Consider the following 72089-nt stretch of genomic DNA (forward strand, 5'->3'; position numbering starts at 1 on the left):
AGTGTTTGATTTTACCTTCAAATCAAGTAGTGGAACAGATAACTGGCGCAGGTGAATTTCAAGAAAGTAGACCACCAGTTCCTGGTCACAATGAGTTTTTAGAGGAGCCTCAAGAGATTACTGTAGAAAGGTGGCTAGGCAAAGATAAAGGGCTCGATTTTCACTGAGGTGAAGACGCTCTCCATCATGGTGAAAACCCCAGAAGTGGCTGGAAAGTCTAAGTCCCGTCCCTGAACACAACATTTCCTACTTTCGCGGGAACAGAACTGGAGTTTGGCCGGGGTTCGCATGTGCGGCTTACGGAGGCAGCTGACCATTTAATCATCTGCAGCCTCCACTGGAGTGGGAATTTTAGAGGTTAGGTGTGAAAAATCCAAAGTTTGCAGATTAGAGCAGGTAAGAACTTGGTGGATCTGTTTGTGTGGCCTGGGTATCTGCGATAACCCTCATGAGGATTAAGGGGATACACTAACAGATTATCCCATAGGACTCGGAATACGAGCTTCCTTGCTAGTGGGTGGAGGTCCGCCCAGCTGAGACTCGCTACTTAGCCCTTTAAATATCGGCCTGAACCAGGACCGGCATTCTCGTTAATTCACTGGGCAAACAAAAAAAATCACGACCACCAGGTGCAAGACAGAGATTTAGGTTGTGTGATGCCATACATGTCTGGAATTTTAGGGCGGTTCTCAATCGATCCCAGGTGCCATGGTGCACAAAAGAAAACATGGCTGGTCTCATACAAGGCCAAGACCAGGGGGAAAATACTGTACAAAAACACGTGGACCAACACAGACACAGGGAGCCAACCTTAGAGGAAACCACGCCAGGTGATACCCTCACCATCCTTCATGCCACCCTACAACCCGGACGCACAGCCTGCCAGGGACCAACATCCGAGCCAACAGGACAACGAACACTCGGCCTCCGATATGGACACGAGACAACAAAACTCCCAGGGAAAGTCGCGATTGAAGATCAACCTCCGGCAGTGGCACTTCAACATTCTGTAAGGAAGAGACGATCCCTGGCTCACTATATGCCCCTCGACCCGGCTCTGCCACTGGTAGACACGCAGCCACACGCAAAGCAGTGAAGACCTCATCAGCAGGACACTGAGGGGGAACATTTGGTTTGGGGGACATACTGATACATCTCCCTGTGGGACTCATAGAATGCGAGCTTACCCGTTTGTGGGGGTTGTTACTTACCCCTTTAAATGCCGGCCCAAACCGAGACCTGGCATTAGTCCCCGACAGGGACCCTATTGTTGTATGCAGTGGTAGCGGCCTTAACTTTAAAATTTATAATAAACTTAAGTGAATTTCTTTTGTCAGGTCTCCTGGACTATTACAGTATCCCTTAGTCCCAAGACACATTTGGGAGAGGGAAAGGACCCTTTGGGATTAAGAGTAAACATGATTGTGTGCTAAAAATACATAACGTTATTGGATATGTCGAAGCTGTCTCGGAACGATCAAAGAACTGTCAAAGGATACTAAGTTGGCACAGCCGGGGTATGGAAAAACGATGGTGGAGCTCAAGTTGCCACAGGCACTATGGGACGTGGGTGAGGGAATGAGGTGGCAAAAGGTTGGCATAGATGGGGCAAAGGGAGTGCGTGGAGGGTTGTATTTTGATTTAATCTATTGTTAATAACTTAAAAGTGCCAGAGAACCGGGGCAGCACGGCGGTGCAGTGGTTAGCACTGCTGCCTCGATCCCGGGCCCAGGTTACTCTGTCCGTGTGGTTTGCACATTGTCCCAGTGTCTGTGTGGGTCTCACCCCCACAAACCAAAGATGTGCAGGGCAGGTGGATTGAAACCCCCCCCCCACACCCCCTGGAAATTCTACCAACTCTGGGCACCTGATCCAGGAGTACAAATCCGAATCAAACGGAAATTCAAATTAGCTCCACATCAACTAAATTTTAATATTTGGGAATTAAACTGTCCTCTAATCTGTACCTCTGTGAGGAATAATCACAAGTATTTGTTATCCTTTCAGAGTTGAGGTACAAACTTTTCTTTAAAAAATCTAACCGCACAATATATAGAAGAAACAATTCGCCAAAACTATACATTCACATATCAATTCAGCAGGATATTCAAAGAAGATCATTAAGTGCTTCTCCTCGGGACATTTTATTTTGCAAACATTGCCCTGCATCAGCCAACAAGTTGCAGCAAACAGCATTTAATGGCTGTTTAGCCTGTTTGACTCGAGAGAGAGAGAGAGAGAGAGAGAGAGAGAGAGAGAGAGAGAGAGAGAGAGAGAGAGGGCACTTTCAGAGAACCTGGTGGTCTAGACACAAAACCAGTCAAAGTTGTCATGAAATCTACAGGTTGCCCAAGGACGACACAAAGCACAAATGTTGAGTATTCCATTTTTTTTTTAAGTGTTGGCTCCATAGAAACATACAATTCCTTTCATCACAGCAGCTAGCTGCCGCTTAAATAATTTCAGACGTGATTGGTGACCATGCAAATTGGTGGTAGAAATCTTAACAGGCTACCAATTGCTTTTAATTTTAATAACAAATAGTTTCAACAGTAATTTGAAGAATTATTTTGTGAACATCAAAGTTAGTTTTTCTGAAGTAATGAAATCAATGTGATTTACTCGTGAAAAGCATCAAGCTTATCATATGGAAAAATAACTATCACACAACACATACAATCAAATTGGTGTGTGGAATCTTACCAGAATTTGGCAAGTGTTAGGCTCAGGCTGAAAACTGGCATGTAACTCTACAGTTGCACAGACCAGTCTTCTCTCCAGAGCTTGAGCCTCTTCAAAGATAGAAAATGCGTGGGGGGTGTGGTTTACGCCATCACTCTGGTGGGGCAGGGCCTGATAGAGCCAGCACCCGGTTCCAGAGATCGGGATGCCATCTTTAAAGGGCGTGTCGATCAGAACTGATACTGAACAGCCCCTAGCACGGTGGTATCAAAGGCTCCCCTCTCCTCTGCCCCCAACCTTCTGACAATCACCAGAGACTCCTCACTCCAGCCCCAGACAGTCATCTGGGCCCTCTTCCCCCCCCCTCCCCCAACCGCAGACAAATCGCCAGCATTCCTCCCCTCAGTGCTCGCTCCCCCCATGCCTGCACGATCTCCTCGCGCCCCCCCACCCTCCCCAGAGCCCGCTTCCCCCAACACACAACAGATGCCCCCCCCCCCTCCATGGGCTTCCTACAAGGGCATGCTTCTGGCATTGTCCCCTGGCATAGGTTGGCACTGCCTGGTTGCAAAACAGCTGTACATGAATAAAGATACAGAATGCAGTATTTGGACAGTTCCTTACATCAAAAATGTACAGTAAACTACTTATAAGGAGTGGGCATTCTAGGACAGCACGGTGCCGCAGTGGTTAGCAATGCTGCCACATGGCACAGAGGTCTCAGGTTCAATCCCGGCTCTGGGTCACTGTCCTTGTGGAGTTTGCACATTCTCCCCGTGTTTGCGTGGGTTTCGCCCCCACAACCCAAAGATGTGCAGGGTATGTGGATTGGCCACACTAAATTGCTCCTTAATTGGAAAAAATGAATTGGGTACTCTAAATTTGAGTGGCCATTATACGTGGCTTCCTGCAATGTGCCCTTAGCAAACAAAACACAAATGGATGCATTTTACATGGTGTTAGTTACTGCTGGAATTTTAATTTAGTACAGAATGATAGTTAAGTACTTCAGGGTGTTGGGAGTATTTAACTGAACAATGCCAATATTCAAAAATATCAATGAATCAAAGCAACCTCATAGCACATCAGTATATGGAAAAAATGTAACCAAGTAACACATAATTGCAAAAGTATATTCAGAATTGACCAATTATTGAATCATATGGTGTGCTTACACAAAATTTGTAAATAGTTTACGTCCATTTGAGCATTCCTCAAAGTTCATGCTAGAACGAGCAACTATGTTGGAAGTTACCAGATTTGTATTTCTACATTTGCATTTAACCCCGATTAATAAATCAGTGCATCAAGTACTTTAACACACAATCCCAGTCTATGCCTAGAGTTAACCTTCCAGAATAGTTCTCCAGAACATTCAATTCGGACTCAAAAGAAAGAAAAAGCAAAGAAACAAAATGGAGAAACAAAGTTCAGTTTTATTTAACACAGCTATAGTGTTAACCGTGAAACAATGATATATAAAACAGCGATAGATTTATTCCTACCCAGAGATTCTTTTGCCAAGAAAACAGTTCTGAAAGCATTAACAGAGGGAGTCGCTCATAAAAATCAACAACTGATTTTCTCTCCTGGTGCTCACGTGACTAAATCCATTCCCTCAGTTTCCTGTTTTTTATCCTGCTGATGAACCAAATGCACCTTTTTAATTTGTATCTTTTTGTTGTTGAAGCTCTCACACACTGTGTTTAAGTTTTCTTTATGAGTAACTTGATGCCTTGCTTCCTACATCATCTTCCTGGGTGCCCATGCTCTTTAAAAACAAAAAGTCATAAAAATGATATGGCATTTGGTTTTCCACACCTCCTATTCACAGTGCTACTGAAGCATAGCGCATAATTTTCATGATGTTGTGGTGATGTCAGTTAACTTATTAGGGCACTAAAAAAAAAAACTTTCTTCAAACATACTCTGTCGATTATTCCTTTGTCTACTATGTACGTACTGTGTACATTCCCTTGGCCGCAGAAAAATATTTTTCACTGTACTTTGGAACGTGACAATAAATATCAATCAATCAAATTATGTTATGACGAGTGAAGAGTGTCAAATGCAGTAATTTAACATTTCTTTTCATTTATTGAATTAATAGCCTATCGAAACCACCACCATTTTAGACATTTCTGAAGCATAGTAAACTAGTCTCATTTGGATGTGTAGTCATCTTTCCTCCGTTGTTGCAGGACCAAAATTCTCCACCTGACTTCTTTGTAACAGTACCTTCGAGTTATTATGGCACAGAAGGCCACTCCGCCCATCGAGTCAATGTGGACGCTCTGTAGAGCAATCCATTCATTCCCACTCCCCCGTTCTATCCAAATGGCCCTGCAAGTTTTTTTTCTGAAGTGACCATTCAACTTCTTTTTGGAATCATTGATCATCTCCGCTTTCACTACCCTTGCAGGCAGCAAGTTCCAGGTCATTACCATTCACTGAATAAAATCACACATCCCCCGTATCTCTTGCCCAGAGCCTAAAATCTGTGCCCCCTAATTCATGTACCATAAGGTAATGGGAACGGCTCTTCTTTGGCTATCAAACATACAAAGTAGCAAAGACCAGTGGGAGACTAGAGGACTGGGAAATCTTTAGGGGGCAACAGAAAGCTACTAAAAAAGCTATAAAGAAGAGTAAGATAGATTATGAGAGTAAACATGCTCAGAATATAAAAACAGATAGTAAAAGTTTCTACAAATACATAAAACAAAAAAGAGTGGCTGAGGTAAATATTGGTCCTTTAGAGGATGAGAAGGGAGATTTAATAGTGGGAGATGAGGAAATGGCTGAGGAACTGAACAGGTTTTTTGGGTCGGTCTTCACAGTGGAAGACACAAATAACATGCCAGTGACTGATGGAAATGAGGCTATGACAGGTGAGGACCTTGAGAGGATTGTTATCACCAAGGAGGTAGTGATGGGCAAGCTAATGGGGCTGAAGGTAGACATGTCTCCTGGACCTGATGGAATGCATCCCAGAGTGCTAAAAGAGATGGCTAGGGAAATTGCAAATGCACTAGTGATAATTTACTAAAATTCACTAGACTCTGGGGTGGTCCCGGCGGATTGGAAATTAGCAAACGTGACACCACTGTTTAAAAAAGGAGGTAGGCAGAAAGCAGGTAATTATAGGCCAGTGAGCTTAACTTCGGTAGTAGGGAAGATACTGGAATCTATCATCAAGGAAGAAATAGCGAGGCATCTGGATAGAAATTGTCCCATTGGGCAGATGCAGCATGGGTTCATAAAGGGCAGGTCGTGCCTAACTAATTTAGTGGAATTTTTTGAGGACATTAACAGTGTGGTAGATAACGTGGAGCCAATGGATGTGGTATATCTGGATTTCCAGAAAGCCTTTGACAAGGTGCCACACAAAAGGTTGCTGCATAAGATAAAGATGCATGGCATTAAGGGGAAAGTAGTAGCATGGATAGAGGATTGATTAATTAATAGAAAGCAAAGAGTGGGGATTAATGGGTGTTTCTCTGGTTGGCAATCAGTAGCTAGTGGTGTCCCTCCAGGATCAGTGTTGGGCCCACAACTATTCACAATTTACATAGATGATTTGGAGTTGGGGACCAAGTGCAATGTGTCCAAGTTTGCAGACGACACTAAGATAAGTGGTAAAGCAAAAAGTGCAGAGGATACTGGAAGTCTGCAGAGGGATTTGGATAGGCTAAGTGAATGGGCTAGGGTCTGGCAGATGGAATACAATGTTGACAAATGTGAGGTTATCCATTTTGGTAGGAATAACAGCAAAAGGGATTATTATTTAAATGATAAAATATTAAAACATGCTGTGCAGAGACCTGGGTGTGCTAGTGCATGAGTCGCAAAAAGTTGGTTTTCAGGAGCAACAGGTGATTAAGGCGGCAAATGGAATTTTGTCCTTCATTGCTAGAGGGATGGAGTTTAAGACTAGGGAGGTTCTGCTGCAATTGTATAAGGTGTTAGTGAGGCCACACCTGGAGTATTGTGTTCAATTTTGGTCTCCTTACTTGAGAAAGGACGTACTGGCACTGGAGGGTGTGCAGAGGAGATTCACTAGGTTAATCCCAGAGCTGAAGGGGTTGGATTACGAGGAGAGGTTGAGTAGACTGGGACTGTACTCGTTGGAATTTAGAAGGATGAGGGGGGATCTTATAGAAACATATAAGATTATGAAGGGAATAGATAGGATAGATGCGGGCAGGTTGTTTCCACTGGCGGGTGAAAACAGAACTAGGGGGCATAGCCTCAAAATAAGGGGAAGTAGATTTAGGACTGAGTTTAGGAGGAACTTCTTCACCCCAAGGGTTGTGAATCTATGGAATTCCTTGCCCAGTGAAGCAGTAGAGGCTCCTTCATTAAATGTTTTTAAGATAAAGATAGATAGTTTTTTGAAGAATAAAGGGATTAAGGGTTATGGTGTTCGGGCCGGAAAGTGGAGCTGAGTCCACAAAAGATCAGCCATGATCTCATTGAATGGTGGAGCAGGCTCGAGGGGCCAGATGGCCTACTCCTTCTCCTAGTTCTTATGGTCTTATCAAAATCTGTCATGATCTTGTAACACCTCTAGTAAATCTCCCTTCAACTTCTGTTGCTCCTAAAGAGCAACCCAGCTTCTCCAATCCAACCTTGTAGCTACGTTTGCTCAAGCCTGCAACCATTGTGGTAAATCTCCATTGCATCTTCTCTCGAGAACTCACATCCTTCCTAAAGTATGGTGACCATGGTCTTGGCTGCAGTGGTCAAGAAAGTAGCCCACTTCCACCTTCAAATGGAACAAATGGAAATAAGCCGGTCCTACTATTAATTTCTTACCTTCTGTACAAACTGTGGATTAACGGTAATTTCCTGATCCATTGTTTTCAGCTTCTCATCTAATTCTATACATTTCTGCATCTAATGATTAAAATAAAAACAAAGATGTTTGGTAAGTGCATTAACATGGTAATTAGACATTTTTTACTTTCTCAAGATTCAGTTTTTTGATGAACTGATCTATCCCGAAGATACCAAACATTATGGGTGTGATTTTCCCTTTTGCAGATCTCCCCGTATCTGCATGGGATTCTTCCGGGTGCTTTGATTTCCTCCCACAAGTCCTGAAAGAAGTGCTTGTTAGGTGAATTGGACATTCTGAATCCTCCCTCTGTGTACCCGATCAAGTGCCGGAATGTGGCGACTAGGGACTTTACACAGTAACTTCACTGCAGTGTTAATGTAAGCCTACTTGTGACAATAATAAAGGTTATTATTATTAAGTGCTCCAGCCAGTGGGGAAACTGGGGTGATTTCCGCTGGTGCTAGGAGCCATTCCAAGGCACTTTGAAAATGTTACCATGATTGGGATTTTTGTGCCATTCCATGGCACATAGTAAATGTTTTAAAGAGGATCGAGGTCTTCGGGACCCGAGAGGGGTGGGGCCTAATTTCTCTGACAGGTATGGTTCCCGAGAGATCGGCGCGCCATTTTCAAAGGAACGAACTGGAGATAGTTTGGCTGGTCTTCCCATCTGCAGCCTTCAAACTGTCTGTCATCATGTCAATATTAAAGATCTCTAAGAGAGCAAAAGTCTTCCCATCTGCAGCCTTAAACCTTTTAAACTGTGCTTGTTCTACAGACAGCCTCTTTAAACTGTGGTTCGAATAGCAGCTGCTCTTCAGTTAATGGACCTCTGTAGAGCTATATACAGAATCAACAGAAACCCATCCTTTGATACTGCTTCGATCTGTCAATCAAAAGGCTTTTAAAAGACAATGGACAGTGAAAATTAATGTAAACAATGCAGTTCAAAGCTTTTGGGCTTATACGCATGCACACAGGCTTGAAAAAGATAACGGGCAATGAAACTGACAGTGAGAAAACCACTTGAAAGGTTTTCATCACACTAAAGGGGATACTTTTACTTTTCACTTCTCAGATCTTCGAACTTGGCGTTCTGACAGACAGTTTAATGGGTTTAAGGCTACAGATGGGAAGACTTTCATTTTATTCTCAGAGAGGTTTAATACTGACATGCTGGCAAACAGTTTAAAGGACTTAAAGGCTACAGATGGGAAGACAAGCCAAACCACTCCCATCCTAGGAAAGACCCCTGATCTAAGTGCCTCGCAGCCTCCAAATACCTGAAGGACCCCCTTCAGCACCCTGGAGGCAAGTGTAGGGAGGGCATTCATCCCCTTGGCACCCCTCAAAGTGTAAGGTGCCAGGTTGGCACTGCCCGCCTGAAAGAAGACTGGGTTGGGGGAATTGTTGGGGCACCGAGGGGAGGGGGTGCTTTTCACTCTTCTCAGAGATCTTTAATTTTGACATGCGGACAGACAATTTAATGGTTTAAAGGCTGCAGATTGGAAGACCAGCCAAACCATCCCAATCCCAGGAAAGACCCCAACCTCAGTCCCTCCAGCCCAGCCAAAGCCCCCCGGCCGCATGAAGGAACCCCCCTCGGCACCCTAGAGGCAAATGTAGGTTGGGTACTCACCCTCTTGCCACCCCTTGGAGTGCAAGTTGCCGGGTCCCTGTTTCTCATTACTTTTAGCATCTCAGAAAGCGGTTGAATTGGGCCGATGATTATCTTCAAATTAGGTTTAATCAGGTATTTGCATGTTACCGCCAGGTCTGAGTGGGAATCCCATCGAGGCCGATGGGCCAGGAGACTCGTAACGGGTTAGCACAGAGTGAAACCTGTTTTTTGCCTGGCACCCGATTCCACGAGCCATCGCCGTTAGCTAGCGGTCCCTGAGAATCTCTTCCTAGGTGTCTGCACATACGTCCTTTCAGCTTCATTTGACTGCCTGGTGCCTACGGTGACACTTTTGTAGTGTCAGTTTTTCCACCATAAATGTTCATATCCTCATTTCTAATGGAACTCTAACCTATCACAGTAACCTAGCCACCAGATTCTTACAATTTTCAAAATTCTGAAAATCGTTTATCAGTCATGCTTAATAACTGAAACTGCACAATGTTCAAAATAAGGGCATAACCAAAATGTAGAAACAAACTCCGAAAATTAAATATTTCCCAATGAGATAATTAGAAGTATACATTGAATTGTCTTTAATGTATTTTAAAGCCTTTATTGATGTTTTTACTTGAAGGCTGAGCCGCCTAAAAGTCTGGTCTTGGGAGTTGATATTTTTTTGCCCAGAAGAATCAAATTGGAATTGTGCATCAGTACTGGTCAGCTATGCCCAAGAAATATTTTCTCTTCTGCTTTCCGCTTATCAAAAATATCTGAAGAAAGGATAGGGGACAAATTTCAAAAGCTCTACCAAGGTAAAATTAATACTATGTAATTTGCAAGGGAGCCCCAGAAGTAGGGAGTTCTAAAATAAGCACCAATAAAGAATTCAAGACAAACGTCTTAACTCAGAGGGTGGTTAGAATGTGGAAATGGCTACCACAATGAGCTGTATTGTAAAGATGCATTTAAGGGGAAGCTAGATAAGTGCACAAGGGAGAGAAGGTTATGGTGATAGGGTTAGGTGGAAGTATGGGGTGGGAGGACGGTCATTTTGAGGATAAACACCAGCACAGACGTTAGGCCGTATGGTCTGCTTCTGTGTTGTACATTCTATTTAAAGAGTGGTTGTTTGTCTAAGAGAAGAAAATTATAGCTTTGTATGTTATGAGAGAGCGAGAAAACGAAAAAGTGACATTCAATGGATTAAAGGAAGTGGGTGAATGTAGGAGGGTGAAGGGAAAAAAGGGGGAGAAGAGATCTTTTTCCTCATTTCATATCACTTCAATTTTCAAAGAAAAGTTGCATTTTGAAGCCAACTAATTAGCTCACCTGTGTTTTGCTCAGTTAGAAATAGTCAATGCTAATGGTTTATACCTGTAAAACAGAGAATCTAATTTCTAACATCTATGAGAATGGAGGGAGAGATAGCGGCACAAAGAAACACACAAATAGGAAGTCAAACCAGTAGTTTTGTTCGTTTAATTTTTTTAAACAAAAAGTTGAATCTTGAAAGTAAACAAAGCCTTTGAAGGGAATGGGCAGGTAGGTTGGATGGGATAGAATAAAGGAGTTGAGCAAGTAGCTCAAAAGGGAAAAACAGGAAAGTGATGGGAGCGTGTGTTAGAAAAGGAAATAAGAGAAGGTAAAGGAATAGAGAGCATGATAGGACCAAGAGGGTGGAGGGAAAGGAGAGCTGAAGGTTCCATTTCCAATGATCACTAACTCTACAACTGTTTGGAGCTTCTTTTCTTGCCATACCACCCACCTTTCACCCAAAAGGAAGAGGAGAAGTATAGCGAGAGAAGCTGAAGAAGATAGGCAGAAAGGCCACAGAACACAAGAACTGTCAGGGGATACAATCTCTATCCCACTTATGACACTAAATAGAACACAAGAACAATGGATTGCAATAAATGTCAGCAGATCCATCCATATATCAATCAGATCCCACAGCTCCTTGTACTTTGAGAGTTGAACACCATAGCACTGTTACTAATAGTAACACATTAAATTGTAAAATTCTAACTTGCTTCAATTGTAGAAGTCAACATTCAGTCGATTAACTTTGATAAATTATGGGACTTCCGGTGGCGGCTATGAAAGAGTAAGTCGCACATTTGGTGGCTCCCGCTCTGGTCGGACCTTTGGACCTTCCCCCCCGATTTTTTAACGGACTTGAATTGTAAAACGGATGTTAGTGGCAATTCTCTACTGAAATCCCACTTTGGTGCATGGAGAAAAGGACGAGAAGTGTTCGTAAGGGCAGAAACAAAAAGATAGAGAAGACGTGGGCTGTAGTTGCAACAGGAGACAGCATGGCGGAGGGACGGACCTCTGGCTTGTCAACCCAGCAGTCTATGGAGCAGTTGATGCAAGTCATTCAGGAAGGCCTTGCTTCGCAGAAACGGGACTGCTTGGACCCAATAAAAAAGTTGATTGAGCGGTTGGAGCTCAGATTGGACGCTAGGATCGGGCGATCCAGAAGGTGGAGAAGGCGCTGGCTGAGCAGGAGCATCAGACTGCAGTGGAGCTGGAGGTGGGGATGCTGAGGGACCAGCAGAAGAAGCTTATGGAGAAGGTGGAGGACCTGGAGAATAGGTCCCGCCGGCAAAACCTAAGAATTGTTGGGCTCCCGGATGGGTCCGAAGGAACGGACGCTGGGGCATACGTCGCAGACATGTTTGAGAAGCTGCTGGAGGATGGGGCATTCGCCCGGTCCTTGGAGGTGGATAGGGCTCTCAGAGCACTCGCAAGGAAGCCGCGAATGGGAGACCCGGCCAGGGCAATGGTGGTGAGATTCCACAGGTTCTCGGATAAGGAGCGTATTCTGCAGTGGGCTAAGCAGACACGGAGCTGTGAGTGTGGCAATAGCATCCTGCGGGTTCACCAAGACCTGAGTGTGGAGGTGACCAGGAGGAGAGCAGGCTTCAACCAGATCAGGGCGATCCTTTTCAAGAAAAAGGTGAAGTTTGGACTGTTATACCCAGCCCGTCTCTGGGTCACGCATGAGGGTCAGCACTTTTACTTCGAGTCGCCTGAGGACACATGGGACTTCGCAAAAAAGAAAGGGCTGGCGAAGGACTGAGAACTTTTGAACTTGGCTGCAACGTTCATATTTTTGTTTTTTCTGTTTTGTTTCTGTTTTTGTAAAAAGTTTCTTGTTTTGCGTTTTATGGAAGATGTTTGTGATGCCGTTTGCATTGATTTGGAACCAGCAGTAGAGCTGAGTGAGTTAAGGTTTTCATTTGCACTGTTAGGGGATGGAGGGGTGCTTGTTTTGATCTTGGTGTTTTTCTGTTGGGCAATTGTGTGGGGACGGTTTGATGTTGGAGTTTGTTTGTATGAGTGGGACGACGACAAACAATAGGTGGGAGACTTTCTGGCGCCGGGGATGGGAGCCACCAAGCTAGCTGGGTGAGCTAGCACTCGGAAGTGCAGGGGGGGGGGCATATGTTTGGCTTAGGAAAGGGGTTGGGTTACAGGGTGTTGTTGCTAAGGGGGGGGGGGGGTGAATGTTCTGCTGACAAGGGAGGGACTTGGGCTGAGGGACAGAGAGGAGGTCGGGGGCGTGGGCTGCCTGGGGATGGGCCGGTGGAGGCGCGGATCACGGGCTGGAGACGGGCCTAAAAAGGGGTTGGCTGTTCTGCAGAGGGTGGGGGGGCAATGAGCCCCCCAACTAGGCTGATCACCTGGAACGTTCAAGGGTTAAATGGGCCGGTCAAATGGGCACATGTGTTCGCGCATCTTAGGGGATTGAAGGCGGACGTGGTAATGTTGCAGGAGACCTGGGTCCAGACGGGTACCCAGTGGCGTTTTATAAAAGGTTCTCGGGGACATTGGGGCCAGTGCTGTTGAGGATGTTCAATGAGGCAAGGGAAAGAGAGGTGCTGCCCCCGACGATGTCACAGGCAACGATTTCGCTGATTCTTAAGCGGGCCAAGAACCCGGAGCTGTGTGGGTCCTACAGGCCGATCTCCCTGTTAAATGTGGATGCCAAGTTGCTGGTCAAAATCTTGTCCTCCAGGATTGAGGATGGTGTCCCTGACGTTATTGGGGAGGACCAGACGGGGTTTGTTAAGGGTAGACAGTTGGTGGCCAATGTAAGAAGGCTGTCAAATGTGATCATGATGCCCCCGGAAGGTAGAGGTGGAGGTAGTGATTACAATGGATGCAGAAAAGGCTTTTGATCGGGTAGAATGGGATTATCTGTGGGAGGTACTGGGATGGTTCGGATTCGGGCGGGGCTTTATTGACTGGGTCAGGTTACTGTATCAGGCTCCTGTACGGATGAACAGGACAATTTCAGACTATTTTAAACTGTGGTTTGCGCTGGCTATAGAGCCGTTGGCAATTGCTCTGAGAGCTTCAAGAGGCTTTATGCGGATGATCTGCTTTTGTACATTTCGGACCCAGTAGAGGGGATGGAAGAAATCATGAAGATTTTAGGGGAATTCGGCCGGTTTTCGGGGTACAAGCTAAATATGGAAAAGAGTGAGATGTTTGTGGTTCAGGCAAGGGGACAGGAGGGGCGACTGGAAGAGCTGCCGTTTAGGTCAGTAGGGGGTCATTTTAGGTACCTGGGCATCGAAGTGGCACGGGAATGGGACCGGCTGCATAAATTGAATCTGGCCCAGCTAGTGGACGAAATGAAGGACGATTTCCAGAGATGGGTCGCGCTGCCGTTGTCTCTGGCCGGGAGGGTACAAACGGTGAAAATGACGGTCCTCCCGCGGTTCCTATTTGTATTTCAGTGGCTCCCCATTTTTATTCCGCGGTCCTTTTTTAAGCGGATCAACAGAGTGATCACGGGCTTCGTCTGGGCGGGTAAGGAAGGTAATGCCTGAACGGAGTCGGGGGAGACGGCGGGCTGGCGCTGCTAAAATTTAGCAACTATTACAAGGCAGCTAATATAGCCATGATCAGGAACGCCTCTGCCGTTCCCACCGACACGGTACTCCACCAGCCCCGTGGTGGTGGCGGCCCTGAAGAGTTTGGGGGCAGTGGAGGCGGCATGTGGGAGCATCGGTCTGGGACCCAATTTGTGATAATCACCGGTTTGCCCCGGGGAGTATGGATGGGGGGTTCCGGTTATGGCGGAGAGCAGTGATTGAGAGGATGGGGGATGTGTTTATAGAGGGGAGCTTTCCGAGTATGAGGGCATTGGAGGAAAAGTTTGGGTTGGCGAGGGGAAACAAACTCAGGTATCTGCAGGTGCGAGACTGCTTTCGCAAACAGGTGTCAACCTTCCCACTCCTACCGCTGAGGGGGATTCAGTACAGGGTAATTTCCAGAGGGTGGGTAGGGGAGGGGAGCATCTCGGACATCTATAAGGAGCTTATGGGGTCGGAGGAGACGCAGACCGAGGAGCTGAAGTGCAAGTGGGAGGAGAAGCTGGGAGGTGAGATAGAGGATGGTCTATGGGCAGACGCGTTGAGTAGAGTCAACGCGTCCGCAACATGTGCTAGGCTCAGCCTGATACAATTTAAGGTCGTTCACCGGGCTCACATAACAGTGGCCCGGATGAGCAGATTCTTTGGGGTGGAGGACAGGTGCACAAAATGCGCGGGAGGACCAGCGAACCATGTCCACATGTCTTGGACATGTCCAAACCTTAGGGGATTCTGGCAGGGGTTTGCGGATGTCAAGTCCATTGTGTTAAAAACAAGGGTGGCGCTGAGTCCAGAGGTGGCGATTTTCGGGGTTTCGGAAGATCCGGGAATCCAGGAGGAGAAAGAGGCAGACGTTCTGGCCTTTGCTTCCCTGGTAGCCCGGAGACGGATACTATTGGCATGGAGGGACTCAAAGCCCCCGAAGTCGGAGACCTGGCTATTGGACATGGCTAGCTTTCTCTGTATGGAGAAAATGAAGTTTGCCTTGTTAGGATTCACCCGGAGGTGGCAACTGTTCGTCAACTTCTTGGCGGAAAATTAATCGTCAGCAGACTGCTTGGGGGGGGGGATTACCTCAATAAAATGTTTATTAAAAAAAAACTTTGATAAATTATTTGTTACCTCGTGGTCAATGTTAAGAAGCATGGCTGGGTTATTATATTTCTCTGGGTTGTCATGGAAACTGACCATTCCATCCTTCTGATTAATACTAGCATATATTTCCCCATCATCTATCTGAAAGAAAGTTAATTTCATGAAATCAAAGACCAATTATTCTCATCAGTAAATGCAATGACAGAATATTAGATGAGATCACAAAGATAAAAAGACACAAATAATTTCCTCCTGAGTGAATATAATTACAGTATTTAATTGGCAGCATCTACCATGGTTTTGGTAAACACAGAGCAGGATATAATAGAGTAATCACGCTTGTCCAATGCATGTGGCACTAAGCAGATCAGACCAGGTTTAGTCAATTCAGCCAGTCTCGTCTGCATTGGCTAATTCCAGTCACAGTAGTTAGGTGCTGCAAATGGCACAAAAGATCAGTGAGAATTCCATCCTGATTGCTATCCAATGATCTCAGCTGAAGAGAATAAATTTGTAAATCACAATGATGGCCGACTGGCTAAAATACCTGCAAGGCATTTACCATTTAGACAGTGGGAAAAATATTACCCAAAACAACATCTCATTACAAAGGGCAGAACCAGAGTGACGATTTAAATGCCTGATGTTCCATATAGCAGCAGATGAACAGGGAACAGGCTGTTGAGCCCTTTAAAACTGGTTTCTACATTCAATTATACAATAGCTGATATATACCTTTAATTTGTTTTACCCACCCTTCATGTGGAAAATGCTTCCTAATTTTGTTCCCCCATCTAAACAGCCTAGCATTAATTTTAAGATTATAACCACTTAGTCTGGATTCTCCCACAAGAGGGCATTGTTTTGCTTTACCCACCCTGTCCTGTCCCTTTACCAGGCTAAATACCTTGATTAGGTCACCCTGGAACCTTTTAACACTAAGAGATACTATCCATGTTTATGCAACACTTCTTCAAAATTTAACACTTCCAAGCCCTGGCAACATTCTGGTGCACTGTATGCCTACCATGGTCACTATAACTTTTCTGTGTCTCTGTACCAAAAACTGAATACAGTATTCAAGACCATAACTGTGTACAAATAAAGCATTATTCCCCACTTCCGAATTTCACATCTCTTGCCATTTCCACTCACTGTTTGAATGTCCATTTGACCCCCCCCACACACACACACACATCTACACAACTTACTGTGCCTCCAATCTTAGTGTCTCTGCAAACATGGATGTGGAACTCTGTTCCTTCATTCAGATTAATGATATATGGTGAAAAGCTGATGCATGACTTGACATGATGGGTCAAATGACCACATCCAGCACTGTAACGCTTAATGGTTCTTTGTAACCTGTACAAATATTCTACACGAGTTTCTCTATGACAAAACTTGCAGAGATGTTGTATTGCATTTCATACAATGGAAAACTGATTTTCTGCTGCTGTTTTGCCCAATCTCAGTGCACCTGGGAGAACTTGGGCAGAAAATTGACCTAAAGCTGTCTCAGCTTGTCGCTGGTCAGATTTTCCAGGAATTTCCTAAGAATGACAAATTGGGTTCACAAATTGGAATGACAAAATGACAGGGGTTGGTTTAGCACAGTGGGCTAAACAGCTGGTTTGTAATGCAGAACGAGGCCAGCAGCGCAGGTTCAATTTCCGTACAGGCCTCCCCGAACAGGTGCCGGAATATGGCGACTAGGGGCTTTTCACAGTAACTTCATTGAAGCCTACTTGTGACAATAAGCAATTATTATTATAAATGTTGAATACATCTGCAAAATGTGGGCAAATATATTCAAAGTGCAGATCCTTTGCTAACACCAGTTGCCACATCCCTGCCAACAGAGAAAATTCCCTTTATTTCTACAATTTTAATTGCTGTCTCCTCATCCCTCGTAACCATTTTAAATTGACGGCCCCTTGTTCCTGACTTCCCCAACCAGATTAAATTGCCATTCACCATCAGAACATTTCACAATTTAAAAATTCCTCGATTAAATTTTTCACATATTATACTCTGCTTCAGTGAAAACAGTCTCAATATTTCAAGCCTACCAACTAGTTTCCCATCTGAAACAGGACCGTGGTAAATTATGCTGTACATTCTCCATGGTTTAAATGTCTTTTCTATAGTGAAACACTCAAACGTGCATACAGTACTCTTAACTGTTGCCTAAACAGTATTTTCTGCTCTAACTTATAAAATGCAAAATGTTGTCATACTTTATGGTCTTAATCTACCCCTCCTTCCCCTTTCAGGCAATGATGTATTTGATCTTTCGTTAAATCATACCCTTCAGCGACTGTTCATTGACTGTATGCTCCCTTTGTTTATTTAGCAGTCAAAAAGCCTTACCATGTGAAGCACATACTTTTCTGCTTCTTGAGCGCCTGATAATTGTACCCTACTAGCCATGTCTTGTAAGGACAACGTCAAAAATGTCTGCAATGATAAATAAGACACGCCTTAACAGCAGAAGAAATGCTACTAACAGCCACTTATATACATTCAAAGAGAAAGGACAAGTTGAAGTTCCGTGTTTACACCTTTGGTAATACTCTAAATAATTTGCAATAAAATAACATTCTTTTTGTAGGAATTTTAAAAAGGAACATCGGAGATTAGGTTTATTTCAAAATATTCCAGCCGGAGTTCTCGGTCATTGGGATTCTCTGTTCCCACCACCAATGCACCCCCGCCCGCCGAATTCTCGGCGGCATGGGGTGGCTTCAATGGGAACTCCCATTGACAAGCGGCGGGGGTAGAGAATCTCACCGCCAGTGACCAATGCGCCGCCGAGAAACATGCCCAGGGGGGTCCAGAAAATCCAGCCCTCCATTTTTTTCCAATTCAGTGTGGCCAATCCACCTACCCTGCACATTTTTGAGTTGAGAGGGCGAGGCCCACGCAGACACGGGGAGAATGTGCAAACTCCACATGGACTGTGACCCGGGGCTGGGATCGAACCGTGATCGAACAGTGCTGACTACTAAGCAACTGTGCCGCCCTAAATCCAGCCCTCATGTTATAAACTCCCATCCTCTGTATTTTAAGTATTAATCAATATTTTCTGGAAAGTATTCAAAAACTAGATCTAGATAGAAGCTTGATTAAATTTCTATGAATTTTAAAATAACTTTTTGGAGCTCCCCGAAGATTAGTCATGAATGCATGTGTGATTTTGTCAGTGAGGTTCACAGATCAGAAAGGTAAAGTGCCTGCATTGAGTTAGGTAATGGGTGTTAAAACTGGTCTCATATTATTGGGCTTTGAAAGACAGACAGAAGAAAGAGAAATTATTGCTCAATGGCCAGTGCTGGAATGTGTATTCATGTGGAAATTTATTTTAAAAGAACCTTAGGTGAGTTAATCATCGATACATAGATTGAGTTTTCATATGCATGTCTTATGTCAATTTTGCCTCTTGATAACTTGTATCATTCAAACTGAATAATACAACAATTTTATTTTTTTTGTAGAGTGAGTTGATATCAGTATGGAAATTCACAAATTTTGCCTTACTTTCTTGCCAATTTTCTCCTCTTCCAAAACAATTTTGATCACGTATTGGGCTTAATGTTCCTGTAAGTCAAAGACTCACCGGCACCTCAAGTGGTCAATCATGCACAAGTCATCACCATGGATACTGGCAAACTGCTCGACTGTAATGGCATGAAAACACCACAGCACAACCCAGATGTCCTCTCCTGGCATCTACACACACAGATTTCTAATAGGGGCCTCTGGATAATGATCAGGAGAGATAACACTGGCCAATTTTCCTCTTCACACACTAAAAACACTGAAGTTGATCACCTCTGCGACAACCTCAACCGAGATCAGCTAATTCACCACAGAAACATAGGAACAGCAAAAAACCACTCAGTCCACAGAGCCTGCTTTAGCCATTCAGTTAAATCATGGATGATCTATACAAAAATACCACTTATCTTCCTTCATTTCCATATTCCTTACCTAACATACATCAATGGTGGAACACAGAACTTGCCCATTTGGCTAGACCAGTTAATTATTGCATAATTATTCAACTACGAGGAGACCACCACATACAGTTTATGATAGAAAGAAATTGTACACTAGCTGAACAGGGCAATTGTTAAATGACACTGACAGGAGATGAAACTAACAACCAGGACTTCAGTGTGGGAGGACAGCTCTTCTATTCCAAGTTATAACTCTTGCTTTATAAGGTTTAACAGTATTTATGAGTTAAGAGAAAGGACCTTAGTATTACTACCCTTCTCTCTTCCCTGCCCTTTCAGCCACACACATTTTTGTTGTTTCTTTCTCTCCCTTAAAGTTATTCCTCATTATAAGCATTCCTTTACCAGATAACAGACCTAGCAATGCTGGTAAATATCTGAACTTCAAAGCGAAATACCAACTATAATAGAAATCCTGTCACAATTCATAGACCAAGCTCTATGTAAGAGTCAGGACACAACATGGACCAACTTTGAAGACTTTGAATGTAGTCTTTAATGCAGAACGCAAGTGGAAATTCCAGGATTCAGCCTTTATAAGTAAAACATAGTGGAAAAATTCCATGACAGCTAATCTCTAATATTTCCATGACTATTTGCTGACCGGTATTATTTCAGCACTTTCCTCAGCCAGAGGCATGAGTAAGCAAGTATTACATGCTTTAAAACAATTGCTTCACACATTCTAGTAGTTGAAATAATAGGGAACAAATTACAAAGCTAACCATCACCACGTAAAAGATTTCAAGAACATTTTTGAGCAAAAAACATTAGAAAATAATGCCGTCAGTCCCGTTAACAGTCCTGATAGTGAAGAAAAGCTATGCAAGGATACACTTATTCAGCATCTGACTTTTCAAATCTATGGTTTGATATATATTTTGTGTAGATATAGCTTACCTTTGTTAGCCTCTGAATGTTCTTTTTATAAAGAGAGGACAAGCATTGTTTTACAAGTCCCATGTTGTTATCTCTTGTGAATGTTTCATTGTGTTTGCTCACCACATTTCGAAGTTCTGCTGGATTATTTGTTGCATATACTTGTGCTAATTCATGGTAGGCATTACTTAGGGGCTGTTGAAGGACAGACAAAATAAGACTTAGCTTACCTTGTTAATCCAAAAACAGCAGCTAATAAGTTTTTTCAATTGGCAGAAAAGCTATTAGCTGTACATCGTAAACATTGTTTGTAAATATTATAAGCGTGACCATCGTGCATTATACATTTCAATTGTTCACATTAGAAAGGAAGCAAAAAACCTCTAAGATGGGTTCCTTATTAGCCGTTCATATTTTGCAATTTTATGTAGTTCCTCCTTCGTCATTTGAACTTCACCACTAAAGTGCAAGGGCTTCCGTTGAAGATACTTTTGTGAGCAGCACAGCTAACAATTTCCCAGCCCTGAAATCATAAAATCATCAATCACAATGCCCATGAATTAAATGCTACTGAATTTCACACTCAGAAGACACACTTAGCATGGGACACTGATAGAGACAAGTTTCATTCCAGTTACCAGCAGTTCCTGTAATGCAGTGTCATTATTGTATCCAAATGCCTATCCCAGCGGCCAATTTGATGGAATATCCATAATCTTGCCAATGTGGAGGAAGGGAAGAGAAGAAACAGCTCTCCTCTAAACGTGGATTTCAAACACAAACTTCCATCCGTGCACACTTCCTAGCTCAGCTTTTTTTCCATTACAATTTCCCATGTCTACATTTACAATGAGAATATGCCTGTCACCTAGTCATGCTGTGATGACTCCATCCTGCCAGTGATGATGCTGTAGTGGTTCAGTCCTGCATCTATCAGCTTTCTATGCTATGCTGAAAAAAAAAACTCTGCTCCATGGCATGCAAAATTGAGTAGAGCTTTGTCAACATATAGAAAATAAGGACAAAATATTGTTTTTTTTTTAATGGAGACGAAATTACTTTCACAAATACTGGTTCAATCATTGAGTTCTCTCTATCTCCTGAAGAAACAGCATATAAAAGTGCAAAGCGCAGTGTATATCCAGGAGATTCGGATATAAAGAACAGTAAAGGAAGACCAAAAAGATTGTGAGTGCTACAAAATGGAATTCATAAAGAAATTTGAGGGATATCAGGATTCATAAAATGTTTTTTTATATTTACATTAAAATGGGCAGTCAAGGGTATTGTGGGGCTTCTTTTTTTTTTAATGTGGGTATTATTGTCAATAGAAATAAGAAAACAGCTGGCTTGTTTAATAATAACTTTTTGTCCGAAGAACATTTCTAACATTCCAGGGAAATTAAAAATGAATCAAAGACTGAACCTTACTCAACTGAACACAAGCAAGAAAACAGTATTAGATAAAATAATGGCACTAAAGACTGACATATACCCATAGTGTGGGGTTGTACATGCTTTCGGCACTATCTTACATAGCTCCCATTCGGCTCAAAGGGCCGATTGGCCTCCTCCTGCTCCTATCTTCTATGTTTTCCTCAATTGTCTCTTTAGGTTGGAAAATTAAAATACTATCCATTATTTAAGAACGGTGAGTGAGAGAAACCAGGAAAATATAGATCTGTTAACTGAATATTTGTTGCGAGGAAGTTATCGGAATTGCTACTTAAGGATAAAGAGACTGAGCATTTGAAAGAAATTTGAGTTGATGAGACAGAGGATATAGGAGTTGTAATGATGTTACATTTTGCTAATCTAACCAAATTTTTTGAAGTAGTAACTAAAGTAGTAGATTAGGGTCTGTGGATGTGGTTTATATGATCACCAGAAGTTGTGCAATAAGTTCCACATAATAGGTCAAAAGTAAAGCTCTTGGAATTCAAGGCAAATTATTGTCCTGGATTAAGTGGTAGAAAAGACTAGGATAATGGATACAAACCCTAATTTGAAGACAGTGACTTTATGGTGTCCGACAATGATCAGGGGCCTCAACCATTCACTATTTTTATTCATGACATATAACATGAGAGAGAGCCATATATCCAAGTTGGTAGACAACACAAGAGACTGTCAGTTTAGTAGGCAGTGTAGACCGGAAAACAAAATTCCCAAGGAACTTTGATATGTTACTTAAGAGGGCAAAATTTTGACTGATGGATTTCAACATGGATAAATGTGATATCACCCATTCTGGACCAATAAAGGATAGATCTAAGTATTATTTAAAATGGTTAAAAGCTAGAACAGTGGAGGTCAAAATATCCTATACTAATGGAAGAGGTACACCACAAATTCACCAGAATATTACCAGGATTCCTTAGGTTAGAGTATGAGGAGTGATTACATAAACTAGGCCTTTAGTGTAGAAAGTTAAGGGGTGATTTGTTTGAGAGTTTTAAGACTAAGAAAGTATTTTACAAGGTAACACAGAGCTTTTTCCATTGGTTGGAGGTTTTTGCAAAGAGACATAAAGTTCAATTCAAAGTCAGGTCATTCAGGAGAGATGGAAGGAAATCGTTTTTCATGCAAACTGTGGTGGAAATGTGGAATTCACTCGCACAAAAAAAAATTGTTACTAGTGCAATTAATAATTACTTCCACCACTGAAGGTGGGTGGGAGTAATGTTTTCACTACTGCTTGTTAGTCTCTAAACAATGTATTCCAGAAACTAATGGATGGATTTCAATGAAACTTGGTACAATCATAGGATATGTCACAAGAAAAAACTGATTAGGGCAATTAGGGATGGGCAATAAAAATCTTGCCTGGCCAGGAAAGCCCACATCTCGTGAAAGAATACAAAAAGTGAAGATGCGGATCCGGATCCTGGGCATTTTTAAAGGATATATTAACTTTGAGAGAAACAGCAAGTTGACTTTAAAAACAAATGCTGTTGGTTGTTTTATCTAGAATGCTGTTGATTGTTTTAGAATGCTGTTTATTGTCTCAGCTGATGTGGTGGAATTTGTCACGGCTGTCAAAAAATGTGAGCAAAGCTTTCAGAGCAGGTTATTGGATGTGGATTGGCCTGAAGCGTCCTCAGTAAGATGGAAGCTCTTAATAAAAACTTACTTTTTTCAGCTTTGTAGTTACAGAGCATCCACCAGCTAGGGAAAAGCCTCAAGGAAGAGCTGTATAATTGTAATAATGTTTAGTTAACAGAGTGGCGGAAATATGCGCTCTACTGAACATCCTCTTTGCTGGTTTTAAATCAGAGAACGATGGATATTTATTAAATTAGGTTATAAGAGATCATGGAGTCGAGGCTGTGGGTGGTGTTATGGTACAGATCAATCACGATCTCACTGTAAGGCGTAAAAAGCTCAAGGGGTTAAATGGCCTACCCCATTCCTATGTTCCCCAATATTCGGCAATTATTTAATCTCCATTCGTCTCATCTCCCATGTCAGCTTTATAGAACAATACAGCGCAGTACAGGCCCTTCGGCCCACGATGTTGCACCGAAACAAAAGCCATCTAACCTACACTATGCCATTATCATCCATATGTTTATCCAATAAACTTTTAAATGCCCTCAATGTTGGCGAGTTCACTACTGTAGCAGGTAGGGCATTCCACGGCCTCACTACTCTTTACGTAAAGAACCTACCTCTGACCTCTGTCCTATATCTATTACCCCTCAGTTTAAAGTTATGTCCCCTCGTGCCAGCCATATCCATCCGCGGGAGAAGGCTCTCACTGTCCACCCTATCCAACCCCCTGATCATTTTGTATGCCTCTATTAAGTCTCCTCTTAACCTTCTTCTCTCCAACGAAAACAACCTCAAGTCCATCAGCCTTTCCTCATAAGATTTTCCCTCCATACCAGGCAACATCCTGGTAAAGCTCCTCTGCACCCGCTCCAAAGCCTCCACGTCCTTCCTATAATGCGGTGACCAGAACTGTACGCAATACTCCAAATGCGGCCGTACCAGAGTTCTGTACAGCTGCAACATGACCTCCCGACTCCGGGACTCAATCCCTCTACCAATAAAGGCCAACAGTCCATAGGCCTTCTTCACAACCCTATCAACCTGGGTGGCAACTTTCAGGCATCTATGTACATGGACACCTAGATCCCTCTGCTCATCCACACTTTCAAGAACTTTACCATTAGCCAAATATTCCACATTCCTGTTATTCCTTCCAAAGTGAATCACCTCACACTTCTCTACATTAAACTCCATTTGCCACCTCTCAGCCCAGCTCTGCAGCTTATCTATATCCCTCTGTAACCTGCTACATCCTTCCACACTATCGACAACACCACCGACTTTAGTATCGTCTGCAAATTTACTCACCCACCCTTCTGCGCCTTCCTCTAGGTCATTGATAAAAATGACAAACAGCAACGGCCCCAGAACAGATCCTTGTGGTACTCCACTTGTGACTGTACTCCATTCTGAACATTTCCCATCAACCACCACCCTCTGTCTTCTTTCAGCGAGCCAATTTCTGATCCACATCTCTAAATCACCCTCAATCCCCAGCCTCCGTATTTTTTGCAATAGCCTACCGTGGGGAACCTTATCACACGCTTTGCTGAAATCCATATACACCACATCAACTGCTCTACCCTCGTCTACCTGTTGAGTCACCTTCTCAAAGAACTCAATAAGGTTTGTGAGGCATGACCTACCCTTCACAAAGCCATGCTGACTATCCCTGATCATATTATTCCTATCTAGATGATTATAAATCTTGTCTCTTATAATCCCCTCCAAGACTTTACCCACTACAGACGTGAGGCTCACCGGTCTATAGTTGCCGGGGTTGTCTCTGCTCCCCTTTTTGAACAAAGGGACCACATTTGCTGTCCTCCAGTCCTCTGGCACTATTCCTGTAGCCAATGATGACATAAAAATCAAAGCCAAAGGTCCAGCAATCTCTTCCCTGGCCTCCCAGAGAATCCTAGGATAAATCCCATCAGGTCCCGGGGACTTATCTATTTTCAGCCTGTCCAGAATTGCCAACACCTCTTCCCTACGTACCTCAATGCCATCTATTCTATTAGCCTGGGGCTCAGCATTCTCCTCCACAACATTATCTTTTTCCTGAGTGAATACTGACGAAAAATATTCATTTAGTATCTCGCCTATCTCTTCAGACTCCACACACAATTTCCCATCCCTGTCCTTGACTGGTCCTACTCTTTCCCTAGTCATTCGCTTATTCCTGACATACCTATAGAAAGCTTTTGGGTTTTCCTTGATCCTTCCTGCCAAATACTTCTCATGTCCCCTCCTTGCTCGTCTTAGCTCTCTCTTTAGATCCTTCCTCGCTACCTTGTAACTATCCATCGCCCCAACCGAAACTTCACACTTCATCTTCACATAGGCCTCCTTCTTCCTCTTAACAAGAGATTCCACTTCCTTGGTAAACCACGGTTCCCTCGCTCGACGCCTTCCTCCATGTCTGACCGGTACATACTTATCAAGTACACGCAGTAGCTGATCCTTGAACAAGCCCCACTTATCCAGTGTGCCCAACACTTGCAGCCTACTTCTCCACCTTATCCCCCCCCCAAGTCACGTCTAATGGCATCATAATTGCCCTTCCCCCAGCTATAACTCTTGCCCTGCGGTGTATACTTATCCCTTTCCATCATTAACGTAAACGTCACCGAATTGTGGTCACTGTCCCCAAAGTGCTCTCCTACCTCCAAATCCAACACCTGGCCTGGTTCATTACCCAAAATCAAATCCAACGTGGCCTCGCCTCTTGTTGGCCTGTCAACATATTGTTTCAGGAAACCCTCCTGCACACACTGTACAAAAAACGACCCATCTATTGTACTCGAACTATATCTTTTCCAGTCAATATTTGGAAAGTTAAAGTCTCCCATAATAACTACCCTGTTACTTTCGCTCATATCCAGAATCATCTTCGCCATCCTTTCCTCTACATCCCTAGAACTATTAGGAGGCCTATAAAAAACTCCCAACAGGGTGACCTCTCCTTTCCTGTTTCTAACTTCAGCCCATACTACCTCGGAAGAAGAGTCCCCATCTAGCATCCTCTCCGCCACCGTAATACTGCTCTTGACTAGCAGCGCCACACCTCCCCCTCTTTTGCCTCCTTCTCTGAGCTTACTAAAACACCTAAACCCCGGAACCTGCAACATCCATTCCTGTCCCTGCTCTATCCATGTCTCCAAAATGGCCACAACATCGAAATCCCAGGTACCAACCCATGCTGCCAGTTCCCCTACCTTGTTTCGTATACTCCTGGCATTGAAGTAGACACACTTCAAACCACCTACCTGAACACTGGCCCCCTCCTGCGACGTCAAATCTGTGCTCCTGACCTCTATACTCTCATTCTCCCTTACCCTAAAACTACAATCCAGGTTCCCATGCCCCTGCTGCATTAGTTTAAACCCCCCCCAAAGAGCACTAACAAATCTCCCCCCCAGGATATTTGTGCCCCTCAGGTTCAGATGTAGACCATCCTGTCTGTAGAGGTCCCACCTTCCCCAGAAAGAGCCCCAGTTATCCAGAAATCTGAATCCCTCCCGCCTGCACCATCCCTGTAGCCACGTGTTTAAATGCTCTCTCTCCCTATTCCTCATCTCACTATCATGTGGCACGGGCAACAACCCAGAGATAACAACTCTGTTTGTTCTAGTTCTGAGCTTCCATCCCTAGCTCCCTGAAAGCCTGCCTGACATCCTTGTCCCCTTTCCTACCTATGTCGTTAGTGCCAATGTGGACCACGACTTGGGGCTGCTCCCCCTCCCCCCTAAGGACCCGGAAAACACGATCCGAGACATCACGTACCCTTGCACCTGGGAGGCAACATAGCAAACGTGAGTCTCTCACGCTCCCACAAAATCTCCTATCTGTGCCCCTGACTATAGAGTCCCCAATTACTAATGCTCTGCTCCTCTCCCCCCTTCCCTTCTGAGCAACAGGGACAGACTCCGTGCCAGAGGCCCGTACCCCATGGCTTACCCCTGGTAAGTCCCCCCCCCCCCCCCCCCCCCCCCCCCCCCCCCCCCCCCCACAAGTATCCAAAGCGGTATACTTGTTTCTCAGGGGAACGACCGCAGGGGATCCCTGCACTGACTGCTTTTTCCCAGTCCCTCTTACAGTTACCCACCTATCTCCAATCTTTGGTGTAACTAATTCCCTGAAGCTGCTATCTATGACCCCTTCTGCCTCCTCCTTCTTCCAACTCCAGCTCCAGTTCCCTAACTCGGTCTTGGAGGAGCTGGAGATGGCAGCACTTCCTGCAGGTAAAATCAGCAGGGACACTAACTGCATCCCTCACCTCAAACATCCTGCAGGAGGAACATTGCACTCCCTTCCCTGCCATTCCTCTTACTTTCTACCAAGATCTGGCTAACAACTAAATTAAATTTTTATAATTTTAAATGAGACATAAGCTTTGCCAAATGTAAATTCCTATGTTAACATTTTGCAGTCAATTTTATTACATCAACTGTCACCTGAGACAAACATTGTGCAATTCCCAAGTGGTGACAGTCTGAACTACATTATGTCACATTTCCCCGTCTGAATCGTATTCTCTCAGTATAAGTGGAACTGTGCTTTCCTCATGCTGTAGTAGAATTTCTGATCATTTTGATTTTATCGAAATTATTTGATAACAAGGGGAGAATATACCTGAGGTTTTTCAGGTAAAGCTTCAGATAGAAATAATTACTGCTTTCATTTCCATGAAAACCTCATTTAAGAGGTACATTAGAAAAGAGAGAAATTAAAAACAAAGTAATTATACAAATTTATTGAATTAAAAACAAAGTAATTATACAAATTTATTGAATACTGAAAAAACTGTAAACAATTCTTCATACAGAAAATGTAGATTTTGCTCTGTACAAATAATGAATTGTGCCTTTGCTCAATCATCATGTTTGCCTTTGATTTTCCAAAGAATTTTCAAGCTGCATTTAATAGTTTTAATTTTAGATCAGAGTCACGGAGACCAGCTTTACAGCAGATAACTTTTTCATTTATCTTTCGAACTCAAGATACAATTATTTCTACAAAATGAGCATATGGATGGACTAGCTATTTCACAAGCCCCAAGAATCCTGCTTTCTATACAAATAGTTGTTTGCTGGTACAGAACTTAGGCCTTCCAGTGTCCACAACAGGTAAGGTACTCAAAACACAGGGCGCGATTTTCCCACCACATTGCGCCCGGCACCGGGAGCATCGCAGGGGAGGCTCTAAGCCGATCGCAAATCACCCGACTCGTGATCTGGATCACGCCCTTGCTGAGTCAGATTCAGATAATCATATTTAAATGAGACATCAGGCTCATCTAAAGATGTGCTGCCGGTTTGAGGCCGCAGTCTCCCAGCTCCCGGGAGTCACAGGCCGCACCAGCAAGGCCTCACCTGGACACCAATTAGTACTGGTCTCCACAAGCAGTGACCTGACGTGATGGCCACACCGGGGGTCTTGGGAGGCCACTGAAGCCACACCCCCCCCCCCTCCCCGGGTGGTCTGGGACAGGGCATCCAGGCAATGCCCTAAAGGAGTCGAGTATTGGGGGTGATGCCCATGTCTGCGGCGGGTCACAAAGTCATAGGTGGGCGGGGTGAGAGAACCTCAACCTCACTCAGAGATCTGGGCACCCTTTCAAAATGGCACCCCGATTTCTGAGGAGCCAGTCTGTCCGGCGAGTTTAGTTCTTCATTGCAGAAAAAAATTCGAAGTGTGGGATTGGCCGGTGAGAAACTCCCCAAGCCCCCAAAAAATGACTAGGTGTGGGTGAATACAGGTCTGGATTTCACCCAAAAAGCCAGCAGTCATTTTGTCATTTTTTTGGACGAATCGCATCTACAGTGTCCAACATTAGATGTGATTCTGCAGTTGGACAACATTTGCTAAATAATCCTCAGTGTGCTAAAAGTTACATTGACAACCAATTTAAGATTGTCATTCGGGCTTGCAGTGGATGTACGGGAAGTTATATAAATTAATACACAGGGCCCTGTTCTTTACAGACAGAAAGAACAGAACATGTATGCACATTGCACCTCAGCTAAATTCGCTGGTTCATTCCTCAGGGGAATGTCTTGACCAATCAGAGTAAAGTTGCCTGGTTTAAATTTTTTAAACAAAGCTTGGCAGTTAACTGTCAGTCATCACTAATTGGTGCATTCTCCAGGGCAAGTCCACTCCCAATCAGTCCAAGCGCCAATCAAACAACACTCTCTTCTCATACAGTATATAGTTGTTGTTTCCCAACATTGGTATTCTTGTGATTGTCCTGGTGAATGCAAGGCGAAAAAACAAAGTGCCTTTTTTCAGCAATATTCAACCCTCCCTTCATCAATGCTACCAAAATGCAACATTTCTCCTCCTTATTGCTACGCAATTCAAAGCTTTACTTCACCCCAAGTGCCACCAAATTCCAGCATCTCCTTCTCAAGGCTGCCAATCCCCATGATCCATCCCCAGTGCAGTCAAACCTCAGGATCTTCATTCGCCAAATTAAAATCTCAATGTCTCCTTCCTCTCTAGGGCCAATATAAAAATGAGAAATGAATGAAAGAAACACTTGGAAGTTAAATAGGAGAGCCACAAAGGTCAACAGTCAAACCAATCTTCAAGCTGCAACAGATTTGTAGAATTTTCAAATAGTAACTTTTGAACTTCATCATTGTGAATACGGTTTCCTAATAATATTTCCTCAACACTATATCATAACTCCACTCCTCCGTGATACTGATCAAGCACAGTCAACAGTGCTATTAGACAGCCACTAAAGTATTCAAATTAGTCCCCAAAGCTCATGCTTTCAAAACCTCTAATTTAAATGCATGTCATTTACTTTGAATCAAACCACATTAAGTATATGACCAATAGGGGTACATATTGCCTCTATATATAAAGGAAATTAATCATGTTCTCTTTCCTGATTACAATCTTTCAGCCCCACCCAGCAGCCTACCACTCTCCATCTCCTTTGGATTGCACTCCAAGAGGAGCTAGCATCCTCAGGACAGGAGAAAAGAAAAAGGAACAAAATTGGCATGGAAGCTTCCACCGAGTTAGTGAGCCAGATTGTTAGGTACATTCATTTATTTTTAATGCAAAACTAAGGAAAGTGAGATTGAAAAGAGAAATGAGCAGAATCCAAAAAATGGTATTTTTCACCATTCATCAACTGAAAACAAAGTTTGTTTAATTATAATTGAAATGTTAAAAAAAATGAAGTATCTTGGTATGACAAACATTTGGCTCTTGAGTCTGTGAAACTACATGCATTATCAAGTGCAGTACCCTCCTGTGCAGTGTAATACAAATAGAATAGGCCCATTTCTTCTTAGTGCATAGAACAAGAGTGGTGGTTTCACTCAGCTTATCAATGTAAACATGGGAAATGAATGGCAGGAAATGCTAAGATGTTAAATAGGGCAACCAGAAAGGAAAGTAACCTTCAAGCTGCAACACATTTGTAGAATTTTGAAATGGTAACTTTTAGACTTTACCATTGGAGGCACCATCTCCCAGTCACTTTTTCCTCAGCACTACTATCATCATGTCAGCCGTGCTGCTCACAAGGTGTTCAACAGTTTACATCATATCCCAGTCCAAATCTGAATTAAATCAAACCAAAGGACAGTCGGGGAAAGAGCAAAAATATCAAAACAAATAGTCAAAATTACCAAGTAATGGATACGCTTAGTCACTTTGAAGTATATATTTCTCACTGAGCCACTTTTTTAAGCAAAACAAAAATGAGTATGGCACAACTTTGCATCTATATAATGTGTTTAATTTGGAAAAATGTGCAAGGTACTTGACAGTGAGATAAGGAGCAAGTAGCCAGTTTTCGTAGGACGGCTAAGAAAGGTGGCCAAAGGGTTGATGGAAAAGGGATGTTTTGATGAGGCTTTTAAAAGATAGGAAGAGACAGATTTGTCTTTGGCACTTAGCTCAGAGCAGAGGGAGTGGGAGGGAAGGAAATCCAGGTAAGTGTGAAAGATTAGCCCCTAGCAGGCACTGTGGGGTGAACAAGAGGAGCATGGGTCAGTTGGGGTTAATGCTCGCAGGGGGTGAGGAAAGAGAGAAATAAATGCCACAATGAGCTCTTTGGACAATGCCAATGGACGCACAGGCAGATGTTCGTGAGCTTATCCCAAAGGTAGTCGAGATTGGGCATCAGCAAGAGAGAATGAAGGTAAAGAAATAGAACATCGGCAGCAGAGGATGAAAGTACAGGAATAGCAAAGACAATTGGCTGCAGGAGAGCCATATGAGAAATGCTGTACTTTAATTGGAAAGCTTAATTGTAGCTTGACAGCTAAATCAACCATCTCCAAACATGCATTCCTTCAGCCATAGTTTCAAAGTTTCATAATGAAAGTGCTTAGATTATAAAATGTTATGATTTAGGGCATGAACTGGGCGGATTGGGGTTTGTCGGATTTCAACACTAAACTAAAACTCACAAAACATTACACAGCATACACCAAATTAAATGAATAAAATAAAATAATGGGGTTTTAATTTTTAAATAAAGTAATACGTTGAATGATTTTAACATACTCGTTATCTGTAGACACTTAAGGTGAAAGCTATTAAAAAAAAGTGTCACGGGTTTGTGATGCAGCGTGAACAGTTCAAGGGCAACTCTACATTAGATCGTCTTTAATTACTTATTGAAAAAGAATTCTCACAACAAGATTAGTCAACAGTGAAGTGCTGAAAATTCTCACCTTTAAAATTAAATTTGCAATCTCACCTTAATGAATCTTCCCACTATCTGCGACGTGTACTTGGGTAGCTGCTGAACCTTTCCATGCAGAATCAAGGAGACAAGAATATACTTTTTATAAGACTCCAACATAATGTGACTGACTGCCATGGCTGGAGTTGTTATTGCCTGAGGTAAAAAAGGATATTTCTAATTGTTAATAAGAATTTCAACAAACTAATTTTACCACCTTCTTTTGAGTTAAAAGCCATCAACTGGGATAACAATTAATCAGATTAATAAAACCAAAGGCAGCCTTTCCCCGCTCGTACCACTACTGCATTAAAGCAATATTTCATAGAATTTACAGTGCAGAAGGAGGCTGGCTCTTGGAAAGAGCACCCAATATGATTCAAAAAGTCTGTGCAAGATTGATCTAATATTTAACATTTACCAGTTGTCCTGTTTATTAACTTCCTGGTATGTATTATATTCAAAAAGAATTATAAACAACCTCCCTTCCTATCTGCTACTATTTAAAGTTGCCATTAACTTCTTAGAATAAAACCTGGCATTATACCTGAAGAGTTACAATCTTGGTGCAAAGTTTGTAATATTGATAATATGGGGTCATCTGATATCGGTCACTGACGGGCTAGTGTCGGAAGTTGGAGGAAGAAATTTGTGGTAACCACAAATACTGTAATGCAATTTTACAGTAGTTTTAATACATCAATGCAGGATATTCAGTAAACAAATATTCAAACCTCAGCTTTGCACTTCCATCAGTTTAACTTTTCTGGAGCAATTAGGCAAGTTATAAGATATCACATCCAACTATGTTCATTTTACCTGTTCATAGAAATACAGTGCCCGCTCAAAATTCTTGAGTCCTGTGTAGATCATGCCACCATAATAGTAATAACATAGAAAGTGCTTGGCGTCATAGGCTCCATTCTCTTTACAAATATCCGTCATATCCACTTCCAGATAGGGAATTGCAGGATTGAAGCATTTTGCTAGTAGGCAAAGCTATCAAATGGAAAAAAGGGTTGTTGAACATACAAAGTACTTAAATATTACTGCATTTTTGAAAATAATGAGTAAAAAGTCACTCTCCTCTTGTATAGTTGAAAATCTGTACATGTAAAAGCTACACCAATGCAAAAGTCAAGCCTCACATTTTTAAGAATGCAATCAGGCACAGTTTGAACACCAGATTGCATATTAAACTAAATGTGAGGCATTAAGAAATGCAGACAGCTTACAAAGGGAAAGTCTGAAACGTAGATTTAATTTGTTCCTTTTAATTAATTTACAGGATGCGGGCATCGCTGGCTGGGCCAACGGCTTGTTAAATATATAGCATTTTTTTTAAGACTGGGCTAATTTTCAATCATTTCAAAAAATGAATGCTGACAATATAACAAATACACAGCGTTTGGGAAAGATGACAATTGGTTCAAACAGAATATTAATAATTGAAAGGCCAATACTCATTAAGTATCTCAGGTCGGCCAAACACCTGCTGATGTCCATTTGGTTCCCTTCCGTAACTGGGCCAGGTTCCCCTGCCACCAGCTTTTCTCATTCTGTCATCACTTATTACAGCTTGGACCAAAACTAGAAATGTTAGGCTTGCCTCCACATGCCTAAATTCCAAAACAAAGGAGAGATACAGAGGACGAAGGGACCACCCAAATTACAAAAGATCAAGATCCTCAAAAATACCATTACTGTGGTAGAAAACACCATGATTCTTTGTATATAAAGTAAAGATCATTTGTACACACAAATAAAATAATCTTACCTGGCAGAGGTCAGCGTGAACTGAGGTAAGTTGGTTTGTGTTCATCTGCATCTTGTCTATGGCCTGTTTTAGAATGCTAATGCCTCTCAGCGGCTTTAAAAAAATTAAACTAAATATTATTCTTTTCCTCGATACATTAAATACAAAAATAAAAATTACGCCCTCAACCCCAACTAACAACACGATCAGCTGCAAGCTAGGGCAAGCAGTATAATCTTTGTGTTTCCCAATCCTAATCTCTGTCCAACAACCCCAAGAGGAGGATTATGGGCATTAAAGATGTAATGGAGGTGGGCTATAATGCCCAGGGTCCAATAGTCCATTGGCATTATTAAGAACTGAACACGAGTAATGGCCACAAGTTGTGAAATCTATGCTTAAGTACTGTACTCAAGTAAGAAATCAACTTCTGGTGGCGTCTATGAAGGAGTAGGTCGCACATTTGGTGGCTCCCGCTCGGGTCGGACCTTTGGACCTTTTCCCCCGATTTTTTACCGGACGTGATTTGGAAAATTGATGGTAGAGACAATTGTTGATTGGATTCCCACATCGGTGCATGGAAAGGCGGACTAGAAGTGCTCGCAAAGGAAGAAACAGACGAACAGAGAAGGCTTGGGCTGAAGCTGCAGCGGGAGAAAGCATGGCGGATGATCGGAGTCCTGGCTTGCCGACCCAGTGGTCAACGGAGCAGCTGATGCAATTTATCCAGGAGGGCTTCGCCAAGCAGAAGCAGGAATGTTTGGATCAATTGCGTGGCTGGAGCTCAGATTGGATTCCCAAGATCAGGCGATCCAGAAAGTAGAGAAGTCGATGGCCGAGCAGGAGGAACATCAAACTGTGATGGAGTTGGAGGTGGGGATGCTGAGAGACCAGCAAAAAAGGATTCTGGAGAAGGTGGAGGGCCTGGAGATTAGGTCCCGCCGGCAGAATCTGAGAACTGTCGGTCTCCCGGAGGGGTCCGAAGGAGCGGACGCTGGGGCATACATAGATGGCATATTCGAGAAGCTGCTGGGGGATGGGACATTCTCCCGACCCTTGGAGGTGGACAGGACTCACAGAGCGCTCGCGAGGAAGCCGCGAGTCCCCCCCGTCCCCCCCGGGAGGATAATGGTGGTGAGATTCCACAGGTACTGGGACAAGGAGCGTATTTTACAGTGGGCCAGGCAGACACGGAGCTGTAGATGAGAGAACAGTATCTTGCGGATCTATCAGGACCTGAGTGCAGAGGTGGCCAGGAGGAGAGCGGGGTTCAATCAGATAAAGTCGACCCTTTTTAAGAAAAAGGTTACGTTTGGACTGCTGTATCCGGCCCGTCGCTGGGTCACGCATGAGCAGCAACATTTTTATTTCGAGTCGCCTGAGGAAGCGATGAACTTCGCGAAAAGGAAAGGACTGGCGGCGGACTGAGGACTTTGAACTTTGCTGCAACGTTCACATTTATAAAAAAAAAGAAAATTTCTTGTTTTTTCGTTTTGTGGACGCTATTTGTAATGCCTTCTGTATTGATTTGGGGCCAGTTGCGGAGCTAAGTGAGTTTTCTTTCCATAAATTTAGAGTACCCAATTCATTTTTTCCAATTAAGGGGCAATTTAGCGGGCCAATCCATCTATCCTGCACATCTTTGGGTTGTGGGGGCAAAACCCACGCAGACACGGGGAGAATGTGCAAACCCCACACGGACAGTGACCCAGAGCCGGGATCGAACCTGGGACCTCGCCGCCGTGAGCCAGCAGGGCTAACCCACTGCGCCACCATGCTGCCCAGAGCTGAGTGAGTTAAAGTTTACATTTGCACTGATGGGGGATGGAGCTTTGTTTATTAGTGTGTTTGCTGGATCTTCTGTTTGATCTTTTCTTTGTTTATCAGGTTTTTTTCAAGGGCAATTGGGTTGGGACTGGTTTTTCGTTTGAATATGTGTGTATGAGCGGGAGGTGTGAGGGAGGGGAACAAAAGGTGGGAGAATGTCTGGCGCCAGGGGAGAGGGCCACCAAGCTAGCTGGGTGGGCTAGCTCACGGAAGCGCAGTGTGGTGTGAGCAGATGTTAGGCTTATCGAAGGGGTTGATTTACATTGTGCTGGGGGGGGGAAATGTTCTGCTGACGAGGGAGGGACTTTTGCGGAGGGACAGAGAGGATGTCAGGAGCAGAGGCTGCCTGGGGGCGGGCCAGTGGAGGCTTGGGCTGGAGACTGGCCCAAGAAAGGTGATGGCTGATCGCCGAAGGGGGGGGGGGGCGATGAGCCCCCCAACTGGGCTGATCACCTGGAATGTATGAGGGCTAAATGGGCCGGTTAAGAGGGCACGCATGTTCGCGCATCTGAGAGGACCGAAGGCGGAAGTGGTAATGTTACAGGAGACGCACCTTAGAGTAGCAGATCAGATTAGATTAAGGAAGGGATGGGTCGGGCAGGTTTTTCACTCAGGGCTGGACTCGAAGACTAGAGGGGTCATGATCCTGATGAATAAGCAAGTGGCGTTCGAGGCTGGAAGAGTAGTTACGGATGTGGGACGCCAGCACATTATGGTCAGTGGGAAGCTGGAGGGGGTGCAGGCGGTACGTAAATGTGTATGCGCCAAATTCGGATGATGTGGAGTTTATAAAGAGGATGCTGGGGAAGATACCGGACCTAGATTCGCATAAGTTGGTCATGGACTTCAACACAGTTATTGACCCTGGTCTAGACCGGTCGAGTTCAAAGACGGGCAGGGTGCCAGCAATGGCAAAGGAGCTAGAGGAGTTCATGGAGCAAATGGGGGGGGGGGGGGGGTTTATTTTGAGCAGTGCTCGACTGACGGGGGTGGTGGACACTGGGTACTCGGCGATTACAATCTCAGATCATGCACTGCACTGGGGTGACCTTCAGGTTAGCATGGACAGTAGCCAGCGCCCGCACTGGAGACTGGACGTGGGACTTTTAGCTGACGAAGAGGGGTGCGGGCGGTTGAGGAAATGTATTCAGAACTACCTGGAAGTCAAAGACACGGGGGAAGTTTCGGCAGCGGGGGTCTGGGAGGCATTGAAGACGGTGGTTAGAGGGGAGCTGATCTCGATACGGGCCCACAGGAATAAGGTGGACAGGGCAGAGATGGACCGACTGGTAAAGGAGATATTACAGGTCGACAGGAGGTATGCGGAGACCCCAGATGCAGGGCTTTTAAGGGAACAGCGGAGGCTAGAGGTGGGAGTTTGGCTTGTTAACCACAGGGAGGGCGGTGGAGCAACTGAGAAAGGCGAGGGGGACGATTTATTCGCATGGAGAGAAGGCCAGCAGAATGCTTGCATAGCAGCTTAGAAAGAGGGAGGCAGCAATTGAGGTAGGGAAAGTAAAGGACGGGGACGGGAACCTGGTTGGAGATTCAGCAGGGGTGAATAAGGCGTTTAAGGAGTTTTACAGTAGGCTGTAAGGGTCGGAACCCCCAGCTGGGTCGGAGGAGATGAGGCACTTCTTAGGGGGGTTGAATTTCCCGAAGGTGGATGGGAGGCTGGTAGAAGGGCTGAGGGCCCCGATCGGGTTGGAAGAGATAGCGAAGGGTCTGAAGGCCATGCAGTCGGGTAAAGCCCCGGGGCCGGACGGGTACCCAGTGGAGTTCTATAAAAAGTTCTGAGATATTGGGGCACTGTTGACGAGGACACTCAATGAGGCAAGGGAGCGTGGGGTGTTTCCTCCGACGATGTTGCAGACCATGATTTCATTGATCCTGAAGTGGGACAAGGACCCGGAGCTGTGTGGGTCCTACAGGCCGATATCCCTATTGAATGTGGACGCCAAACTGCTGGCCAAAATCTTGTCGTCTAGGATTGAGGACTGTGTTCCTGATGTTATTGGGGAGGACCAGACGGGGTTTGTTAAGGGAAGGCAGTTGGTGGCCAATGTAAGAAGGTTGTTAAATGTGATCATGATGCCCCCGGAAGGTTGGGTGGTGGAGGTGGTGGCCGCAATGGACGCAGAGTAGGCGTTTTATCAAGTAGAATAGGAATATCTGTGTGAGGTGCTGGGACGGTTTGGATTTGGGCGGGGCTTTATTGACTGAGTCAGTTTGTTGTATCAGGCTCCTATGGCGCGCGTACGGACAAATAGGACAATATCGGGTTATTTTAGGCTACATTGGGGGATGAGACAGGAATGCCCCCTCTCCCCATTGTTGTTTGCGTTGGCCATAGAAGCGTTGGCAATTGCGCTGAGAGCCTCAAGGGGCTGGCCGGGGGGGGGGGGGGATTGGAACACAGAGTCTCGCTTTACACAGACGACCTGTTCCTGTATGTCTCGGACCCATGAGAGGGGATGAAAGCAATTATGAGGATTCTGGGGGAATTTGGACGGTTTTCAGGGTATAAACTAAATATGGGGAAAAGTGAGATGTTTACGGTCCAGGCAAGGGGGCAGGGAGGCGATTGGGGGAGCTGCCGTTTAGAGTGGCAGGTGGAAGCTTTCGGTACCTAGGTCTCCTGGTGGCGTGGGAATGGGAACGGTTGCACAAGCTAAATCTGGCCCGACTAGTAGGCCAAAAGAAGGACGGTTTTCGGAGGTGGGACGCCCTCCCGTTGTCACTAGCTGGGAGGGTGCAGACAGTGAAAATGACGGTCCTTGCGAGATTCCGGTTTGTGTTTCAGTGCCTCCCCATCTTTATTCCACGGTCCTTTTTTAAACGGGTCAACAAGGTAGTTACTGGCTTTGTATGGGCAGGTAAGACCCCGCGAGTTAAAAAAGGGAATGCTTGAGCGGAGCCGGGGGGGGCTGACGCTGCCGAACTTCAGTAATTACTATTGGGCAGCGAATATAGCCATGACCAGGAAGTGGGTGGAGGGAGGAGGGTCGGTGTGGCAGCGAATAGAGGCAGCTTCATGCAAGGGCACCAGCTTGGGGGTGTTGATAACAGCGCCTCTGCCGTTCCCGCCGGCACGGTACTCCACCAGCCCCGTGGTGGTGGCGGCCCTGAGGATGTGGGGGCAATGGAGGAGGCATGTGGGAGCGGAGGGAGCATCGGCGTGGTCTCCAATTTGTAATAATCACCGGTTTGCCCCAGGAAGGATGGATGGAGGGTTTCGGAGATGGCAAAGTGCAGGGATTGAGAGGATGGGGGATATATTTATAGAGGGGAGCTTTCCTAGTCTAAGGGAGCTGGAGGAGAAATTTGGATTGGCGAGGGGAAACAAATTTAGGTACCTGCAGGTGCGGGACTTCCTACGTAGGCAGGTTTCAACCTTCCCGCTCCCACCGCCAAGGGGGATACAGGACAGGGTAGTTTCCATAGTGTAGGCAGGAGAAGGGAGGGTCTCTGACATCTACAAGGAACTCATGGGGTCAGAGGGGACGCAGACGGAGGAGCTGAAGCGCAAGTGGGAAGAGGAGTTGGGAGGAGAAATAGAGGATGGTCTCTGGGCGGACGCGTTGAGTAGAGTCAACGCATCCACAACATGTGCCAGGCTCTGCCTGATACAGTCTAAGGTTGTTCACCAGGCTCACATGACAGTGGCTCGGAAGAGCAGGTTCTTTGGGGTGGAAGATAGGTGTGCAAGGTATGCGGGAGGGCAAGCGAACCATGTCCACATGTTCTGGACATGCCCAAAGCTTTGGGGATTCTGGCAGGGGTTTGCGGATGTCATGTCCATGGTGTTAAAAACAAGGGTGGCAATGAGTCCAGATTTTCGGAGTGTCGGAAGATCCAGGAATCCAGGAGGAGAAAGAGGCAGACCTTCTGGCCTTTGCTTCTCTGGTAGCCCGGAGACGGATATTATTAGCTTGGAGGGACTCAAAGCCCCTGAAGTCAGAGACCTGGCTATCTGACATGGCTAGCTTTCTCTGCTTGAAGAAAATCAAGTTCGCCTCGAGAGGGTCAATGGTAGGGTTCTCCCGGAGGTGGCAGCCATTCGTCGACTTCTTTGCGGCAAATTATCGTCAGCAGAAGGGGCGGGGGGGATGAGTGTTAGCTTAGTTTAGAGTAGGGGGTTAGTAAAGGCGGGACCTGTAAGGGAGGAAGACGGCTTTTGCACTATGTTTATAAATTCATGTACATGAATTACATTGTTGTTGTTGTAAAACCATAAATACCTCAATAAAATGTTTATTCAAAAAAAAGTAAGAAATCAAAGGGCAGCATGGTGGCGCAATGGTGGGTTTCACCCCCAGAACCCAAAGATGCGCAAGTTAGGTGGATTGGCCACTCTAAATTGCCCTTTTAATTGGAAAAAATTAATTGCGTGCTTTAAATTTATAAAAATATTTTTTAAATGTAAGAAATCAACAACTTCAGGAGGGGAAGAAAACAAAAATAGGGGGGAAACGTGTTAAGAAAGAAACACCCCAAAATATTTTAAGCTTAAAAAAAATCTGATTATTACCTTTATGCACTATACAAAGAAAATTATAATTTCATCCAGAAACACAAAATGTGAAGTTGAATATTAACTTTCTAATATTTCCAACATGAATACTGTCTATAAGTCACTGTTATGAGCATAAAGAGGTATTTGTTGATTATCTAGTTTACAATATAAAACAGATAAGTACTTTGGACCATACTTGATTTTCCCCAAGTAACTGGTATTTCAATGCCAAACAGGCCATCTTTAATCATCTTGTATTTTAAAATGATGTTATCAGATTCTTTAAATACTACTATGTACGTCACTATTTATTTTTAATCTTATACTTTATTACCAAACATCCAATCCTAAAATTGAATTCATTTTATTCAAAGAGTTTCTGGACACTAAAGTTCTTCAGAAGATCATAAGTGTTTATGCAGATGGTACACCAGAATAACGCAACTGTCAAGGGTCCCTACTTGTGACGAAGGTCAATGGAATTCCACAAGCAAAAAATTTTGAGATTTTGTTTAATTCCTGCATATTTACTAGATTCCCACAAAATTTACTGAGATTAAAAAGCTGGGTCATTTAACAATTATATTTGGAATCTTAACTTTTAATTTTCCCGCTACAGTTAAAATAGCTACCTGCCATTTAATGAAAAATAGAATAAGTCCTTAGCAGAAAATCTTACTGCTGCCTGTCCCTGCTCTTTGAAAGGATTATCCAATTAGTCCCATTCTTCTGCTCTTTCTTCGTAGATTAAAATCTTTTCCTTTTCAAGTATTTACTTAAAAACATTTTGCCCCAAACTATTTAAATTGGGCAAAATTAATTTTTAACTTTCATCCTATTAGCTATTTCTCCCCATTCACATTATGCGTCATTCCCAGTAACCATGCCTCTGTCAATGCTCGCCTCAGCAAGCTGCTGAGATGTGCAAGAAATGTCCCTCACCTCTCCAATCTGTGCAACACATCAACTTGCACAGATTCTAGTTAACTTTGAATAAACTGGAACATATGATAACAGTAAGCAAAATAATAGTTTCATAACAATACTTTTATTCAAATATTCACAATAATGTTTCATTCATATTCGGAAGCACATTTAAAAACTACGTGAAAATTTACTGAAATGTTTACCTGTTTTCTTTCTACTAAAGCATTTGTTAACTGATGACAAAGACCCGCAACTATAGAAAGAAAAAAATCAAATATAAGCATGAACAGTGCTAAAAATGTATTTCAAAATTAAAATGTGAAAACTTGACTGTAAACATGGAGAGTATGTTACAGAAAAGGTACTTACAAGTGTCTGTTGCATATCTGATGTGCTCGCCATTGCAAGTGCTAATAAAAAGTTGAACTTGGGAGAATAAAGTCTCAAAATCTGGGATACTGGGCATAGAAAATTTCACATACCTGCACAAAAAAGAAACTTAGAAAAATAGCAATGCAATACTATTATTTGATTTTCTTTGGTGATATATCACAACAATTCAATTGCTCTTGAACCTAGGAATATTAGAGTAGAGCAGATTAAAAATATAGCTGATCAGGGGAGGCTGCTATTTCATCCGGCCAAGATAAGCTTCCATACCTGGGCATTCGGTGGCTCCACAAACTTAACTTCTCTAGTCTGGTGGATGGGGTGAAGGCCAATTTGAAAAGGTGGGATGCCCTCCCACTGACCTTAGCGGGGAGGGTACAGATGGTGAAAATAAATATTCTACCAACATTTTTGTTCCAGTGTCTCCCAGTCATTCTTCCCAAGGCTTTCTTTTGCAGGGTTAACAAATTGATAACCGGGACTTCCGGTTGCGGCCATGCCTGGATAGGTCGCACATTCGGCAGCTCCCGCCGGGAACGGACTTTTGGGCTCTCTAGAGAGGCCCCAACGGCACTTGTTCGATGGCTTCCAGTGTGGGAAGGTGACAGCAAGGTCCCCCCGACAGTATATGGATTGGACCAGGAGTGGAGCGGTGAAAAAAGGGATCTTGGAGCAGCGAAAAGTGAGAGGGAGAAAAAGCAAGATGGCGGCGGGTGGAGACAAGCAGCATGGGCGCAGTGGTCGCAGGAGCAGCAGGGGTTTCTTAAACGCTGCTTTCAGGAGCTGAAAAGCGAAATGCTGCCGCCAATGAAGGCGGCGATTGAGAAGCTAGTGGAGACCCAGAAGGCCCAAGGGGCGGTGATCCGAGAGGTGCGGCAAAAAGCCTCGGAGAACGAGGACTGGATCTTGGGCCTGGCGGTGAAGGTGGAGGCACACGAGGAGCTGCACAAGAGGTGAGCGGAAAGATTTGAGGACCTGGAGAATAGGTCGAGGAGGAAGAATCTTCGGATTCTGGATCTCCCTGAAGGAGTGGAGGGGCCCGATGCCGGGGCATATGTGAGCACGATGCTCAATTCGCTGATGGGCGCGGGAGCCTTCCCAAGGCCCCTAGAGCTAGATGGGGCGCACTGGGTCCTGGCAAGGAGACCCAAGGCCAACGAGCCGCCAAGGGCTGTAGTGGTGAGGTTTCACCGCTTTATGGACAGAGAGTGTGTCTTGAGATGGGCCAAGAAACAGCGGAGCAGCAGGTGGGAGAACACGGAGATCCGAATCTACCAGGACTGGAGTGTAGAGGTGGCCAATAAGAGAGCTGGCTTTAATCGGGCTAAGGCGGTCCTCCATCGGAAAGGGGTGAAGTTCGGTATGCTGCAGCCAGCGCGATTGTGGGTCACATTCCAGGATCGGCACCACTATTTTGAAACACCGGAGGCGGCTTGGAGCTTTATACAGACTGAAAAGTTGGGACTCAAATTGAGGGTTTGTTGTTGGGGGATGGGATGTTTGCTGTATATATGACTGTGGGAGTGTGGGCGTCGGTGTTGGAAGGAGGGGAGGCCCGGGGATGGGGAATTGAGGTAAGGCCGCAAAAGGAGCTGCGCCAGAGGGGGCGGGGCCGGCTCAGGAAAGCGTGGGCTTTTTCCCGCGCTAGGGAAGGACGGAGGTGGGGGTGGGGGGGGGGGGGGGGGGGGGGTGGTACTGGAGAGGAGCGCACACTGACTGCCAGGGAGGAGGGGGAGGGGGGGATTCCCACACTGGGGGGGTCGATGGGAAGGCGGGAGAGGCCGGGGTCAGCAGGAGTCAGCTGACTTACGGGAGTGTTATGGGGGGAGCAAAAGAGCTAGATATGGATCTAGCGGTGGGGGGGGGGTATAGGGTTGCTGCTGCATTGGCCAAAAGGGAACTGGAAATAGGAGAGGTGGTCGGGACGGGGGTCCTCCGTCTGGGGGACTGGAGGGTGCGGGAGGCGGGTGCACGTGACTGACCTAGAAAAGGAAATGGCTAGTCGGCAGGGTGGTGGGGGGTGGGTGAGAAGCCCCCCAATCCGGCTGATAACTTGGAATGTGAGGGGCCTGAATGGGCCGGTTAAGAGGGCCCGAGTGTTCGCGCACTTAAAGGGACTGAAGGCAGACGTGGTCTTGCTTCAGGAGACACATTTGAAGGTGGCAGATCAGATCAGGCTGAGAAAGGGGTGGGTAGGACAGGTATTCCATTCGGGGTTGGATGCGAAGAACAGAGGGGTTGCAATACTGGTGGGGAAGCGGGTGTCGTTTGAGGCAAAGAATATTGTAGTGGATAATGGAGGTCGATACGTGATAGTGAGCAGTAGGTTGCAGGGGGTGCGGGTGGTACTGGTAAACGTATACGCCCCGAACTGGGATGATGCCGGATTTATGAAGCGCATGCTGGGTCGGATTCCGGACCTGGAGGTAGGAAGCTTGATAATGGGGGGGGGGATTTCAACACGGTGCTGGATCCAGCATTGGATCGCTCTAGGTCCAAGACAGGGAAGGGGCCGGCCGCGGCCAAGGTGCTTAGAGGGTTTATGGACCAGATGGGGGGAGTGAGTCCATGGAGGTTTGCCAGGCCTCTGGCCAGGGAATTCTCATTGTTTTGAGTAGGGCGCTAATCCCGAAAGTGGAGGGAACGGAGTATTCGGCCATAGCCATCTCAGACCACGCCCCACACTGGGTGGAGCTGGAATTAGGAGAGGAGAGGGATCAGCGCCCGTTGTGGCGTCTTGATGTGGGATTATTGGCGGATGAGGTGTGCGGGGGGGTGCGGGGGTGCATCGAGAGATATTTGGAGGCCAATGACAACGGAGAGGTGCAGGTGGGGGTAGTCTGGGAGGCGTTGAAGGCGGTGGTCAGGGGAGTGTTAATCTCCATCAGGGCCCACAGGGAGAAGAGAGAGGGCAGGGAGAGGGAGAGGTTGGTGGGGGAGATCTTAAGGGTGGACAGGAGATATGCAGAGGCCCCCCCCGAGGAGGGACTACTCAGGGAGCAGCGAAGCCTCCAGACGGAGTTTGACCTGTTGATCACAGGGAAAGCATAGGCACAGTGGAGGAAAGCACAGGGGGCGACGTACGAGTATGGGGAGAAGGCGAGCCGGATGCTGGCACACCAGCTTCGTAAGAGGGAGGCGAGGGAGATAGGTGGAGTTAAGGATAGTGGGGGGAAATACGGTGCGCAGTGCGGTGAGAGTAAATGAGGTATTTAAGGACTTCTATGAGGAGCTGTACAGATCTGAGTCCCCAGCAAGGGAAGAGGGGATGCGACGATTTTTGGATCAACTGAGGTTCCCGAGGTTGGAGGAGCAGGAGGTGGCTGGTTTTGGGGCGCCAATTGGGTTGGTGGAGCTGGTTAAAGGATTGGGGAACATGCAGATGGGGGAAGGTCCCGGGGCCAGATGGGTTCCCGGTCGGGTTTTATAGGAAATATGTGGACCTGCTAGGCCCGTTGCTAGTCTCTCTGATCCTGAAGCGGGATAAGGACCCACTGCAATGTGGGTCATATAGACCAATCTCGCTCCTCAATGTGGATGCTAAGTTGCTGGCAAAAGTGCTGGCTACGAGAATTGAGGACTGTGCCCCGGGGTTGATCCATGAGGACCAGACAGGATTTGTAAAGGGCAGGCAGCTAAACACCCATGTGCGGAGGGTCCTCAACGTGATTATGATGCCATCGGTCCGGGAGGGAGAAGCGGAGGTAGTGGCAGCTATGGACGCGGAGAAGGCCTTCGACCCGGTGGAGTGGGAGTACCTTTGGGAAGTGTTGCAGAGGTTTGGGTTCGGGGAGGGGTTCATCAGCTGGGTCAGGCTGCTATATAGAGCCCCGGTGGCGAGTGTGGCTACGAATCGGCGGAGGTCGGAGTACTTTCGGCTGTACCGAGGGACGAGGCAGGGGTGCCCCCTGCATTGCATATACCTGAACGCATTTCCCGAGGGTAACCCAAACTTCTCCTCCAGCGCCCCTAGGCTCGCAAACATTCCATCTATAAACAGGTCCCCCATTCTTCTAATCCCTGCCGATGCCAGCTCCGAAACCCCCCATCCATCCATCCCGGGACGAACCGATGGTTCTCCCGAATCGGGGACCAAACCAAGGCTCCCACCTCGCCCCTATGCCGTCTCCACTGCCCCCAGATCTTCAGCGTTGCTGCCACCACTGGACTCGTGGTGTACCTTGGATAGACTTGGATTGTTTTCCTTGGAGCAGAGGAAACGGAGGGTGGGACATGATTGAGATATGTAAAATTATGAGCGGCATAGAGTGGACAGGAACAAACTTTTTCCCTTGGTGGAGGGGTCAATGTGTAGGGGGTATAGATTTAAGATTTCATGCGGATGTGAGGAAAACCTTTTTTTAACCAGAGGGTGGTGGGAGTTTGGAATTTGCTGCCTGAAAGGGTGGTGGAGGCAGAACCCTCTTAACATTTCAGAATGAAAATCACTTATTGTCACAAGTAGGCTTCAAACGAAGTTACTGTGAAAAGCCTCTAGTCGCCACATTCCGGCGCCTGTTCGGGGAGGCTGATACGGGAATTGACCCGTGCTGCTGGCCTGCCTTGGTCTGCTTTCAAAGCCAGCGATTTAGCACTGTGCTAAACCAGCCCCTTCAAGAAGTTTAAATTCAAGAAGTTTACTGGAAGGAGGTTTTTAGGGTAATTTCTAAAGTGATGCACGTGAAACTGGACCCGGGCCCCCGGGAGGCCATATTCGGGGTGTCGGACCAGCCAGGGTTGGAAACAGGTGCGGAGGCAGATGTTGTCGCCTTCGCCTCATTGATCGCCCAAAGGCGGATCCTGATAGGTTGGAGAGCAAACTCTCCACCCTGTGCCCTGGCGTGGGGGCCTGTTGGAATTCTTGACTCTTGAGAAGGTTAAGTTTGAACTGAGGGGAAGGATGGAGGGGTTCTACAATTCATGGGCATTATGCACTTTCAAGAACTGGATAACATCGAACATTAGTTGGGGCGGGTGGGGGGGGGGGCTGTGTGTGCTAATGGTGACTATGGGTGATTCCGGATTCCTTTTTGTCATTTGTTTCTGTGAACATGCGGGCCTAATGTTTGGGGTTTGGTAGGAGGATGGGATCGTTGTTATTGATATGGGGATTGATATTGATATGTGTGTCTGATTATTGTTTATTGTTGGTGGGTGTAGATTTGGGAGAAAATGTGAAAAAGGAGAATAAAGATATTTTTTAAATAAAAAAAACATTTAAGAAGTATTTAGACGTGCACTTGCGATCCCAGGGCTTACAATGTTAGGGACCAAGTGCTGGAAAATGGGATTAGAATGGTAGGTGGTTGTGCAATGGGCCGAAGGGCCTTTTCTGTACTGTATGATTCTATGACTCGATAACAAAAGATGTAAGCGTTTAGATTCTCATGAAATGAACTCACTTGGGGTCATTAGGACTCTGAAGCATTTCCAATGCCAAATTCTACAGCAACTCCACCCAAACGCTCCAACTAAAGAATGTAGATTCTGCAACAAAGCTATGCAGCTTTGGATATCTCAATACAATAAATATGTTTTAAGTAATGTCTTAAGACAGTGTTTCACTAGTTTCCCATGTCCCAGACAATGGATTTCAGTATTCTAATTTTTCTCTTTAAATCCCTGCATTACCTCATTTCTCCCCATCTCCATGATCTGTTCCAGCATTCTCCATAGCTGAGAAACTACGGAGCATTATAAAACCCCAATTATTAGCCTTTGCCTCCTAGCTATATACCCAAAATATTACTGAGGCCTAATTATTAAATGTATATTATTTTATACGCAGTTTGGTTATAACTATCACTGTCCTGGTTATTCCGCTGTATTGTAATGATTTGGACTATACCACATACCTTCTCCTGCATAACAAAGAAAATTTCCCAAAGGCAGACCTAGATCTTTCCTGAACCACAGCATGATCTTGTGTGTACAGAAATTTAGAAACATGTCTAAAAGATATAAAAGACTAGCTTCTTTCCTCTGAAGCTGCAGATCATGTTTTTATTACACATACACACATGTGCGTGCACACAGAAACACGCACAGTTCAGAGGACAATTAATACCAATGCCAACAGTCACTTTCATAACAGATAAGACTAGAGACCAATCTGATGCAAAGAATAATTTATGGAAGCAATGCATCTTTCTAATAAATAACATTCAAACACATCCTGTGAACAGAAGTAGCTTCCAGCTAGTTGGTCTTTCTGAAAATAACTTTGCCACTGCTAGACACAGAGTAATGTATTGCTTCAACAACTGTTGTACCTAGAACAAAGCAATTGCTAACTAATCAAAAGTGCTGATTTCAATACCCAAAAAAACCTTTGAAAGCACAGCTATTCCAGCTATTCCTTTGAAAAGAAAATCTCTGAAGCTGACATTTACTTGAACAATGAACACCTAGCCTCATAGTTACTGTACAAATGTAGGTCAATGGCCACCTGCGGCATTTGACCAGAGTCATCTATGGTTGGACTATCCTGGTCAGATTAACTTGCCAATAGTTTGGCAAGGTACTTTTGTTTCTAGCATTTGTATAATGATTCCTATCAGACTCCTATGCAGGGTTCATAGGCAGTGTTGGCCTCATTGCCTTCTTTCTTATTTGCTTCCAACAGAACAAAAAGAATCTTCCAATTCCTCATCATATGATTAGGATGTCATTTTGAAGTTAGTAGCTTTCTTGAATGAGCAACCACCGTGACTAGATTTGTGTAACACCTTGCATGTAATGAGATGTTCCAAGGCATTTCACTTCAAATGCAACATTTTTATGACAACAGGAACAAGGTGCAAATTTTGTTAAGACAAAATGAATCCTCAGCTATGTACATTTTACATGAAATTGCATGACATTTATTTGGAACTTACAATACTGCCAAGACTCCTAGGGAATGCTCCTGCACATCCAATGCACCTAGCACTGTATCCAAGTGGGAGAGGTTTTTAGCCAGCAGCTCTCCACTCTTGTTAATGAGGTCACATAGCTGAGTCATTTGACCTAACCAAAATAAGACAAAAACACAGTAAATACATGTTAAAACCACATGTTAAATCTATGCAATCAAAAGACTTGCTTCTACCATATTCTTTTTTTTTATAAAATAAATTTAGAGTGCGCAATTCATTTTTTTTTTCCAATTAAGGGGCAATTTAGCGTGGCCAATCCACCTAACCTGCACATCTTTGGGTTGTGGGGCCGAAACCCACACAAACATGGGAAGAATGTGCAAACTCCACAGAGACAGTGACCCAGAGCCGGGATCGAACCTGGGACCTCGGCGCCGTGAGGCATCAGGGCTAATCCACAGCGCCACTATGCTGCCCACTTCTACCATATTCTTAACATTACTTTTCAACTCCTTTATACTTCAAAAGTAGCCAAATAAAAACTGATATTTATGCTCCCAATTTATTAATTTGTCCATCCCCGATGAAGACACCACCAATTCTGTTCAGTTAGCAGCTTCTCATTTTATGCTGTCTGCAAATTGTAACACTAAAGCCAAAGTTTTTTATATATATTGAAAAATAGCATCACCATGTGGCACACCACTTTTTACATCCTTCCTGTTTAAAAACACACCACTGTATTTTTCCCTTCAAAAAAACATCCTACCCAGAGTGCCAGAATACTTTCAATACAAGTTGCCTTAATTTTATTGAGAAATCCCCCCCTGACCTTATCCATTGCCTTTTGAAAATTTGTACAATATCCATTTAATTTCTTTTATCTATAAACTTTCATTCCTTCAACACTTCTATGCTTCTTGTAAATCTATGTTGGCCAGTTAATTAATTCATTCACATGACGCTAAATTGTTGGCGACTCATTTGGAGCCCTGCCTGCCGGGGGTGATCTCAGAGGAGCAGACAGGATTCGTTAAGGGCCGGCAGTTGTCGGCCAACAGTAAGAGACTGGGCGGCACCATAGCACAGTGGTTAGCACTGTTGCTTCACAGCACCAGGGTCCCAGCTTCGATTCCCGGTTTGGGACACTGTCTGTGCAGAGTCTGCACGTTCTCCGTGTCTGCGTGGGTTTCCTCTGGGTGCTCCGGTTTCCTCCCACAAGTCCTGAAAGACGTGCTGTTAAGTCATTGGGACATTCTGAATTCTTCCTCGGTGTGCCTGAACAGGCGCCAGAATGTGGTGACTCGGGCTTTTCACAGTAACTTCATTGCAGTGTTACTGTAAGCCTACTTGTGACAATAAATATTATTATTGTTGTTGCCCTCCTTAGTGCCCGAGCCAGAGGTGATTATTTTGCGTTCAACAGGGTCGAGAGGTACCTCTTTGATATTTTGGGGTGGTTTGACTTTGTGCCAAAATTTATATCTTGGATTAGGCTTTTATATGGGGCCCTACTGCAAGTGCCCTGAGCTTGCGATATTTTCAATTGAACAGGGGCACAAGGCCCATTATATCCGTTGTCGTTTGCCTTCACGATTGAACCGCTATCCATTGTGCTGAGGTCATCTACCAGTTGGAGGGCGATGGAGCGTGGAGGGAGGGAACATAAGGGTATCCTAATTTGCGGATGATTTGCTGCTACATGTCACAGACCCAGATTTGCTGTTATATGTCAAGGACCCACTCTCCAATGAAGTGCTCAGGGAGTTTGGCTCCTTTTCAGAGTATAAGCTAAACCTGGACAAGAGTGAATTTTTTCTGGTGACTCCGCTGGGGAGGAGAGCGGATCTGGGAGGTTACCGTTTCATCCGGCCAGGACTAGTTTCTGATATCTGGGAATTTGGGAGGCTCATGATTGGGTCTCGCTCCATAAACTTAACTTTGCCAGTGTGGTGGTGGTGGTGGTGGTGGTGGTGGGGGGGGGGGGGGAAGAAGAGAGAGAGAGAGAAAGAGAGAGGCTGAGAGAGGCAGAGAGAGAGAGAGAGAGAGAGAGAGGCAGAGAGAGAGGCAGAGTGAGAGAGAGGCAGAGAGAGAGAGAGAGAGAGAGAGGCAGAGAGAGAGAGAGAGAGAGAGAGAGAGGCAGAGAGAGAGAGAGAGGCAGAGAGAGAGAGAGAGGCAGAGAGAGAGAGAGAGAGAGAGAGAGAGAGGCAGAGAGAGAGAGAGAGAGAGAGAGGCAGAGAGAGAGAGAGAGGCAGAGAGAGAGGCAGAGAGAGAGAGAGAGAGGCAGAGAGAGAGAGAGAGGCAGAGAGAGAGAGAGAGGCAGAGAGAGAGAGGCAGAGGCAGAGAGAGAGAGGCAGAGGCAGAGAGAGAGAGGCAGAGAGCGAGAGAGAGGGAGGCAGAGAGCGAGAGAGAGGGAGGCAGAGAGCGAGAGAGAGGGAGGCAGAGAGAGAGAGAGAGGCAGAGAGAGAGAGAGAGGCAGAGAGAGAGAGGCAGAGAGAGAGAGAGAGAGAGAGAGAGGCAGAGAGAGAGAGAGAGAGAGAGAGAGGCAGAGAGAGAGAGAGAGGCAGAGAGAGAGAGAGAGAGAGAGAGGCAGAGAGAGAGAGAGAGGCAGAGAGAGAGAGAGAGGCAGAGGCAGAGAGAGAGAGGCAGAGGCAGAGAGAGAGAGGCAGAGGCAGAGAGAGAGAGGCAGAGGCAGAGAGAGAGAGGCAGAGAGAGAGGCAGAGAGCGAGAGAGAGAGGCAGAGAGCGAGAGAGAGAGAGGCAGAGAGAGAGAGAGAGAGGCAGAGAGAGAGAGAGAGAGGCAGAGAGAGAGAGAGAGGCAGAGAGAGAGAGAGAGGCAGAGAGAGAGAGAGAGGCAGAGAGAGAGAGAGAGGCAGAGCGAGAGAGAGAGGCAGAGAGAGAGAGAGAGAGGCAGAGAGAGAGAGAGGCAGAGAGAGAGAGAGAGGCAGAGAGAGTGAGAGAGAGAGAGAGAGAGAGAGAGAGAGGCAGAGAGAGAGGCAGAGAGAGAGAGAGAGAGGCAGAGAGAGAGAGAGAGGCAGAGAGAGAGAGAGAGGCAGAGAGAGAGAGAGAGGCAGAGAGAGAGAGAGAGGCAGAGAGAGAGAGGCAGAGGCAGAGAGAGAGAGGCAGAGAGCGAGAGAGAGGGAGGCAGAGAGCGAGAGAGAGGGAGGCAGAGAGCGAGAGAGAGGGAGGCAGAGAGCGAGAGGGAGGCAGAGAGAGAGAGGGAGGCAGAGAGAGAGGGAGAGAGAGAGGGAGAGAGAGAGGGAGGGAGAGAGAGAGGGTGAGAGAGAGGGTGAGAGAGAGGGTGAGAGAGAGGGTGAGAGAGAGGGTGAGAGAGAGGGTGAGAGAGAGGGTGAGAGAGAGGGTGAGAGAGTCAGCGAGAGAGAGCGAGGCTGATTTGAAGAGGTGGGATGTCATTCCTCTTATCTTGGCGTGAAGAGTACAGATGTGAAGATGAATATTCTCCCACAGTTCAGCCATGACTGAATCCTGTTCAGTTCCATGCTCTCACATAGGAAGACCTGGACAATGTCCAGGCTTGGGTGATAAGTGGCGAATAACATTCATGCCACACAAGACCCAGGCAATGGCCATTGCCAACAAAAGTAAATCTAATAATTAAAATGTTAATGGTCAAAAAACCCACCATTAACATGCTGGGTTTAGTGCTGACCAGAAACTGAATTGGACCAGCCATATAAATACTATGGCTACGATAGCAGGTCAGAGGCTGTAAATTTGCAGCAAGTAACTCACTTCCTGACTCCCGAAAGCCTACCCACCATCTACAAAGCACAAGACCGGCGTATGACGGAATAGTCTCCACTGTCCTGGATGAGAGCAGCTCCAACAACATCCAAGAAGCTCAACATCATCCAAGACAAAGAAGCCAACCTGATTGGCACCCAGTCACCACTGCCAACATTCACTCCCTTCACCACTGATGCACAGTGGCAGCATTGTGTACTGTTACAACAATGGTGGGCAACCTGTGGCCCACATGCAGCCTGTCAGGGCTCTGAGTGCGGCCTGATGAGTCTTGCCATGGTGCGACAGGCAGAAGAATCCTGATTTCATTCTGGGCACAGGATCGCATTGCTACATGGTGATGGCAGGACGTGCTGTTACATGGTGATGGCAGGACGTGCTGTTACATGGTGATGGCAGGACGTGCTGTTACATGGTGATGGCAGGACGTGCTGCTGAGGTTCCCGCCAGGACGTGCTGCTGAGGTTCCTGTCAAGATCGCCCTCTTAACAGTTGGCGCCAGGATTGCGATGCTGCAGTTCCTGCCATTCAAAGAAAACACCCAGTGCATTCTGGATACACAAGCACTGGGAAACTGTCATGTCGGGTGCCAGAGCACTTGTGGGAGGTTGAGTTTCTTTCTTGATTTTTTGTCTGTTATCGGCTTTGCTCCTGCCTGATGCTTTTTGTTGAAGTCGCACGTGAGGAAGGAGAATCAAGAGTAAAATCAAAGAATGCAGAGGAAGAAGAGGTCGCAAAAAAGAGAAAAATAGGTGATGAGGGCAAAATGGGAAGAGAACTGGGAGCTGGATTATTTTGTTACTGAACAGAAAGGGAGACCATTGTGCTTCATTTGCAATGAGGCGATAGCAGAATACAATGTTAACAGGAGTGAAACATGCCATCCCTCTCACAGGGCACATTTCCATTTGGCTCTGCCCAGGCTGCTACAAATCTGAAGCAAGCCATGAAAACAGAGGCAGGTACTTGGATAAACATTAAATCAGAGTGACTCTGGCTAGTTTTCCTATTGTTTAATAGCGAATTAGTGAAAATGCCTCATCGAATCTGCAATGTTTTATTTGCTGGGTTTAAAAACCAAGAGGAAATCATCAAACATGTTAAATGTCTGCAACTCAGCAGGCATACTGTGAATTGCAGAGTGCAAGAAATTGCTGCTGATCTAGCAGAGCAGCTTTTCAGATCTGTACGTTCAAATGACGCATTAGCACTGGATGAATGTAAAGATATTAACATTGCTCAGCTCTGTACATGGGTTTGTTGTGATGACAATGATCTGAACGTGAAAGAATATTTAGATCTCTTTGGAATACACGGCCGAACTCAGGGCTCAGTATTTTTAGAGGCATTTACTGATTATTTTGAAAAGCACGAGATATCTTTGGAAAAAATTGTATCAGTCACAACAGATGGGTACCCCTCCACAACAGGACTACACCGTGGATTTGTAGCTTTGTTGGAAGCTTGTGTACCTAACATATTTGGTGTGCATTACATAATACACCCAAGAAGTGCTCTCCTCTAAACTTGACAAGGGAGACAGACTGAAAGCTGTAATGGGCAGAGATACTTTGTTAACTTCATACGTGCTCAGACCCTGCATCACCGTCAGTTCATGCAACTTGTTAACCAAACTGAAACAGAATATGGAGACCTTGTCATGCACACTGAACTGCGCTGATTAAGCCATGGTAAAGTACTGGTCCGCTTCTTGGCACTTCTCCCCGAAGTCCAAAGATGTGCAGGTTAGGTGGTTTGGCTATGCCAAATTAGTTTCCAAAACGTTAGGTAGGGTTACTGGGTTACAGGGATAGGGTGGGGGCATGAGCGTAGGGTGCTCTTTCGGAGGGTCGGTGCAGACTCGATTGGCCGAATGGTCTCCTTCTGCACTGATTCTATGATTCTAAATACAGCAGTTTCTTGCACAGAAATCTCAAATATAAGCTGGATTTTGGATGTGGCTTTTTGCACCAACATCACTGGTCACCTGAACTTGTTGAACAAAATACTGCAGGGGAGAAATCACCTCCTGACCACACTAATTGCTAGTGTAAGAAAATTCATACTGCGCACACAGTGAATTTACCTTCACGTGACTACACTCATTTCCCAAATTTGAAGAAAATTCTGGCAAAAACAACTCTGATGAAGGAAAAAAAAATAATCCATCAGTACACATACAAGTGGTGTGTACACTGGTTGAATGATTTGAGAATCACTTTTCTTCCGAGTGATCTGAATTCCTACCTCTCCTTGCTCTCAAATCCATTTGAATTTGATTAGAGCAAATGCAGCAGAATATGTCAAAGGTTGGTAAAAGGGGGAGGTTTGAAGAGGAATTAATTCATATTTGTGCCCTGGATGATTAAATTAAGCAGCTAAAGAGAAAATGTACGTGAGAATTTTGGCTGAATAATCCGGGTCCAGTTCTCCGGCATTGCATTGCAAAATTGAGTCAATGTTTGGATTATACACATGCAAGCAGTCTTTTTCTGCTATGGGACACAACAAATACAAGAAGCGCAACAGACTAACGGGTGGAAACCTTAGTTCTGAATTGTGAAGTCTCTGCACATCGCTGAGTCCTAATCTAAGAAACGCTGTGGCTGTTAGATCCAACCGCAAGTCACATTCATGACGCAAGTGTAATTATTACATTTATTTTTTCCATTTGAAGTTGATGACAGTTCTATTAATATATGAATATTGAAGCATCTTCTGTAACTGGTTATCTAAGTATTTGGCATGCATTAAATGGATACAATCTTTCTTCATGGGGTCGTGGCTATTGCAAATGCCCAATTTCACTCTTGCAGCCCAGACATGATGGAGGGCCACATCACTATCCTGGGTTATCCATCACTGATCTACAAGATGCACTGCAGCAACTCACCAAGTCTCCTTCAACAGCACCTCCCTAGCCTATGGACTCTACCACCAAGAAGAACAAGAGTAGTGAGGCATGACAAGACCACCACCTGCAAGTTCCCCTCCAGGCCACACACCTTCATGACTTGGCACTGTATCACTGTTCTTGAATTCAAAATCCTGAAACTGCTTTCCAAACAGAATTGTGGGTGTACCTATATCACATGGACTACAGTGGTTCAAGGAATCTCACCACCACCTTCTCAAGGGCAATTAGAGAGGGTCAATATATGCTGGCTTTGTCAGTGACATTCACATCTCATGAATGAAGAAAATTATTTAAAAGGTTGTTGCCAGGGCTGAAGAATTTTAATTACAAATCAAGGTAGGACACTCTAGGGTTGTTTTCTTTGGAACGAAGGAGACTGAGGGATATTTAAAGAAAAGTTATATTAAAATTTACTGCCTGAATTACAAAGGCAATGCCTGCAAACAAACCGAATTTGCACAACTGCAGACATCTACCACTGTGGCTTTTGTATATCTGATCATGAAGATGCACTTCAGCAACTCACCAACATCATTTTAACAGCAACTCTCCACTGTGACCAAAACCACCAAGAATAACAAAAGCAGCAATGTTGTGAAAACACCAAACCACAAACCAGCCAGACCTAGACACACATCATTCACCATCCATTCAGTCTTGCTGGATCAGAAACATAGAATCTTTAGGGGAGGCAGTGACATTGTCATTAGACTAGTAATCCAGAGACCCAGGGCAAGATTGGGGGACCTGGGTACAAATCCCACCATGGCTGATGGTGAAATTTGAATTCAATAAAAACCTAGAATTTAAAACGTCTGATGATGACCATTGTCGTGGAAATCTATCTGGTTCACTAACGTCCTTTCGGGAAGGAAATCTGCCATATTTACCTACACGTGACTCCAGATCCACAGCAATGTGGTTGACTCTCAAATGGGCAATAAATGCTGGCCTAGCGAGCGAGGCCCACATCCCGTAAATGAATAAAAAAGAATATTTTTGACGAGGCATGATCATCACAAGTACTCCAGCTATCCAAGAAAGCCCACCAAAGCAAATAGTGGAAGGTAATAAATCTAGCCCTGTCTCGTGTCCATATCCCAGGCTCAAATCTTAAGAACATGCACTTTAGAAGCACGAAAAAAATGTCCAAAGGCACTTCAAAGGAACGAGATCTGACAAACACTGACACTAAGTCAAAGTAAGAAATATTAAATAAAATGTAAGTAACTTTTTAAGCAACGGCAGTATTAAAATGGGTGACTAAAAGCTTGGTTAAAGCAATAAATTTTGAGACAGTTCTTGAAGAAGAGAATTGCAGACCTTAAGGCTCTGTGACTGAACAGACAGCAGTTAAGGGTGGAGTGAGGAGAGTGGAGATGTACAAGAAGCCAGAGTTGGAGGAGCACCAAATTCTTGGAGGGCGTTGGAGCAAGACCAAGTCTGATACGAACTAAGATTTAAACATAAGGATAACAATTTTGAAATTAATGCACAAGTGGACTGGCAATTGATGTAGATTAGTGTAGCATTGTCAGGCGAACTGAACGTGTGCAAATTTCACCAAATGAAATTCCAGTTATGGGGCACAGAGATTAACTGCTGCCTCATATGCCAAGAACCCAGGTTTGATTCCAACCTTAGGTGACTACCTGTGTGGAGTATGCACATTCTCCCAGTGTCGGTGTGGGTTTCCTCCGGTGCTCTGGTTCCCACCCACAGTTTAAAGATGTGCAGGTTAGGTGGATTGGCTATGATCAATGCTTGGGGTTACGGGGATAGGGTGGAGAATGGACGCAAATAAAATGCTCTTTCAGAGGGTAGTTTCAGACTTGATGGGCCAAATGGCCTCCTTCTGCACTGGAGAGATTCTACAGATTGAAAGCCGACAGATTGCAGGTTAGGTGGATTGGCTATGCTAAAGCGCCCTTAGTGTCCAAAATTGCCCTTCGTGTTGGGTGGGGTTACTGGGTTATGGAGATAGGGTGGGGATGTGGGCTTGGGTAGGGTGCTCTTTCCAAGAGCCAGTGCAGACTCGATGGGCCGAACGGCCTCCTTCGGCACTGTAAATTCTATGATCTATGATCAAGATTCTATAGATGTACTTATACCTCCCAAATCTATGAAGTGCAAGTGGTACTTCAATTTAGATCAAGGTTGAACCAGGAAAGAATTGCTGCTAAACCCTGCTGATTCAACCAGATAAGTTGAGATGCATGGTTGTGCTACAATGTTGTTTTCCACATCTGTACTTCATTAATATCCTTGCAGACCAGAACTTACAAGACTACTTTTTTAATGGCTGGAACTAAACTACAACATTCGAACTCGATTATACAAATGAGCAAATTACTTTGCAAAGTGCAGCAAGATAAATTTCCCTGATTAGATCAGGTCTCCTGGAACGCCGGGATGGTGATATCCCAAGAATTCCCTGCCCTTCGACAATAACCTCTGCAGCTGGGAGCTGAGAGCTGGCTGCCTAGGCCCCATATTGGTGAGCTGAACTCAAGGCGAACCGGAAGTGCAGAAGGGTGGGATGACTGGCGGCGGCGGGAGCCACTCGGCAGCGTGGAGCGACCGTCAATCTCCGCGGGGCGACCAATCGGGTAGCGAGTGGGGCGGGCGCTTCCGGCGCCGTGATGCTCACTGGCGTTGAGGTAAACAGGCCGCGAAATATCCTTCAAATCCAGAGCGGACTGTGCGGGGGTCTTTTACCCCAGCCCCGCCATCACCAACGCCCCTCTGGCGGGCATTAGCCAGGACGCAGCTCCGCCCGCCGCTGGGTCGAGGCTTTCACCGTCCGGAAGATAACGGGCGCCGGGGATGGGAGAGGGGGCGAGCGGCTCCCTCCGTGCCCTTCCCCTCAAAAAAAAACGTCCATTTAAAAAAACAACAAACCGCCCGCCCGTCAGTCAATCTCCGCTCCCCTCGGCGGCAGCCGCCGCCATCCCCTCCTTACCCTGGGAGGAGAGCTGCCTCACACTGTTGACAAACTGCTCCAAGGCGGACGCCATTTCTCAAACCGCCTTCCCTGCTCCTCATTCAAACGGCGTGACACAGCAGCGAGACAGCCCGCCGGGCGACTCTCGCGAGAGCGGGCGGCAGCTCCGCCCCCAAGGGGCGCGTCTTAAAGCTGAAAAGCACCTTTAAGACACACACTCACATACACACTCTTCCAATGGCAAGTTTTGGTTTTACAGATACCCACTTGTACTTCTCGTTCAAAATATCCTTGCCAATGATGCATTCTAAAGATTTTTCTTTTTGGAATTGGGTCAGGCCAACACCATTGTCCACGTTGGGGCTGAGAGCACCAAAACACAAACTGATTGGAATTTCTCAACAGGTCTTGGCAGCAACTATGGAGACTGCTCGGGGTGACCGACCGCCTCACATTTTGAGGGAGCGGTCCCCGGTCTAGACTGTTAGTGGCACGGTAGCACAGTGGTTAGCACCGTTGCTTCACAACGGCAGGGTCCCAAGTTCGATTCCCGGCTTGGGTCACGACTTGTGTGCGGAGTCTGCATCTGCACGTTCTACCCGTGTCTGCGTGGGGTTCCTCCGGTTTCCTCCCACATGTCCCGAAAGATGTGCTGTTAGGTGAATTGGACATTCTGAAGTCTCCCTCTGTGTATTCGAAAAGGCGCCGGAATGTTGCGACTTGGGGATTTTCACAGTAACCTCATTACTGTGTTAATGTAAGCCTACTTTGACAATAAAGATTATTAATTCCATGACTTTGTATGAAAGGAGATTTCTTCCTTCCCCTTGGCACCCTCGCCCTCATTGATGGATAGGGTTCTTTAGGTGGTGGAAGTAGGGGAAGGGAAGATGCTGGATATTTATTGTCAGTTTGTGTCAACGGAACAGGTTCCACGGGATGAGGTCAAGTGGGAGCTGGACCAGGTGATTTTTTGGGGGGGGGTGGGAAGCGAGGTTGTACACAGTCAACTCCACCTCGTGCGCCAGGCTCAGCCCGATTCAATTTAATGCGGTTCATGGGGAACATCTAACCAGAGCACGGATGAGTGGGTTCTTCTCGGAAGTAGATGATAGGTGTAAGTGGTGTTCTAGGGGTCCAGCATATCATACACACATGTTCAGGCCTTGTTCTAAGCTTACGAGCTTTTGGGTCTCCTTCTTCAGCACCATGTGAGGAATTCCTGGGGTTGATTTACAACCTTACCCTTTGGTGGCTATTTTTGGGGTTTCAGATTTACCAGAGCTGCAGATGTGAGCAAGGGCAGATGCCTTCTGTGGTAGTCAGTATTAGAGGTATTACGGTACTCTGTAATGCCGGATGACAATTGGTTTAGAAGGTACTCTGTTCTCATTGGTTAAGCCTGTCTGCTGGCTCCGCCCAGCAAGGCGGGGTATAAGAGCCGTGTCGCCCCAGCAGCTGCCTTCTGCACCTGCGCTGCTGGGGGAAACATCTAGTGTAATAAAGCCTTCAATTGTCTCCAATCTCGCTTCTGGAGTTATTGATCGAGCATCAATTTATTACACTAGATTATAAAGAATGGAGCTCCGAATCAAGCCGGAGTGTCTGCAAATCAAGCCGGAGTGTTCCCCCACGCGGCAAACTCAGCGGCAACCTTCAAGCACTGGCTGGCGTGCTTCAACGGATATCTCGGGATGGGCGAAAACACACCTACGGAAGACCAGAAACTACAAATTCTGCACTCGAGGGTGAGCCCAGAGATCTACACCCTCATCGAGGAGGCATACGACTTCAAGGCCGCAATGGATCTGCTGAAAGGACGATATATTCCCCCTGTAAACCAGGTCTACGCCCGACATCTACTAGCGACGAGGCGACAAATCCCTGGAGAATCGTTGGAGAAGTTCTACCGTGCGCTCCTGGTGTTGGGAGAAACTGCAGCTGCCCGCATGTTTCGGCGAGCGACCACACAGGATTTTTGATCCGGGACGCTTTCGTTGCAGGTATACTGTCCTCCCAAATCCGCCAGCGATTGCTGGAGAAAGAGACACTAGGCCTCAAGGAGGCACGGGCCCTTGCCAGCTCCCTGAATGTGGCCTCCCAAAGCGCCTGCGCTTATGTCCCCGACCGCGCGGCAGCCCCCTGGGCAACGTGGACCCCACCCCCACCCCCGCGCGGCCGACCCCGATGCATCTCCCATCCCCCCACAAGCTTGGCAACCCGAGGAGGCCCCGCTGCTATTTTTGCGGGCAAGCCAAGCACCCCCGACAGCACTGTCCGGCCCGCTCGTCCTTCTGCAAAGGATGCGGCAAAAAGGGCCACTTCGTGACAGTATGCCAGGCCCGGGTGGTCGCTGCGGTCTCAGGAGGCGAATACGGACCGCCACCACAACCACCTCCACGGGCTGCCATCTTCCTCCTCCAGGGCCACATGTGGCCTCCGGGCGCCGCCATCTTGTCTCTCGGACACCACGTGCGATGGATGGGCGCCGCCATCTTGTACACCCCCAGCCATGTGCGACCAGTGGGTGCCGCCATCTTGGCTGGACTCTCAGGACCCCAATTCGGATGATCACGCACCACCCAAAGAGAACATCCAACTGCTGCCACGACTCGCCTCGGTGACCCTGGACCAGTCTCGGCCCCGAACACTCTCGACTGCAAAGACAACGGTGGTCATCAACGGGCATGAAACGTCCTGTCTGATCGACTCTGGGAGCACGGAGAGCTTCATACACCCCGACACGGTAAGGCTCTGTTCTCTCCCCGTTCACCCCGTTAACCAAAAAATCTCCTTGGCCTCCGGGTCTCATTCAGTAGAAATCAAGGGGTTTTGCGTAACAAACCTCACGGTCCCGGGAAGGGAGTTTAAAAACTACCGGCTCTACATCCTTCCCCACCTCTGCGCTGCCACACTCCTAGGGTTAGATTTTCAGTGCAACCTCCAAAGCCTAACTTTCAAATTCGGTGGCCCTGTACCCCCATCACTGTCTGCGGCCTCGCGACCCTCAAGGTCGATCCGCCTTCCCTGTTTGTGAACCTCACCCCGGATTGCAAACCCGTCGCCACCAGGAGCAGACGCTACAGTGCCCAGGACCGGACCTTTATTAGGTTGGAGGTCCTGCGATTACTGAGGGAAGGTGTCATTGAGGCTAGCAACAGCCCCTGCAAAGCTCAATAGTGGTTGTAAAGACCGGGGAGAAGCATAGGACGGTCATAGACTATAGCCAGACCATCAACAGATATACGCAGCTTGACGCGTACCCTCTCCCCCGCATATCCGACCTGGTCAACAGGATCGCGCAATAGAAGGTGGATCTAAAGTCCGCCTACCACCAGCTCCCCATCCGCCCTAGCGACCACAAATACACTGCTTTCGAAGAAGATGGGCAGCTCTACCACTTCCTAAGGGTTCCCTTCTGTGTCACTAATGGAGTCTCGGTCTTCCAACGAGAGATGGACCGAATGGTTGACCGGTACGGTTTGTGGGCCACATTCCCGTACCTCGATAATGTCACCATCTGCGGCCACGACCAGCAGGACCACGACACCAACATCCGAAAATTCCTCCACACCGCAAAAATCCTTAACCTCACATATAACAAGGAAAAATGCGTGTTCAGCAACGACCGCCTAGCCATCCTCGGCTACATAGTGCGTAATGGAGTTATAGACCCAGACCCTGAATGCATGCGCCCCCTTATGGAGTTCCCCCTCCCTCACTGCTCCAAGGCCCTGAAAAGCTGCCGAGAGTTTTTCTCTTATTATGTCCAGTGGGTCCCCAACTATGCGGACAAGGCCCACCCGCTGATCCAATCCACGTTTTTTCCCCTGTCGACAGAGGCCCACCAGGCCTTCAGCCGCATCAAAGCAGACATTGCAAAGGCCACGATGCACGCCATCGACGAGTCCCTCCCCTTCCTGGTTGAGAGCGACGCTCCGACGTAACTCTGGCAGCCACCCTCAACCAAGTGAGCAGACCCGTGGCCTTCTTCTCACGCACCCTCCATGCTTCAGAAATCCGCCATTCCTCAGTTGAAAAGGAGGCCCAGACCACAGTAGAAGCTGCGCAGCATTGGAGGCATTACCTGGCCGGCAGGAGATTCACTCTCCTCACTGACCAACAATCGGTTGCTTTCATGTTCGATAATGCACAGCGGAGCAAGATAAAAAACGACAAGATCTTAAGGTGGAGGATCGAACTCTCCACCTACAACTATGAGATCTTATATTGTCCCGGGAAGCTAGACAAGCTTCCTGATGCCCTATCCTGCGGCACATGTGCCAACGCACAAGTGGACCCCCTCCAAGCCCCCCACGAGGACCTCTGCCACCCGGGGGTCACTCGATTCTTCCATTTCATCAAGACCCGCAACCTGCCCTACTCCACCAAGGTCAGGACAGCCACCAGGAACTGCCAAATCTGCGCAGGGTGCAAGCCGCACTTCTACAGGCCAGAGAAAGCGCACCTGATAAAGGCTTCCGTCCCTTTGAACGCCTCAGTATGGACTTCAAAGGTCCCCTCCCCTCCACCGACCGCAACATCTACTTCCTGAACGTGATTGATGAGTACTCCAGTTCCCATTCGCCATCCCCTGTCCCGACATGACCGCAGCCACCGTCATAAAAGCCCTCCATAGTATCTTTACGCTGCTCGGTTTCCCCGCCAACATACACAGCGATAGGGGGTCCTCCTTTATGAGCGACGAACTGCGTCAATTCCTGCTCAGCAAGGGCATTTCCTCGAGCAGGACGACCTGTTACAACCCCCGGGGAAACGGACAGGTAGAGAGGGAGAACGGAATGGTCTGGAAGACCGTCCTACTGGCCCTACGGTCCAGGAATCTCCCAGTCTCCCGCTGGCAGGAGGTCCCCCCGGATGCCCTCCACTCCATCCGGTCACTGCTGTGTACCACGACCAACCAAACACCTCACGAATGTCTCCTTGTCTTCCCTAGGAAGTCCTCCTCTGGGACCTCGCTCCCAACCTGGCTGGCAGCTCCTGGACCCATCCTGCTCCGCAAACACGTGCGGGTGCACAAATCGGACCCATTGGTCGAGAGGGTCCATCTCCTCCACGCTAACCCTCAGTACGCCTATGTGGCGTTCCCCGATGGTCGACAGGATACGGTCTCTACAGGACCTGGTGCCCGCTGGATCCCCACACACACCCCCACCACCAGTCCCACCCTCCCTCCCACCGGTGCCCCCTTCCCAGGTGGATCGGTTCTCCCACCGGTCCCGTCTAGGGGTGACGAAGCTGCCGAACAAGCCAAAGCCACGCTCCCGGAGCCACAGACGCCCGAGCCGCTGCCTGCATCACCACCAAAGCTACGACGATCGCAGAGGACGACCAGGGCCCCCGATCGACTAATTGCTTAATTCTGAAATGTGAATATATTTTGTAAATAGTTGCGATGTAACGAGGCGAAACACTGTACGGAGGTATACCAGGTACCTTCATAACCTTAACTTCTACCACTCTGTAATAAGAACATAAGAACTAGGAAAAGGAGTAGGCCATCTGGCCCCTCGAGCCTGCTCCACCATTCAATGAGATCATGGCTGATCTTTTGTGGACTCAGCTCCACTTTCCGGCCCGAACACCATAACCCTTAATCCCTTTATTCTTCAAAAAACTATCTATCTTTATCTTAAAAACATTTAATGAAGGAGCCTCTACTGCTTCACTGGGCAAGGAATTCCATAGATTCACAACCCTTTGGGTGAAGAAGTTCCTCCTAAACTCAGTCCTAAATCTACTTCCCCTTATTTTGAGGCTGTGCCCCCTAGTTCTGCTTTCACCCGCCAGTGGAAACAACCTGCCCGCATCTATCCTATCTATTCCCTTCATAATCTTATATGTTTCTATAAGATCCCCCCTCATCCTTCTAAATTCCAACGAGTACAGTGCGAGTACAATGCGAGGCCACCACCCCCGCCAGACTCTTTTTTAACAGGGGGTGAATGTTGTAGTCAGTATTAGAGGTATTACGGTTCCTCTGTAATGCCGGAAGACCATTGGTGTAGAAGGTACTCTGTTCTCATTGGTTAAGCCTGTCTGCTGGCTCCACCCAGCAAGGTGGGGTATAAGAGCCGTGTCGCCCCAGCAGCTGCCTTCTGTACCTGTGCTGCTGGGGGAAACATCTAGTGTAATAAAGCCTTCAATTATCTCCAATCTCGCTTCTGGAGTTATTGATCGAGCATCTCCTTCGTCTCGCTTATAGCCAGAAGGCGAGTTCTGTTTGGATGGAAGTATTTGATCCCACCCAGTGTCATGGTGTGGGTAAGTGACTTGATGGAGGCTTATATTTAGAAAAAGTCAAGTATATCTTGAGAGGGTCAATGGAAGGGTTCTGCGATGGCAGTTGTTCATTTCTTACTTCAGGGAGCTGGTCACCATCAGATTTGGGGGGGGGGGGGACTGTTTTTTATTCTTTTGGGGAGGGGGATGTGGGGTTGAAATAATTTAATTGTTGTGTGAATCTGGATGTGATAGTGTTATTTTGGAAAAACTTTTCTTCATTTTAAAAAAATATTACTGGACTAACAATACAGAGTTCAGAACTAAACATGCAGAGAACACCAGTTCAAATATTATCACAGCAGCAGGGGAATTTAAATTCAATTAACTTTCTTTTTATTTGTTCACAGAATGTGAGTGTCACTGGAGAGACCAACATTTGTTGCCCACCCCTAATTACCCTTGAGAAGGTGTTGATGAGCTGCCTTCTTGATCCGCTCCACCCACAGTGCTGTTAGGGAGTTCCAGGATTTTAACCCAGTGACAGTACAGGAATGGCGATCTAGTTCCAAGTCAGGCTAGTGTGTATGGCTTAGAGGGGAAATTGCAGGTTCTCTCACATTGCTGCCACTGTGCATCGGTGGTGGGGGGAGTGAATGTTTAAAGGGGTGGATGGGGTGCCAACCAAGTCGACTGCTTTATCCTGGATGGAGTCGAGTTCCTTGAGTGTTGTTGAGTTACACTCATCCAGGAAAGTGTAGAGTATTCCATCACACTCCTGATATGCGTCTTGTAAATTGTGGACAGACTTTGGGGAGTCAGGAAGTGAGTTACTCATCGCAGAACTTCCAGCCTCTGACTTGCTCTTCTAGCGACAGTACTTACATGTAGTTGAGTTTCTGCTTAAGGGTAACCTCTAGGATGTTGATGGTGGGGAATTCAACGATGGTAATGTCGTTGAATGTCAAACAAAATAGTTACATTCTCTCTTGCGGGAAATTATCATTAGCTAACTTGACTGTTGTCCAGGTCCTGTTGCATGTGGGCAAGGACTCCTTCAATATCTGATGAATCAAATGGGAACACTGAGTAATCATTAACAAACATCCCCACGTCCTTATGATGGAGGGAAGGTCATTGATGAAGGACAACTGCAGATGGATGGTTCTTGTACATTACCATGAGGAATTCCAGTACCTGTGACTGAGATGATTGGCCTCCAATTAAATAATACCTGCAGTAAAATGCCAGTCCAGAAATAGTGACCATGTAGATACCAGATTCTAGCAAAATCCCATCTGAGTCACTAATGTTAAGGAACATATATCTCCCAGCCTTGGGTCTGGCCTATATGTGACTCCAGATCCACAGCAATGTGGGTTGACTCTTAACTGCTCCCTGAAATGATCAAACACGTCACTCAGTTGTATTCAACTACCACCACCCTCTGAATAGAAATTAAGGATGGGCAACAAATGGTGGCCTTATCAACAACACGCACATCTGTCAATCGATTTTTTTTTAATGTCGCAAATGAGACAATTCTGAAAAGAGAATATTCATTTTTACAAGTTGCCGTTTTGTAATTTGATATCCCATTCTGCGGCTACTTATGTTTTTTTAAATTTTACTTCTTCCCTAAAATGATTCGTTGGGAAGGAAGGTAAACTGTAAATGCCGATTGCTTTGATGGGCTTTGTTTGTAACTTTCGCTCTTGGAAACTTTTATTTCCTTAGGGTCGATCCCTCCAAAAAAGATTGGGAAACACTGTCTCAAAATTAAAATCATGTGAAGCTCTGCGAAGCTCTGAGTGCCTTTGCAGCTTTAAGGTTATGGGGAAAGAGGAGGGGGGGGCGTAATTTCCGGAGATTAACAGTGCGGCCACCTCTAGTTGCTCAATGTGTGAAAGGGCTTGTCAGTTTCTGCAGGGCCCGGAAGGGTTGATTTTTATCATGCACAATGCCGAGGCGAGCTGCCGCTAGAGATTGCGCCTAATGCAAGTCCAGTTCATTGGGTCACTGAGCAAACAGTCACTGCACGAATTGCCCGATGCAAACTGCCCACAAGCCATGGGTATGCCGAAATATTTCGGCGGCCACCTCCATTGATTGCACATTGACTCGGCGCTAAGAGCTTGGTCCTTCCCTCTTTCTCTCTCTCCCGTGATTGCAAGAGGTTGCCGCCGGCGGATTGCGTCTTTTTTGGATTGGCTTCCCCGTTCGTGGCCGAGCATGATCTCCCTGGCTCGGTTGACCAACCCCCGGGGCTCGGGGAGCCGGCTGTCCGGCGCGCTCACCCAGGCTTTTTGCGCAGTGCATCAGGGCCGGCCAGAGGTGCGCAGGCTGCGGGTGCTGGTGGACATGGACGGGGTGCTGGCCGACTTCGAAGGCGGATTCCTGCAGAAGTTCAGGGACGCGTACCCCGAGGAGCCCTCCATCGAGCTGCAGGATCGCAGAGGTTTTTGGGTTTCGGCACAGTATGGAGAACTGCATCCCGATCTCTGTGTAAGTCAATGGCCACTGCGGGGAAATTAACAAGAGATGTGCAACACCGCAGTAAGTGATACCCCTCCCCCAGACCTGCCTGGATGAAAATGCAAATGTAATTGATGGGTGTTGTTTAACACATCAAAAGCAGATCGAAGCAAAGATGCAGCAAACCTGAAATAACAAAAAAAAAACACTGGCAGCACTCAGACAGTATCAGTGGAAAGAGAAACATTTAATGCTTCAGATTGATGGCTTTTCATCAATAATAACATGGTGTGTCAACTCTCCACTTGGAGGTTGCGAGTTTCTACTTTTATTTAATGGAGCATTTTTCCGTTGTGGAGAACCAGTCCTTTTTTTGCTGTAGCTGAGAATGGTTAAAAGCATTCTTATTCACTATAACTTGTTGCTGCAAGTCAATCGACTTCGAGCACGTTTGTTTCTTTCCAGTTGCCTTGGTTTTTTTTTGCATATCGTCAATTTACAGCCACGAATTTCTTCTCTGGTTTCTCGGGTATATAAATACACCCCGGATTATTTCTACGGGGAGGAACGACAATCGAGCAAAGAATCTGAAAAGGGAAAATCTGGCAGCGTCTGAAAACACGGGAGGGGGGAGTTTTTTTTTTTAAAGGAGCTTTTTGAAACCAGAGGGTGGTGCAGGGGCTGGTTTAACACAGTGGGCTAAATAGCTGGCTTTTAAGGCAGGCCAGCAGCGTGGGTTTAATTCCCCGTACCAGCCTATCCGAACAGGCGCCGGAATGTGGCGACTAGAGGCTTTTCCCAGTAAATTGAAGCCTACTTGTGACAATAAGCGATTTTCATTTTTTAGTGAGGTGACGAGAGAGTGATTCAGGGAGCTTATCAGACAGTAGCGGTTGAAGCGATGGCCGCCAATGATAGAATGGGGAAACAGTAGATGTGTTAAAGGAGCGAATGTTGTGTAAGGCCTTGTTAGTAAGAAATTAAATTAAATTGATAGCAAGAAGCGATATAGGGCTGGAAGGCATAGAATCTGTGTGGGTAGAGATCAAAATCACAGAATAATACAGCCCATCGGGCCTGCACCTACACATGAAAAACACCAGACCTGCCTCCCTGATCCCACTTGCCAGCACTTGGCGCATAGCCTTGAATGTTATGATGAGCCAAGTGCTCATCCAGGTAGTTTATAAAGGATGTGAGGCATCCCACCTCTACCGCCCTCCCAGGCAGTGCGTTCCAGACCGTCACCAACCCCTGGGTAAAAACGTTTTCCCCGTGCAGCACGGTGACGCAGTGGTTAGCACTGCTGCCTCACGGCGCTGAGGACTCTGGTACGATGGGTCACTGTCCGTGTGGAGTTTGCACATTCTCCCCGTGTTTGCGTGGGTTTCACCCCATAACCCAAAGATGTGCAGGGTAGATGGATTGGCCACGCTAAAATTGCCCCTTAACTGGAAAAAAATAATTGGGTACTCTAAATTTATATATTTTTTTAAAATGTTTTTCCTCAAATCCCCCCTAAACTGCCTGCCCCCAATCTTGAACTTGTGTCCCCTCGTGACTGTGCTTTCAACTGAGGGGCACAGCTGCTCCCTATCCAGCCTGTCCATGCCTCTCATAATCTTGTACACCTCGATCAGGTCGCCCCAAGTCTTCTCTGCTCCCAACAAAAACAGCCCTAGCCAATCCGACCTCTCTTCATAACTTAAATGTTCCATCCCCGGCAACATCCTGGTGAATCTCCTCTGCACCCCTTCAAGTTTAATCACATCCTGCCTATAATGTGGCGATCAGAATGGCACACAGTACTCCAGCTGTGGCCTCACCAAAGTTTTATATAGCTCCAACATAACCTCCCTGCTTTTGTAATCAATGCCTCAATTGATAAAGACAATGTCCTATATGCCTTTTTCACCAGCCTATTAACCTGCCCTCTCGCCTTCAGAGAGCCATGGACAAACCGGCAAAGGCCCTTTGTTCCTTGGAATTTCCAGTGTCATGCCATTCATTGAATACTTCCTTGTCAAATTACTCCTTCCAAAGTGTATTACCTCACAGTTTTCAGGGTTAAATTCCATCTGCCACTTAGCTGCCCATTTGACCATCCCATCTATATTTTCCTGTAACCCAAGACACTCAACTGCTGAGGAATAGCAAAGGAAAAAAGACCCCAGTGGGAGTTCTGTACAGGCCCCCTAGCAGTAATAATAATAATCTTTATTGTCACACGTAGGCTCACATTAAATACTACAATGGAGTTACTGTGAAAAGCCCCTACTCGCTACATTCCGGCGCCTGTTCGGGTACACTGAGGAAGAATTTAGAATGTCCAATTTGCCCAACAGCACTTCTTTCAGGACTTGTGGGAAGAAACTGGAGCACCCGGAGGAAACCCACACAGACATGGGGACAATGTGCAGACGCCACATAGACAGTAAACCCACCTGGGAATTGAACATGGGACCCTGGAGCTGTGAAGCAACAGTGCTAAGCACTGTGCTGCCGCATGCAGGGTCAGAATGTGAGGCAGAAAATAAATCGGGAGAAAGAACAGGCATATAAGAAAGACAATATTACAGTAATCATGGGGGACTTCATTATGCAGGTTGGTAGCAGATCCCAATCAAAGGAATTTGTGGAATGTCTACAAAATGGTTTTTTGGAGCAGCGTGTTTCCATTAGGAAACAGGCAATTCTGGATTTGATTATATGTAATGAGGCAGACTTGATTAGGGATCTTAAGGTGAAGAACCCTTAGGGGGCAGTGACCACAATATGATAGAATTTACCCTGCAGTTTGAGAGGGAGAAGCTGGAATCAGATGTAATGGTATTACAATTGAATAAAGGTAACTACAAAGACATGAAGGAGGAGTAGCCAGAGTTGATTGGAAAGGGAGCCTAGCAGGGAAGGTGGTAGAACAGCAATGGCAAGGGTTTTGGGGGGTTATTCGTGAGGCACAACAGAGATTCATCCCAAGGAAGAGGAAACATGCTAAGGAGAGGGCGAGACAATCATAGCTGACAATGGAAGTCAAGGGCAGCATAAAAGAAAAAACTTACAATGTGACATGGATTAGTGGGAAGCCGGAGGATTGTGAAGCCTTTAAAAGCAAGCAGAAAACTACTAAAAAAACAATAAGGAGGGAGAATATGAAATCTGAGTGTAAGCTAGCTAGTAATATAAAAGAAGATTGCAAGAGTTTTTTGTTCTGATTATATGGAAGGTAACAGAGAGGGAAGAATGGGCATTGAACCACTGGAGGCTGGAGAAGTAGTAATGAGGAACAAAGAAATGGTAGAGGAACTGAATAGGTACTTTGGATCAGTTGTCACGGTGGAAGACACCAGTGGCAGACCAGGACTTTAAGAGAGTCCAGGGTAGAGGTGAGTGTAGTGGCCATCACTAAGGAGAAGGTGCTGGGGAAGCTGAAAGGTATGAAGGTGGATAAATCACCCGGACTGAATGGGCTACCCCCAGGGTTCTGAAGGAGATAACTAAGGAGACTGTGGAGGCTTTGGTGGTGATCTTTCAGGAATCCCTAGAGCCAGGGAAGGTCCCAAATGACGGGAAAATGGCTAATGTAACACCCCTGTTTAAGATTGGAGGGAGGCAGAAGACAGGAAATCATAGGCCGGTTAGCCTGACTTCTGTTGTTGGTAAGATTTTAGAGTCTGTTATTAAGGATGAGATTACAGAATACTTGGGAGTGCATGGTAAAACAGGGCTGAGTCAGCATGGCTTTGTCAAGGGGAGGTCATGCCTGACAAACCTGTTATTCTTTGATGAGGTAACAAGGAAGTTAGACAAAGGAGAGCCAGTAGATGTGATCTATTTGTATTTCTTTATTTTTTTAAATTCTCCTTTTTCACGTTTTCTCCCACATTTACACCCATCAACAATAAACAGTAATCAACAAGATATGTCAATCCCCATAATAACAACGATCCCATCCGCCCACCAACCCCCAAACCTCAACCCACATGTTTACATAAACAAATGACAAAAAGGAATCCGGGATTACCCGTAGTCACCCTTAATCTACACGGCTCTCCACCCACCCACCCCCCCAACCAACGACATCCAGCCTCTAAGAGAGTACCGTACATGATACCCCAAAGTTGTACCCACCACCCCCACCCCCCCAAGTCTCCAGCTCCTCCCGTCCACTGCCTCTTGTACAACTCCTCCTCCCAACCTCGGTTCCCTCCTCCCAACTTTCCACCCCGGCTAGACCACTCGGACTCTGTTCTGTCAGGCTCCGATGGCCGCAGCCCCCCCCCCACCTCACTCCCGTTCACTGGCCGGCTTAAACCGGCCAGCGTGGAGGCCCCCCCCACCCCCCGGGTCCCTTTCCCCCTTGCCTGGCCCTAGGAAAGCCCAAAGATCCCCTTTTAGCACACAAACCCCACATATCCACCTACACCCCAAAGAGCCCTCCTTTCGAGTGAAAGTCCCGTCCCTTCCCTTGTCCAAATATATGCAACGTTGGCTCCTTTAGCCTCTACACCCGCGCGCAATGATACAAAAAAAAGAAGAAAATACAGTCATGAGGTTACATCGGCACATGACCATTCCTCAATTTGTCAGTTCTGCCACGGTCCTTCTGCCTTCGCAAACTCCTCCGCTGCTTCCGCCGTTCCAAAATAAAAGTCCCTGAGCTTGTAAGTCACCCTCCGCTTCGTGGATATACAATGCCGCACTGCACCTTGCCAATGTACAGTGCCCTCTTCACCCGGTAGAAGGCAGCCCGCCTCCTCGCCAGCTCCACCGTAAAGTCCTGGTATACACGTATACCAGCCCCAGCCCACTGCACCACCCGCTTCTGCTTGGCCCAGCTCAGGACCTTCTCCTTCACACTGTACCTATGGAAGCACAGAGTCACTGCCCTTGGCGGCTCACTCGCCTTTGGTACAGGCCTCCACGACCGATGAGCCCGATCCAGTTCATATCGGGAGGGGTCCTCCCCCTCCCCCAGTAGTTTTGCCAGCATCGCGGCAAAATACTCAGTCGGCTTCGGTCCTCCAACTCCTTCGGGCAGCCCCACGACCCTCAAATTCTGTTGCCTGGATCTATTTTCCAGATCTTCCATTTTTCCTCTCAGATTCTTGTTCGTATCCATCACCTTCCGCATCTCCTTCCCCATCGAGGCGAGTTGATCACCGTGCTGCAATACCGTCTCCTCCACTTCCTTCAGCGCCTCCCCTTGCTCTCGCACCTCCGCCACTGCGCTCGCCACCGCCGTCTTCACCGGGGAAACCGCCTCCTCCACCAGCACATTCAAAACCGCCCTCATCTCCTTCCTCACCATCTCCATACATTTCTCAATTTTGGAATTCCGCAGCCATCACCTTAGTTAGTTCTTCAGCCGTAAGCGCTGCGGCCTCCCCTGGTGCTCCAGCCTCCATTTTCTTTGTTGACCCCGCGGTGACCTTTCCCCTCTCCAACGGACTTTCAGCCGCTTTTTCCCCAGCCGTTTTTTTGCTGATTTCTGACATCCTTCTTCTCTGTGTACTGTCTCCCGACTTTTACTGCCGTCGCTGGCCCTAGGACCGGGCGTTACTCCCCGAAAATGCCGTTCCCGAACGGGAGCCCTCCAATGTGCGGCTGCCTCCCGCCCGCCGTCACCGGAAGTCCTCCGATCTATTTGTATTTCTAGAAGGCCT

The 72089-nt window shown here is 46.2% G+C and overlaps 2 protein-coding genes across 3 annotated transcripts in view; one reads left to right on the forward strand and one right to left on the reverse strand.

Annotated features, from left to right (window-relative positions):
* Positions 1-4098: 4098 nt before the first annotated feature.
* cops3 (COP9 signalosome subunit 3) lies at positions 4099-57872 on the reverse strand. Of its 2 annotated transcripts, none has more exons than XM_072481636.1 (12): positions 57724-57872; positions 48102-48231; positions 41203-41315; positions 41037-41086; positions 33585-33677; positions 32627-32806; positions 31823-31963; positions 20056-20229; positions 17507-17593; positions 15161-15274; positions 7501-7581; positions 4099-4323 (listed from the first exon to the last, which is right to left on the reverse strand). In XM_072481636.1, exons 1-12 carry the CDS (start codon positions 57776-57778, stop codon positions 4279-4281), a joined length of 1263 nt encoding a protein of 420 aa, XP_072337737.1. In that variant the 5' UTR covers positions 57779-57872; the 3' UTR covers positions 4099-4278. The 2 variants fall into 2 exon arrangements, with proteins under 2 accessions (XP_072337737.1, XP_072337736.1); XM_072481635.1 differs by having other exon boundaries at positions 4099-4453.
* Positions 57873-65586: 7714 nt separating this feature from the next.
* Positions 65587-72089, forward strand: part of LOC140394399 (5'(3')-deoxyribonucleotidase, mitochondrial-like) — an 18378-nt gene continuing 11875 nt past the window's right edge. Inside the window, exon 1 of the mRNA XM_072481637.1 lies at positions 65587-66453. Coding sequence (XP_072337738.1) covers positions 66181-66453 — 273 coding nt within the window. The 5' untranslated portion in view covers positions 65587-66180. The remainder of the gene's footprint in view (positions 66454-72089) is intronic.

This window comes from Scyliorhinus torazame, chromosome 17, assembly GCF_047496885.1.
Source record: "Scyliorhinus torazame isolate Kashiwa2021f chromosome 17, sScyTor2.1, whole genome shotgun sequence".
Lineage (NCBI taxonomy): Eukaryota > Metazoa > Chordata > Chondrichthyes > Carcharhiniformes > Scyliorhinidae > Scyliorhinus > Scyliorhinus torazame.

Coding starts and splice junctions, on each gene's coding strand:
- cops3 (XM_072481635.1), bottom strand. CDS start 57,778: ATGGCGTCCGCCTTGGAGCAGTTTGTCAACAGTGTGAGGCAGCTCTCC. Junction 48,232..57,723: donor GAGGCAGCTCTCCTCCCAGG/GTAAGGAGGGGA, acceptor TATTTTGGTTAG/GTCAAATGACTCAGCTATGT. Junction 32,807..33,584: donor TTCACGCTGACCTCTGCCAG/GTAAGATTATTT, acceptor TCCATTTGATAG/CTTTGCCTACTAGCAAAATG.